This window comes from Rhea pennata, chromosome 3 (genome assembly GCF_028389875.1).
Source record: "Rhea pennata isolate bPtePen1 chromosome 3, bPtePen1.pri, whole genome shotgun sequence".
Taxonomy (NCBI): domain Eukaryota; kingdom Metazoa; phylum Chordata; class Aves; order Rheiformes; family Rheidae; genus Rhea; species Rhea pennata.
In genome coordinates, this window is record NC_084665.1 from 108343773 (window position 1) to 108415020 (window position 71248).

At 41.8% G+C, this 71248-nt stretch overlaps 2 protein-coding genes across 2 annotated transcripts; both read left to right on the forward strand.

The window, feature by feature from the left end:
- The first annotated feature begins 8976 nt into the window (after positions 1–8976).
- Positions 8977–16308, forward strand: LOC134138915 (T-cell activation Rho GTPase-activating protein-like). The gene is made up of 11 exons (XM_062573105.1): positions 8977–9329; positions 9420–9719; positions 10055–10139; positions 10241–10288; positions 10627–10693; positions 11190–11362; positions 11942–12103; positions 12881–12990; positions 13212–13407; positions 13673–13790; positions 14221–16308. The coding sequence occupies exons 1-11, from the start codon at positions 8977–8979 to the stop codon at positions 14685–14687; spliced, it is 2079 nt and encodes a 692-aa protein (XP_062429089.1). The 3' UTR covers positions 14688–16308.
- Positions 14735–20222, forward strand: LOC134138916 (nucleolar protein 58-like). Its single transcript, XM_062573107.1, has 3 exons — positions 14735–14779; positions 16250–16516; positions 18697–20222. Exons 1-3 carry the CDS (start codon positions 14735–14737, stop codon positions 18973–18975), a joined length of 591 nt encoding a protein of 196 aa, XP_062429091.1. The 3' UTR covers positions 18976–20222.
- Positions 20223–71248: the final 51026 nt, after the last annotated feature.

Below are 71248 nucleotides of genomic sequence, written 5' to 3' on the forward strand. Positions count from 1 at the left end.
TGTTCTTGTCCTTAACGTGCACATTGATTTATGACTTTGCCTCTTTGAAGGTCTTCTTGGAATTGGTGAGACTCAGGTTGTTCCTTCTTTCTTTGGAAGAAACCCTAAATCTCCGAAATCTTTGAAAATATAAGCATGGATTCTCAAACACGTTGTTTTCAAGAGCACTGAGTGGCTGACTGCACCGTATCAACATGCATTAGTGTATTTTTGCTTGACTTACTGCTTTCTGACTGACTCAGTCAGGAAGTGTGACCCTGGCCTTGACAGACAAAACAGCTTCCAGTAAATTAGGACCAGGTCAAGCCACCTAGTGCAGAAGTTCATAAACTTCAGTAATCTTGACAAAAAAGCAAAGTACATTACAGCTATAAAAAATGTTAGCAGGAGTTGTGTAGCAAAGTTTATCTGTTCTTTTTTTTATATTTATTATTATCTGCCTCACACCAGATTCATCTCATCAGCTGCATCTTGACAGATGTAGTCAAGGTGCAGACATGCAGATGGTGCTTCTGATTTGGTTGCACTTAGTGGCAGGATTGGGTTTGTTCTTGAGTTGCTTTTGTTTGAAGTAGTGGGTGGCCTTCTTTACCAGGCAGAGTGGGTGAACTGCTGCTTCCTGTGGCTTCTTCCTACAGCAGTTGTGGAATGCTTGGGGAGGGGTTGGTTCTGAGGGTGTGAGCTAAGTTGTCAGCAGTATAAGGCAGGTGCTCCAGCATGGAGGAGACAGACCCCAGTGAAGATAATTGTTTCTCACGCTGAGAAGGAACTGAGGTACCAAAGAGATGGTGGGCTAGAGAACAGGGAGGAATGGGAGACTGCGACCCATGTTGCCTCTTCTTCTAGGTGCTCTCCAGGCTTCTTTGCAAGAGGGCAGGCTGCATTGCTACTCTGGGGCCAGAGTGCCCCCACTGAGACCCTATCAGCTGTGGTGTCAGTGCAATTTAGGTCAAGCCAACTACCACTAATTTACACCATCCTTGAACAAGGTTAATTGTTAGAGCATATCTGAGAAGGACATATCTAATGGTGCCCCCTTCACGTGCTCCTGGAGGGTCCGTCCCTTAGCATTGCATTCATGTGTTCCTGGAGGGCCATTCCCTTAGCGCTATCCTTAGATTTTAGACCTTGTGATTTTCCCCCTTGATTTCTCCAAGCTTTTCTCACCTCCTTTTGTGCCTCCAATTTTATGTCTCTTCCTCAGTCTGTTGATATAATTGTGAACATGTCTAATGTCTGGCAATGCACTTGGACCCTGCACTCTGCCATCCTAAGCATGTGAGTGGAACTGAGACTCTCCAGGTGCATGTGGCAGGTAGCATGGGTTGGGGGGCGGGAATGGAGGGATTATAGGGATCCTCTGTTTCTTCCTTAAGTAGGAAGGAAGCTGTCAAAAGACAGCAAGCTAGCAAGAGGGGCAACCTTTCACCAGTGCCTCAGTCAAGGCAGAGGTGGGAGGTGAGCATGTATGGGATATGTATACTCAAATTTCTCTTCTTTGCAGGAAGTCTGCTCCAGAGTTCTGCTCTGGGGAAAAGGGCTGCTCATCTCTGCAACTGCTGCAAGGCCTGCTCTTCCTCAGAGTAGTCTGCTATACACGCGTAAAAAGTAGTTAATAGTTTGGTTAGTGATTTTTCAATTTTTGCAAGCACAGTGATAAAGTCTTGAAAAAAGTTCATTCCAAAATTGAATGCAACTCAGCTTCTCCTGTGGGAATGGGGAGTCTCATAATTAGCTCCATCTGTTATTAAGCTGAGTGTCATTCATCTTGGCCCTTTTTAAACATCAGCTTGTACTAATGGGCCTTTATTGTGATTAACTTAAAAGCTGTGTTTTGAATAATACTGATAATACTGATTACTTCTCCATTGTGCTGTTGTACTTCAGTTTCTCCTTGTACCAAAGTGTCATCCATGTGTGGTATGGCCCCGAGTGCACCATATGCCTTTCTTGCCCTGACTTGCCTTATCTGGGACTTCCACCCACATACCCTGTGCCCATGGGCCTGGGAGCTCCACCTAACTTCTAGACTTGACCTTCAGTCCTGGTCTCAACTATATTGTAGGTGGGCCTATGCCCAGCATGGGCCCCTACTGGTCCTCAGCCATTGCCTGGACTTCCCAGGATGCGACTCATCACCTTGCTTTGGTCTCAGATTGCTGGACTGTTGATGGAAGCTGTTGCTGACTTACATTATTCTGTAATTCTAATTTTGCAGTAATCCAGACTGGAATTGACTGGCTGGAGAGCAGCACTTCATAACAGCCCTGAGGGGCCTGGTCAGTATAACCATCAATGTGCCCTGACAGTAAAGAATGCCAACAGTTTCCTGAACTGTGTTAACAGAATACTCAGCAGGTTAAGGGAAGTGATTTTCACCTTTATTCAGAAATCATTAGACCATATCTGGAATATTGCATCTGGCTTTGGGTGCTTCCAATACAAGGAAGATGATAATAACCTAGAACACGTTCAGCAGAGGACTGCCAATGTGCTTACAGAGTTGAAACACTTGCCCTGTGAGGAAAGGCTGAGGATCTGCATGCTTTTTACATGGGCTTATTCAGCTTAGAGAAAAATGACTTCAGAGGGAACCAACAGGAGATTCCCAATGCCTACACAAAGGTTACTGAGGAAACGGAGCCAGGCTTTCCACAGTGGTGCATCCTGGGAGGATGAGAGATAATGGGCATAAATCTAATGAGAGATTCAGAATGGATAAAAGGAAAAGGTTGTTCACTGTGAGGACAGTCATGCAGTAGAACAGGTTGCTCAGAGAGGTTGTGCAGCTTCCGTCCTTGGAGGTTTTGAAGACTCGGATAAAGCCTAGAGCAACCTGCTCTGCCCTCGTAGCTGACCTTGCTTTGAGCAGGAGATTAGAAGTACGTCCTTACATACTTTCCAGCCTGAATTATTTTGAGTCCATGATTTCACCTTAGCGGAAAATAAGCTTCTTAGTTTTGTCAAACAATATTGCATTAGTCTGAAAGTGAAATGATTTTTTTTCCCAGAATCTTGTTTCCTTACCTCAGTTTTGCAATTAAACACCTCTCTTCCGTCCAATTTCTGTCCAGGCTTTCTTCTCAAAAACCAAACAGTTTGCAGCTTAAGATTTTATGGATCCATGGGTACTTCCAGAGTGGTGTTTGTTGATAACTGGTGAGATACATCTCTAGGCTTAGCTAGTCTATTCCTGACTGGCTGTTGTTGCTGTGGTGATGATGTTCTGACTTGTTCACAGGTCACCCTTCATAGGCAGGGTGGTTGTCTCCTGTAATAGTATACCAATTCAGTGCTGGCGAGTTCACTGTTGTGAAAGCAGTAGCAGAGGTTTTAGATACCAGCCTATATGTAGATTTTATAAGACACTTCTATATTGGGAATTTCCATGAAATCATTAGACTGCTTGAATTGTAAGGATTTCCCAACTGTATTGAAATACACATTCTTACCAGGTGTCCTGCAGAGAGATCATAATGTAAAAAAAGAAAAGCAAACCTGCACATTAAGCTCTGTAGGTGTATGGTTTTGGGACAGAGATTTAAAGTTACTCTCAAAGTTGAAATGTCTTCCCAGTACAAGGAAAAAAAATGTGAATGGAAACTTTTAGGGGAATATGAAATGTGAAAGGAAATCATATGAGTCAGAGTAACAGGGTTAGGAAGTTAACACAGCATGCCTGGAAAACCTCTGGGAGAGATCGAATTGGACAGGCAATTGATACAATTCGATATCATAACTGTATTCCTTTTTAGCCTTACATCCACACATAACACTCTTCATGACTTCTCTTTACAGCAAGTAATTCAGAAGTCATCTGATGTAGCTGTTAGCTGTGTGTGAGTATGTTGGTTGCAGCACTCCTTGCATATTATTTTTTCTTCTGCTCCACCCTACTTACTGGTTTCTTTGTTGCCTTTAGCTGATTTCCTTGCAGCCTTATGGTTAATGGTTTTTTTAGCTGTCCAGTTCCTAATTGCCTGGGAGTCCTGAGTGTTTACATTCTCCAGACTCCAGACTACTAGAGTATGCTTCCCACGCCGGTATTGTAATGTCTGATATCTCTGCCCCTTCCACTTGCAGGACTCTCCAGAATTTGGTCCTCTGGCATTGCTGGGTGTTAGGTCCTTTGTATTTGATCTTGCATGGCTCAGGGGACTTGAAATAGATTGTATGCAGGAGCACCATGGATTGTGGTTGGGCCACATCTCCTTTATACACTGCGTTATTGATTGGTAGTAGAGACATCTGCAGTATGACAGTGTAAGTGTGCTCTGGGGCCTCTCTCTGTTGTTTGGGCAGCTGGAGCTGGTTCATTCTAGTTCTAACTGGAGTTGGTTGCTAAATATGTCAGTTCATTTGGCTACATAAAGTCATTTGCTTCTTAAGCATACATATTGTTACACTTCTACAGAGAGTAGAGATGATAGAATGGGACTGTTCTTGGAGGTGCACAGTGGTGGGATAAGAGGCAATGGACACAAATTGCAATGCTGGAAATTCTGATTAAGGGTTATTTTTTTTAATTTATGTTTGGAAGGTGAAACACTGGAACAGGAACCCAGCAAGGCTGTGGAATCTCCCTCCCTGGAGATCTCGGAAAGGTAACTCTGAATGACCTCTTCTAATTGAACCTGCTTTGAGTGCAGAGTTGGGCTAGATGATCTTCCAAGGGCTCTTCGAAACTAAATTATTCTGTGAGTCTACAAATAAAAATGCATATTGAAAATATGTAGTTCTACAAACATAGTGACAAATGGTAAAGATATCATCAGTGCTATTGGGAAGGGTTGGGGGATGGTGGAAGCAATGAAGGGATTGTCATGGCTGTTAACAGTCACCAATGATGTAGGAGTGACAAGTGGAGTAGTGAAGGCAGGACAAACAGATGTAATAAGTTGAACTCGAACTTGGAGAAGCACTTGAAACACTGAAGGTTGTAGTTACTCTAAAAACTGCATGAGAGTTAACTGTTCTGGGGGGTCTTTTGCTTTATTTATTTGTAAATTTCTTGAATTGCAAAAGCCTTGGTAATCTTTATTTTTTAAACTTAGTCTGTGATCAGATTAATTTCCATTGCAAACTGAACTGGCTTATCTACCTGCTCTAATATTTTTGAAAGATTTTTAATTGATAGTTCTTACTCTGTGTTCTTATTCCTTTGTATGCTCCTTTTCTTCTTCTTTATAATACATTAATCATCATCCTGTAACTGTCCATGTGACTGACTGAACTCTTGATCATCAAATCAAACACTTCACAAAGTTTACAGTTCTGGCAGTATCACTGTTTTCTCAAATCTTTTAAAGTCACAAATAGATTGCTTTAACAGTATCTTCCAAACACCATTTATTGGCTTGCTAGCTCTTGAGTTCCATTTGACAAGAATGTCTTTCAAGGCATGTCATATATAAAAGCTTTTCAAAAATTCATACATGCACCAATGCTGATCTCTCTGGTTGTAGAGAATCACAGAAAGGTTGAAGTAGGAAAGGATTTCTAAAGGTCATCTAGGCTAACCCACCTGCTCAAGCAGGGTCAGGTAGAGCAGGCTACCGAGGACTGTGTATAGTCAGCTTATGAAGCTCCCAGATTGAGACTCCGCAACTGCTCTGGGCAACCTCTTCCAGTGTTCTGTCACTCTCACAGTGAAGAAATTTTTGCTTATATTCAGGCTTCTTATGTTTCAGTTTGTGCCCATTGCCTCTTGTCTTCTCTCTTGGCATCGCTGAAAAGGGTCTGGCCCCATCCTCTTTACACTCTCCCTTCTGGTATTTAAATGCATTGATAAAATCCCCCCTCAGTCTTGTCTTCTTGAGGCTGAAGAGTCCAAGCTCTCCCAGCCTTTACTCGTATGAAAGATGCCTTCATCATCTCTCATATGAGAGAGTCCATCATCTTAGCTACACATCTCTCTTGTACTGGGCAGCCCAGCACTGGACCCAGCACTGGACCCAGCACTCCAGCTGTGTGGGCCTCCCCAGGGCCGATCATCAACCTGCTGACAATACTTCTCCTAGTGCAGCCCTGGATACTGTTTACCCCTTCTTTACCCCAAGGGTGCCTTATGGCTGATCACAATCAACTTCTTGTCCAGCAGGACTCCCAGATCATTCTATGCAGAGCAGATTTCTAGCAGATTTGCCCCCAGCCTCTGCACTTCCATTTACTGAACATCATGAGGTTCCTCTCCAGTGCATCTCTTGAGCTTGTTGAGGTTGCTCTGAATGGCTGCACAGCCCTCTGATGTGTCTGCTGCTCCTTCCAGTTTTGTATCATCCATGTCATTGATAAAGAAGTGGAACAACATTGAAGCCAGCCTTGAGCCCTGGTGTGCAACACTAGCTACATGCCTCTACTGATATGGTTTGTGCCACTGATCACAACCCTCAGAGGTCTACCATTCAGCCACTTTTTCAGTCCAGCTCACCGTCTGCTCATGTAGCTCCTGCCTGCTCAGCTTGCCTGTGAGGATGTCATGAGAGACAGTGTGGAAAGCCTTTCTGAAGTCAAGGGAGACAACAGCCACTGTTTTCTCCTCCTCCACCCAGCCATTCATGCCATCTAGGAAGGCTGTCAGGTTGGTTAAGTGTGATTTCCCCTTGTGAAGCCATGCTCACTCCTAATCACCTTCTTGTTCTTCATGTGGTTAGAAATGGTATTGAGCAGCAGCTGCTCCATCACCTTCCCTGGCATTGAGGTGAGGCTTTGAGTTCCTGCATCCTCTTCCTTGCCTGTTTCGAAGATAGGAGTGATGCTGGCTTTCTTACAGGCGTCAGGCACCTCTCCTGATCACCATGACCTTCACAAGAGGCTTGAGAGTGGCTTTGCAATGACATTGGCCAGCTTCCTGAGCATTCATGGGTGTATACCAGCAGGACCCGTGGATTTGTGGATGTGTGTTTTGCTTCAGTGATCCCTAAGCCAATCCTCCTGCATCAAGGGAAAGTCTTCTTTTCTGCAGACTTTCCCTCTGGTCTTAAGGGATGGGGATTGCTTATGTATGCTCATACAAGTAAAATCCTGTTCACTGGGATGAACTGTTCTGGAGCTTGGCAGAGGGGGTCCTTGAGTATCAACCAACCTTCTTGCACCCTTCTTCCCTTCTCGGGCCCTATGCCATGGCACGGTGCAGCCTTGAGCACCGGTGACATGCAAACTCTTGATCTACCACACACATCTCAGACACTTGATTTAGGAGAGTGACTTGCAGCCAAAACACTTTGGCATCCACTTGAGAGCCAAGCATCAGTGCAGGCTGAGAGAAGGACCATCCCAATGAGTTTCACAGACGTTTGGACTGGCACTCAGATGCAGACTGCACAAGTGGGCATTTACATTTCAGTACCTATGTGCAAGCATTTCTGTGAGCCTGCCTAATCCCCTGTGTAGTCTGTCCTTGAACCTCTCTGCAGACTCCTGGGATGGACCTGAGTTGAGGTGGAATTCAACTGCCTGAAAGCGAGTGTCTACAGACATGAGGATATCCTCAAATTCTGTGGGTACTGCAGGGCACCACAAGGAATTTTCGAGGGCATCACAAGTGGATGCTGGTGCTGATGTTCAGGTTACTGAATCCTTCCCTAAACTCTTCTTGGACTGGGATTGCAGCCGAGATTCCCACTTCCCATGCTGATACCACCTTTAGACCCTTGGAGCAGAGGGAGGCCTCTAATGTGGGGCTGACCACTTGGCAGACTGCCTGCAGAGGAAGCGTGTAACTTGTGATTTTGGGAACCGTCTGAGCCCTGGTTCTTGAGCGGGCACAGGGTCTGCTGCTTGCCCCCACCAAAGCTTGAGTCCTCCTGTGCCAGCCACAACGGGCGATGTTGGAGCTGTTCGGGGAGGCCTGTGCATTGGGGGGTTTCACCAACACAGAGGTAGCTGTGGAAGCTGGGAGCTCCTCCAGCACCAAGCCCATCTCCTCCCTTGTCCCGGGCACCATTTGCCTCCCCGCAGCCACCACTGGGATGCATAAGGGCAGCCCCTCTTCTCCGAGCACGTCCCTTAGACCCTCTCCATGGCAGGAGCCGGCACTGGGCATGTGGGGCCCGGATGTGGAGAGCAAAGGGGCCATCGCAGGAGCCAGCAGCGGTGCCCCAACCCCACCAGCTGCGCTCCCACACCGCAGACGTGGCAGTCCCGGAGCGCGGGAGGTGCCGGGCGGCCAGGCAGATGCCCCACTGTGCCCGCAGCCCCCCACCCGCACGCCCGGCACTGCCCCCCACCCGGCCGGCGCATCACAACGTGCCACAGAGGCAGCGGGGTGGTCACAGCCGCCGGCGCCCGCCCGAGCCCCAGTGCGGCACGGTGCCGGCGCGCGGCAGCAGGGAGACGCAGGCTCCCAGCCCGGCGGCACTGCCCAGAGCAGGGACACCGTTCCCAGCCTTGCTCAGGCCTGTCTGGCGCCCGGCGCTGCTCGGCGCAGGGCCCAGCCGCACCGCAGCCGTCTGCCCGGCCGCAGCGCCATGGGCAACTGCTGCGGCACCCGGGGCGCTACTGGCCCCACTCCTGGAGCGCGGCCATGGCCCGGGGACCCCGGCTACGTGGCTCCTGGTGCCAGCCACGGGCTCGCGGGCAGGGGAGCTTCCCGGCCCCCGGCGCTGCTCGGCGCCCTTGTGTCCCGCAGGAGCCCCCAGCTCCTGCTCTGCGACCGGGTGCAGGTGACGCGGCACCAGCAGACGAGGGACAGGGACCTCCTGCTCTTCCCGAACACCATCGCCATTGCCAGCTTCAGGTGGGATCAGCAACCAGAGCCGTCCTTCCCCCAGCACTGCCTCTGCCACCAGCCCCAGGGCACCGCTCCTCCCCAGAGGACTCCGGCTGGCTCGGCGAGGACTTGTGCTCCAAACGACCCGCAGTCCCGGCACGGCCGTCCCTGCTGCGCGGGCAGGGACACCCTCTCCCGCTAGTCTGGGGAGCTGTAGGAGGAAAGGGGCAGGCTCCTGCTCCTGCTGCCCTGGCCCGCAGCCCCTGATGAAGCAGTGGCGTTTTGGAAGTGCCTCTGGGTGTGCGGGGCCTGGGGCTCCTTCCTCCCGCCGGGGCTCGGGGCGGCTGCCCCACGGCGCTGCCCCTCGGAGACGGCTCTGTGCTGCGGGGCTGCTGGGGCTGCCCCGGGACACGGCCGCCAAGGCTCTCTCCGCTCTTCCTCCCGGCAGGTGGGGCTCCACCTTCCTCCTGAAGCACCGGGTGCCCCTCAGCGAGCTCTGGGTGCTGTGTGGGGAGGACGAGGCGGCGTGCGGGCGGGAAGACGAGGAGGTTTTTGGCCTGAAATGTGCCAACAGCCTCGTCCTCGTGTGGCCCGGAGACGTCTGCGTGGTCACTTTCCGGTGAGCGTGGGGACGTGCCCGGGGCCGTTTGGGGGTGCAGGGCGCCGTGCTGGCCGTCGGGCCTCCCCAGGCTGCTGGGGCTCCGCGCAGGCGTGGGCAGAGCAAGCAGAGGCCCCGCTCGGGTTGCGGAGGCCCCGGCGGCAGCTCCGGGAGCGCACGAGGCCCGGCCCCCGGCACGTCCCGGCGGCTCCGCTCAGCCCGCGACACCGAGCTGGGCGCTCCGAGCGGGGGCTCTGGTGCTGGCGGCGCGGAGCGGGGCCGCGCGGGCGAGCCGTGCCCGGGGCTGGGCCTCCGCAGAGCAGGAGGGGCCGCGGCGGGCTCTGAGGCGGCTTCTCCTTCTCACTGCAGGTCGCGGGAGGTGAAGGAGCTGTGGGTCAGCGCCGTGCTCGGGTGAGCCCTGCCGGGCGCTGCAGCCTGCCGGCGGCGGGCGTCCAGGCTGCAGGCGGTGGGGAGCTGCCGGGGGAGCTGCCCCCCGCAGCGCAGCCGTGGCGGTGGGGAAAGGGGCCCCCGGCGCAGGGCAGCTCCGGGCAGAGCTGCCGCCGCCCGTCCCCACGCGGAGGGGGCGCGGGGGCAGCAGCCGGGGCGGTGCGGGGTGGTGCTGGCACCAGCGCTGCGGGAAGCTCTGCTGCGCGGGGCGGCGCGGAGGCGCGGGGCTGGCGCGAGGGCTGCGAGCAGGGAGGGCCGGCTGTGACCCAGCTCTGCCCTTGCGCCTGCCCTGCGCCCAGGCGAAGCGGAGGAGCCCAGGAGATCCGCGTCACCCGCCTGGCCTCCCTGCGGTTCCTGGTGAAGGTCGTTGGCTTCTACTGCCCCGTAAGTGTCCCTGGGTTTCCGCTCCGCCCAGCGCGCCACGGGGCTTTGGCAGCAGCCCCCGTGACGAGCTGCTCACGCTGTCTCTCTGCTCTCTCGCCTAGTCGGCGTTGCTGAGCGCCCGGACCATCGAGGTGCTGATTTCGGCGGAGGTGAGCAGGGGCTCGCTCTGCCCCGGCCCTGGCTGGGTGCTGGTGGGAGGTGTCCGAGTTTGGGAGGAAGGTGGCAGGGGCCAAAGCCCTCGAGACCCAGCTGCTGCCTCCTGGGGTGGTCTGGGAGGAGCCGCCCGTTGCCGGGGGCAGCGCAGGAGGGCTGCACCTCCTCGGCATCCACCCGCCCCCCAAAACTGCCTGGGGGCTGTGGCGTGCGGGGCCATGTCAGGGCGGTCGGCTGCAGCAGCAGCCTTTGCCACCAGCACCGCGACGGGCAGCGAGGCAGCGCCGTTCCCGCAGCCGTTCCCGGCTCTGTAACCTGGACCCGTTCCTTGCAGGCGGCCACCGAGCAATGCCCAGTCTTGGCCCCATCGGCTCCTGAGGAGGGACTTTGCCACTCTCCTGGTGAGTTGGAAAGAACACCTGAGGAGCTGCCTTCTCACACAGCGCTCTCCCATAGCGGCTCAAAAGCAGGAGCCCCTGCTGCCCCTCCTGGCAGACTTTGGACGGGGGCACGCTCAGACTGCACAGCCCAAATTACTGGCACTGCAAGCTGCCCCAGTGACGTATGGTGGTCCCAGAGACCTCTGCCCTGCCAAAGCCTCTGCACGTGCCGAAAACCCTGCGGCTATTTCTGTGCCCTGTGTGCTCCCACTTTCTGAGAGGAAGCAGTCACCAGGAGGTGAAAAAACCATCACAGCTCAGAGGGATGGTCACACTTGGACAGCTGAGGTGGTCCTTCCCTCAGGAAGGCCTTAGCTGTCTCCCAGTTTGCCCCACACAGTTGGAGTCGCTGTTTCGACACGCAGCTCTGCTCTGCATTTGGTGTCACGCAGCACTGCGCACAGACTCGTCTCCGCTGGCTTTTTTCACCTGACCTTTGCTTTCCTCTCGCTTGCAGCAGATGGGACTAAGAAAAGGAAGAGGCTGATCCCGTGGCCGTTCGCTCGGAGGCGAGCCTCGGCCAGTGGGGCCTGTCCAGAGCAACCAGACTCTGGCCTCAAGAGCCCCCTGTTTGGGCAGCCTCTGGGCAGTCTTTGTGGGGAAGAGGAGACCCTGCCCCAGCCGGTCCAGGTAAGCCAGCCTGGCCGTGCAGTTAGCCTGTTGCGCGGCAACAGGCTTGTTGCACGAGGCAACATCACCACGCTTGGCTGTGGCTCTGTGGAGACGAGGGATTTGGGGGTTTGTCCTCTCTGCTCAATTCTCACCAATAAGGCCTGAGGGTCAGGTCCCACCACGCAAGTCAAAGGGGTCAAGTGTGTGGGTTTGTGCAGCCTGCAGAGCTGCCATGGGAAGTAGCTTTGGAGTGGAGACAACCGCGGAGCAGGAAGAGGAGAAGCAGATCTGCTCCCTCGAGGGTATGCTGGCGGCCTTGCAGAAGTCTTTGAAAGGAAGCTCTCAGCAGCATAAGCAGCCAGGGATTTCTGGATTTCCTTGAGAAAGGTGCTTAGGAGGGTGGCTTGGGGTTGCTTGGCCAGGTTACCGCCAGTGTAACCTCCCGGCAGTGAGAACCAGCTGCGAACCCAGGCAGAGCAGAGTGCGCCTCCCAGGCAAAAACTTGCTTCTGCCTCCCAGGAAATGCTCCCCTAAGGGCAAGGGGCCTTCCTCCACCCGAGGAACTCTTCTGCCACCGCTGTCTGCTTTTTCCTGCAGGATCTCCTGGCCATATTGTACAGGGAAGGGCCTGCCACTGAGGGGATATTCCGCAAGGCTGCCAGTGAGAAAGCGCGCAGGGAACTGAAGGAGGCCCTCGACAAAGGGGGCACCGTTGACTTGGACAGCAAACCTGTGCACCTCTTGGCTGTCATCTTGAAGGTGAATTCTTCTGCCTTGCAGCTTGAGAGCACGTTGCGAACTTGCAGGGCCCCCCTCGAGTGCCTGGATGGCCCCAGGGGGCACTCCAAGCTGAAACCGCAGGGGAGCCAACGCACATGTGCTCAGGCTTAGCAAAGTTTGACATTTGTACTTCCCATGTGGCTTTCAGTTCCCCTTGCTCTGCCAGTGCCCTCTGCCTGACCATGGGAAACTGAAAAGCTGAAACTCACTTCCTCCTCTTCCTCCTTCTCCTGCTGCCCAGCGGCCTCCTCGTGGAGGAAGACTGAGATTTCTGGGTGGACTCAAGGCTGATAGTCATGAGGGCCTGTTACTGCATTCATACAAGCAGGTCCAAGCAGGGCAGGGGCCTGTGCAGCCCACTGCTCTGTCGAAGGCCATGAGCACCTTTGTGGGCAGGTAGCTCAAAGCAAGTTGGGCAGAAATTGAAGCACAGGAAGTTCCGCCTGAACGTGAGAGGGAATTTCTTCCCTGTGAGAGTGACGGAGCACTGGCACAGGTTGCCCAGAGAGGTTGTGGAGTCTCCTTCTGTGGGGATCTTCAAGGCCTGCCTGGACGCAACCCTGTCTACCATGCTCTAGGTGACCCTGCTTGAGCTGGGAGGTTGGACTAGATGGTCTCCAGAAGTCCCTTCCAACCTTACTGATTCTATGATGCTATGATTCTAAGCTGCCTTCTTGGGCGCCCAAGTGCTGGGGGTGCTCCGTGTGGGCTCCGGTGTGGTGTCCAAAGCCTCATCTCCATATCTTGGCCTTGCAGGACTTCCTGCGCAATATCCCTTCCCAACTCCTGTCGGCAGCCCTGTTTGAGAAGTGGATGCTGGCTCTTGAAAAGCCAAGCAGGGAAGAAAAGATTGAAGAATTGAAAGAGTGAGTGTTGTAGCCAGTCACAGCATTCTGGAGGGTCTGGGAGAGGCCGGGGCCTTCTCTGGAAATGGGGAGTGCCAAGGAAAAACCTGTCATTCCTACCAGCTTGCTAGTGCTAATTCTACACAACACAGGCATAGGCTTTCACAAAGTTTTCACACACAGCAAGGAACAGCAGCCGCTGCCCCCTTAAGTCATGACACGTTGTATTTGTGTTCTCTTAGGGTGGCTGACCAACTGCCTCGGCCAAATGTCCTCTTGCTCAAGCCCTTGCTTGCTGTGCTCCACCACATAAGCCAGAATGCAGAGACCAGCAGGATGGACTCCAGCAACCTTGCCATCTGCATAGGGCCCAACGTGCTGAGCCCAGGCACAGACAGCACGCTGCCGCTGCAAGTCCAAATGGAGGTGAATGACAAGGTATGTTGAACTCAGCAGCTGGCTCCCCTGTTGGGGCACAGCTGAGCCACCCGCACAGATCCCACAGCTAAAGGCAGCGGCAGCACCTGGGAGCGTGGGGGCTGCCCCTCAGCTGGGCTTTCTGCAATGTGACAGGCAGATCTCTTCCTGGAGCTGCACTCACAGAGCTACAGCTTTCAGTAGAGAAATGGCAGTCAGGAGCAGCAAAGACTGTTGAGCGCATCTTCAGCCCCTTGCGCTGACATCCATGGTTTTCTGTGTGCAGGTGAAGGCGCTGGTGGAGTTTCTTATTGACAACTGCACAGCAATATTTGGGGAGGACTTGGCCTTGCCTGGCAGCCCCTCTGCTGAAGACTGCCCCGAGCACACCGGCAGCTCCGCAGGTAGGAGGCTGCACTGAGGATTGGCACTGCCCAGAGCTGCTGGCTCCAGTCCTTGAGCTGGCTGTGGGAAGATGCCTGTGCCAATGCAGAGAGGTGCAGAGGGTTCAATACCTTCTGGCAGTGCCTGCCCCCTGCAACACTTTCCGGAAATTCCCAGTGACCTTCCTCCCGCTACAAGCGGCACCCCAGATGTTAAATGTTTGTAGAGCTATGCTCTGCACAGCGTTGCTCACTATGGACTAGAAATACGCTCTCCCCGGTGCAGGATATTGCCCCTGGGGCTAATTGTGTTTCCTGAGCTGCCCCTCACATCCATAGGTGCTAAGACTGCAGCTTGCCATCTGCACGTTGCCATTGTGCCATGGCAAAAGTCCCATTTTCCTTTCAGAGGGCCAGTACAAGCTAGCTAACAGGCTCTTTGTGCCCACAGGGCACCCAGGAGCTGCTCAGGAGGATGCTTCTGCCCAAGACAAGCCAGGGCCTGAAGCTGGATGTGACTCCCTAACGTCTGAGATGCAGCAGCCCACTGGGAGAAGCCCTAGTGGGAGCAGGGCATATGCAACATGTGTCTCTGCCCCTCCGGTGCCTCATTTGCAAAGTGACATCAGCGCAATGCGTAGGAGCATCTCAGAGCCAGCTCTGTCCTTTGAGGACCCCTCAGAGGGCAGCAGAAGGCACCAGAAACGGAGCAGGAGCGTGGACAGTGTTGCTGCTGTGCAGCAACAGGTGAGCTTGGCGAGGGAGGCACTGGGAGAGCAGCCTGCCATCGAGCCCACACAATTATCAGAGGGCGCTCCACCCCAGATGTCCTCCAGGCGCTCCCTGCAGAGCTGCTGTCCTGCTGCCCAGGGCTCCTCCATCATTCCCCTGGGACCTGCTGCCATTCCCTCTTCCTGATTCCGGGCTGCGAGAACCATCTAAGCAGTCACCAGCATTCCTATCGCATGCCAGGCCTGGGTGAGAAGCCATCAGAGCCCAGCAAGATCATCGTGGACATGGAAGGATGGGGGGGGGGAAGGGAAAGAGAAGTGGAAAGAGGAAGAAGAAAAACTACAAGGCAAGAAAGAACAAGCCAAGAAACAAGGAAAGAATAACAGCAAGAAACAGTCAAAAGCAAGTAAGGGAACATCAAGGATGGCAACAACATGGGAAGAAAACACAGGGAAAGAAAGAAGGAAAAAAAGTAGCGTAAGAAGGAAGAAAAAGCAAGGAAGGAAGGAAGAAAAGCAAAAGGAAAAAAGGAAAAAGCAAAAGAAGTAAGAGAAAAGGAAGGGAGAGAAAAGAAAGGGACAAACAAGAAAGGGACAAACAAGGAAGGGAGAAAAGGGGAAAGGAAGTGAAAAGGGAAAGAAAGAAAAAAACAGGGAAGTGAAAGAACAAGGAGGAGAAAGAACAAGGAGAGGCAAGAACCAGGAGAGGAAAAAAGAAGGAAGGGAAAGAAGGAGGAGAAGAAAAGGAGGGCAAATGAGAAAGAAGGGGGAAAAAAGAAGAAAGGGAAAATGGAGGGGAAATAATAAGGAAGGGAAAAAAGAAGGAGGGCAAATAACACGGAGGCCAAATAAGAAGGAAGGACAAAACCAAGGAAGGGCAAAAAAAGGAAGGAGAAGAAAGGAGGGGCAAAACAAGGAGAGGAAAATCAAAGAGGGGCAAAAACTAGAAGTAGCAAAAACCAGGAGGGCAAATGAAACGAGGGGAGAGAACCAGGGAGGGCAAAATCAAGGGAGAGAAAACACTAAAGGGCAAATAACACGGAGGACAAATAACAAGGGAAAAAAGAGGGAAGGGGAAAAAAGGAGAGGAAAAAGAGAGAAGGGAAAGAACAAGAATGGCAAATAGTAAAGAGAAGAAAGAAAAAAAAGGGGAAGTAACAAAGGGGAGGAAAAAAGGAGGAAGGCCAAAAACAAGAGAGAAAAAACTAGGAGGGGAAAACACGAGGAGGAGGAAAAACCAGGAGGGCATGTAATAAGGACAGGAAATAGAAAGGAGAGGAAAAAAGGAGGATAGAAACAGCAAGGAGGGGGGAAACGAGAGAAAAGGAGGGAAAAAAAGAAGGAAAGGAAAAAACTAAGAAGGGAAGAAAACAGGACAGCAAACATGGAGCGCAAATAACAGGAGGGGAAAAATAAGGGGCAGAAACAAGAAAAAGAATAAAAACAGGAATTAAAAATAAAGTAAAAAGGAAAAGGGGGAATAAAGGGAACAAACAAACAAGGGGAAAGGGGAAAAAAGAGAAGGAAAGGGAAGAAAAAAGGAAAGAAAAAATGAAAGGGAGGGAGGAAGAAAAGGAGGAAAAGAAAGGAGAAGAGGAAAGGGGGAAAGAAAAGCAAGAAGAAGAAAAAAAAGGCACTGGAAGAAATAAAGAGGAAAAAATGAAAGCATATAAGGAAAGAAGAGGGAAAGAAGGAAAAGAAAGGGCAAAAAGGAAAGCAAAGAAAAAAGTATATCTGAAATAAGGAAAGAGAAAAAAAAAACAAAGAAATCCAGGGAAAGAAATAAAGGAACGAACAAGACAAGGAAAGGGGAAAAAACAAGGGAAGAATAAAGGAAAGGAAAAAAGGAAGGAAGGAAGGAAAGGGGGATGTAGTAGTAATGAAAGAAGAAAGGAACAAGAGAAAACAGAAGAGGAAAGAGAAATGAAGGCAAGAAACAAGGCCAGCCAAGAAAAAAAAAAAGAAAAGAAAATAGTGAAAAAAATGAAAGAAAAAACAAGGAAGGAAAAAGGTAACAAATAGGATAAAAAGGGAAAAAAACAAGAAGGAGGGGCGAGAACAAAGGGGAGTAAGAATGAGGAAGGGAAAAGGAGAGAAAATGAAAGCAAAGGGAAAGAAAAAGTGGAAAAGAGGCAGAAAGGGAAGAAACAAAAAATGGAAAAATGTGAGGAAAGGATGGAGGAAAAAGAAGACAGAAAGGGAGGAAGGGAAGAAATAAAGGGAAGAAGAAAAGGAAAGAAAAAAAGGAAAGAAAACAAAGGCAGTAAGGACAGAACAAAGGAAAAAAGAAAGAAGGGAAGAAAGAATAAAAGGAAGAAAGGGGAGAAGGAAAGAGAAGGAGCAAGGAGAAGAAGGAAGCAAAAAGGGATGGGGAAAGGGAGGAGAAAGTAAAGAGAGAGAGAAGGGGAAAGGAAAGAAAAGAAAGAGAAAGGAAGAAAGAGAAAGCCATTAGAAGAAATAAAGGAAAAAGAATAAAAGCACATAGGGAAGGAAGGAAGAAAAAGCAAGAGCAAGATGGATAGAAAGAAAGAAAATGAAAGCCAAGAAAGAAAATGAAGACAAAGAAAAAAGCAAGGCCAAAATGTGGGGAGAAAAAAAGAACAAGGAAAGAAAAACAAGGCCAGAAGAAGGGAAAAAGCAAGAGAAGAATAAAGGAAAGAAAAAGGAAGTAGAAGAAGGAACAAAATGAGGAAAGTGATAAGAAAGAAAAGGAACAAGAGAGGAGAAAAGTTAAGAGAAATGAAAGCAAGAAATAAGGCACGAAAGAAGAGAAAATAGTGAAAAAACAAGGAAGGAAAAGAGGAACAAAAAGGGTAATGAAAAGAGAAAAATCAAGGAGGGTCAAAAAGAAGGAGGGGCGAGAAAAAGGAAGGGAGAAAGGAAGGAGGGAGAAAGAGAAGGACGAGAAGAATAAGGAAGGGAAAGCACAAGAAGGGGAAAAGGCAAGGAAAGCAAATAAAAGGAAGAGCAAAGAAAATGAGGGGCAAAAGCAAGGGGGAGGTGAAAACAAGGAAGGGATAAGTCTAGGAGGGTAAAACTAGGAGAAGAAAGCACAAGGAAGGGAAAGAAGGAAGGGAAGAGGAGGGGAAAAATGAAAGAAAAAAGGGGGACAAAGAGAGTAAAGGGAGCAAACAAAAGGGGGAAAAGAGGGAAGAAAAGAACAAAGAAAAAAGGGAAGAAGGAAAGGGAGGGGAAGAAGGAAAGAAAAGGGGAGTAAAAGGAAGAAGAAAAAAAGAGAAAGAAAAAAAGAGAGAAAAGGAGAAAAGGGAGAAAGAGAGCCAGTAGAAGAAATAGAGGAAAACAAATGAAATCCCCTAAGGAAATAAGAACAGGAAGGAAGGAAGGGAGGCAGCAAGCCAAGCTAAAACTAGGAAAGCAGAAGAGATAAAAAGAAAACCCCCAGGAAAGAAAAAAAGCAAGGCAAGAAATAATGTAAGAAGCAAGGCAGGGGGAAAGGTAAAAGAAGGGAAGAATAAAGGAAAGAAAGGGGAAGTACAGAAGGAAAGTAATAGGAAAGTAGAAAGGAAAGAAGAAAGGAGAAAGCAAATAAAAAAGGGGAAGACTGGAGCAGGAAAAGTTAGAAGAGAGAAAGAACAAAAGGAAAGAAAAAGCAGAGAAAGGAAAAGCAAGGCCAGGGTGTAGAGAAACAGGCAAACAAGGACAGACAGAAGGAAGGTAAGAAAGGAAGGAGCCCGCCAGCCCGCCCAAAGAAAGGAGGAAAGAGCAATGAGGAAAGCAAGGGAAGGAAAGAGAAAACAAGGGCAGGGGAAGAAGGAGAGAAAGAAGGAAAGGAAGGAGGAAGATGAGAAGGGAAAGAATAGAGGAAAAGCAAGGAAAAAGGAAAACCACGCAAGGAAACAGGGAAAGAAAAAAGAAGAAAGAAGGCAAGTGAAAAAGAAAGAGAATGGAAAAAGGGAAGACTAAAGGAAAACGGGAAATGTAAAAGAGGAAGGAAACAAGGAGGAAGAAAAAAAGGTGAAGAAACGTAAGGAAAGAAGAGTAAGGGAGAAGGAAAAAAGGAAGAGAACTAAAGAAAATAAAGGAAAGGAAAATGGACGAGAAAAAAGGAATGAAGAAACTAGGGAAGAAAAAGAGAATAATGAAAGGAGGAAAAAATGAAAGAAAAATAAGAGAAAAGAATAAAAAGGAGATGGAAAGAAAGAAGAGAAGAAAGGAAAGGGTAAAATGAAAGAAGGGAAATAGAAGAAGGAAGAGAAAGGAAGGAAGGAAAGATAAAAGCCTATAGGAAAAGTAAAAAGCAAAGAAAGAGAACACCAGAGGAAAAGAGCAAAGAAGACTCGAAAGAGAGAGAATCAAAGAAAAAGAAAGCCAAGACAAAAGAAGGAAAAAAAGAAAAAGAAGGAAAGGAAACCGAAGGAAGAAAAGAGAAAAGGAAACAAAAAAGCGAAAGTACTGAAGGCAGGAAAAGGGGAGGAAAGGAGAAGAGGAGGAAAGAGGCAAAGAATGAGAAGTGAGAAAGAGGAAGGAAAAGGAAGGGAACGTCAAGGATAGCAACGAAATGGAGAGAAAACCCAGGGAAAGAAAGCAGGGAAAAGGAACTAGAGGAAAAAGGAAGAAAAAGCAAGGAAGGAGAGAAGGAAAGGAAAAGGAAGAAAAAGCAAAAGAAGGGAGGGGAAAAAGAGGGAAGAGAGAAATAGGTAAGGGGCAAAGAAGGGCCCAAGAGGGAAGTGCCAAACACGGAAGGGCCAAGCAGGGAAGGGAAAAAGGAAGGTAAAGCAGGAGAGTAAAAATGCAAGGAGAAAATGAAAAAGGAAAAGGAGAAAGGAAGACGAAACAGAGAGAAACTAAAGGCAAGGAGAAAGGAAAGGGAAAAATAAGGAGAATAAAGGCGAGCAAGCCAAGGAACAAGGGAGAGAAGAAGATAGGAAATTGAATGAAAAGAGAGAAAAGGAGAGCTAAGAAAGGGAAAAGGAAGGAAGAAAAGAAAGGAAAAGGGCAATAGAGGAAAAAGAAAAGGGGAAAAAGGGAGAAAGGAACAAGGGAGGAGGGAAAAGGGAGAATGAGGAGGAGGAACGAAAAGGGGAAAACCCTGAAAAAAGAGGCAAAAGCAAGGAGGAGAAGAAAGAAGGAAGGGAAGAAGGGGAGAAAGGAAGGAAGTGAACAAGGAAGGAAGGGAATAAGAGGGAAGTGAAAGAAGGAGGGGAAAGAATCAGGAGAGGCGAGACCAAGGAGAGGAAAAAAGAAGGCAGGGGAAAAAGGAGGAATAAAAAGGAGGGCAAATAAGAAAGAAGGGGGAAAAAAAGAAGTAAGGGAAAATAGAGGGGAAATAAGGAGGGCAAATAAGAAGGAAGGAGAAGAAAAGGGCAAAAGAAGGAGAGGAGACTCAAGGAGGGTCAAAAAGTAGGAGCAGCAAAAGCTAGAGGGGAAAGAACAAGGGAGGACAAAATCAAGGGAGAGCAAGAGCAAGGGAGAGAGTGCTAACGGGCAAATAACAAGGAGGACAATTAATAAGGGAAAAGAAGGAAGGGAAAAGAAGAAGGATGTGAAAAAAGGAAGAGAAAAAAAGAGGGAAGGGAAAGCGCAAGGATGAGAAAGAATAAGGAGGAGAAAGAAAAAGGAGCGCAAGTAACAAGAGGAGGAAAAAAGGAGGTTGGTGAGAAAGGAGAAGGGCCAAAAACAAGAGAGAAAAAACCAGGAGGGGAAGAAACTAGGAGAAGGAAAAACTAGGAGGGCATATAATAAGGAGGGTAAATAGGAAGGAGAGGGAAAAAGGAGGAGGGAAAGAGCAGGGGGGGAAATGAGAGGAAAGAAGGAGGGGGAAAAGAAGGAAGGGAAAAAACTAGGAAGAAAAGCAGGAGAGGAAATAAGGAGGACAAATAACAGAGGAGGGAAAAAATAAGGGGCATAAACAAGGAAGGAAAAGGGAGAATGAAAAGGGAAAATAAAAATGAAGGAAGGGGGGGAATAAAGGTAAAAAAGAAGGAAAATGGAGAAAATAAGGAAAGCTAAGAAGGAAGAAAGGAAGAGGGAAAGGGAAAAAAGGAAAGTAAAAAGGAAAGGGAGGGAGGCAGGGAAGGAGGAAACGAAGAAGAGGAAAGGGGGAAAGGAAAGAAAAAAGAAAGAAATGAGAAGGAGGAATGAAAAGGGGAAAACCCATGGAAAAAGAAGCAAAAGCAAGGAGGAGAAGAGGGAAGGGAGAAAAAGGTGGAAGTGAAAGAAGAAGGAGGGGAAAGAATCAGGAGAGGCAAGGAGAGGAAAAAAGAAGGAAGGGAAGAAAGGGAGGAGAAAAAAAGGAGGGCAAATGAGAAAGAAGGGGAAAAGAATGAAGAGAAAAGGGGAGAGAAAAAGGCAAATAACAAGAGAAAGAGAAAAAGAAAATAAAGGAAGAGAAGGAAGGCAGCAAGGAAAGAAAAAGAGAAAGAAAGAAAGGAAGGAAAGAAAAAGGGAAGGAAAAAAGCAAAAGAAATTGCTGTTTTTATCTTTCTCTTTCTATCTTTTTCTCTTTCTTTCTCTGTCAATCTCATTTTCCTTTCTCTTTCTCCCCTTCTTTCTTTTTTCTTTCTTTCTAACTTTTGTTTTCTTTCCTTCAAAGATAGAAACAAGAATGTAAGAAACAAAGAAAAAGATAGAAAGCTAGAAAGAGGATAGACATAGAAATAGAAAGAAGAAATAGAAAGAAAAAGAAAGACAAAGAAAGAATATAAATAGATAAAAAGGAATGAAAGAAGAAGAATGAGAGAAAGAAAAGGAAAAGAGGAAGAAGAATAAAAGAGAAAAAAGAGAGAAAGAGAAAATTGAAGAAACAGAAAGATATAAATAAATAAATAAAAAGATAGTAAAAGAGAAAAAGATAGATTGAAAATGAATGAAAGAATGAAAGAAAAAGAGAAAGAAAAAGAAAAAAGAAAAAGGAAAAGATAAAGAAAAAAGATTGAAAAAGAAAGAAAGAAAAGGAAAAGGAAAAAAATCTTGAAAGAAAAAAGAATGAAAGAGAAAGAAAAATAGAAAAAAAAAGAAGAGAAAAAAATGAAGAAAGAAAATGATGGAAAGAAGAAGAAAGAAAGAATTAAAATTTAAAAAGGAAGAAAGATAAAAAGAAAAAGGAAGAAAGATTAGAAGAGAAGGAGAAAACAGTGTCAGTGGGAACCCTGCTGGGACGTGCAGTGTGTATCCACACATCGGAAGTTTTATTTGGTTAGCACTGAACTGCCCCTTTAGGGCTCAGAGCAGCCCTGGACCAGGAGCGGGGGAACTTTTGAGTTAGTCCCCTGTAACCTCACTGCAATAAAGCACTTCTCTGCAGGACTGTTTGACTGCTCTTTGTCTCTCCTTAAAGATCCCGTGGGCACTACAGGTACTGCAGCTCCTTGTATACAAGTCTGCAGGCACAGCAGGTCTCTCCGGACGGCCTGGCACACCTGCGCAGCGGGAGGGGAAGAGCCTGAGCAGCTCTTGCTGTTGCCGGAGCGTGCAAGCGAGATTTGGGGCAGACCTGCCTCTGTGCCTGGGAATCCAGGACCACCCCCAGAGCGCAGCAGGTACCAGTCAGGTGGGAGAGAAGTTACCAAGAGGAGATGCAGCCGCAGAAGCAGCTTTCCAGATGAGGAGCACACAGGCATGGCAGGTGGGATGTTTCCTGGCTGCAGCTGTTCCCTGAGGAAACCCTGTGGACCTGAGGAAAAGGGCAGGAGAGGACCTGGCCCGACGGGAGGCGTGACTGTGAGAAGGAGCACGCTGGCAGGCTGCAGCTGGAGAAGATGCCCCCTCTGTTGGCCCCTGGGAGCAGGGACACTCTCCCCACAAGGAGGCCAAAGGAGAGGGTCCCGCTGCAAGTTGCAAAAGGCATTTGCCATTCTCGGGAATGTGCAGCTCTTCTGTCGCATGGCTTTCGGTTTGCCTTTGTATCAACCAGAAGCGTTTTGTTCTTCTGGTAGAGATGAACATGAAGAGATGACTCATGTGGCTGAAAAGACTCAGAGGCCACAGAACCGACCACAAGAGCTCCAACCTGTCTTGAAGCAAAAACACAAGGCTTGCGTTGGTGGCTAACTCACTGTATTTGACTGTGACAAGGTGAAGGATCCCAGGAAAAGCCCCTGCCCATTTCCTGGTTTCTAAGCATCTCAGAAAACCCAAGGAGGAGGAGCACAAGGAGGTCTCTCTTTGGGCCCAAGCAGGTGTCCTAGGGCAGACATGACAATCATGCTCAGCCACCTTAGCTGGGCTCCCAAGGGGCAGGACACAGGGGCCTGAAGCTTACAGCGTTTGCGTAAGAGGAGTTCTTTTTCCACTGGGAGACCCTTTTAAGGCACTTTCAACGTGACAGAGGAAACAGAAGGAGGTGGACAACACCCGAAGGAGCTCCACACATTGGTAATGAACAAGGCGGGGAGTGAAAGAGTTGCCTAAAAGTGTGCTCCAGCCCCCCTCAGCTTGCTCTTGCCCTGGTTCAAGTCCAAGAAACACCACAATTAAACAAGACCTGAATGTCAACAGGCCCCACAAGAGATTTACTCCTTTTCTGCAGAGAACTTTTGTCTTCTGCTGTCTCTTTCCCTGAAGACTTTCCCTGCCAGTCCACATTCTTTTTATGACATGTCCCTTCATGCAGGTGGCTTCTCTTCCAGACATGCCCTCCTCCATAAGGAGGCCTCCAAAGAGGAGAAGGACCCCAAAAGCAGAGGGCTTTCCTTTAGCACTCAGGGTTCCGCCTTCAGCTCGGAAAACAGACTTACCATGCTACCAGAGCACCAGACCACAATCAAGGATGAAGCCTAACCCTCCTGGCCTCCAAGGCTAAGGCACTTGAACCACTGCAGCCAACAAGTGAATTATCAGAGGGTTTTGGTCAAAGCTGCCTGTGGCTCCCTAGCCAGAAAGACCAAACACCCATTTAGAGCTGCATCAGCAGGAGCTGGCTTTTGACGCAAGAGCCAAGTGAGGTCAGCGAGGCTCCTCTGCTCCTTGGGTTACTCCGTTAGCACTATTGCAGCACATGCTTCACACATCCCATTTTCAAATTAAGTTTCAGGAGGCCGTTCTAAACGTGAGTACAAGCATGAGTAAAGCAGAAGATCCAGGCACTGTAGTCACAGACAGTGCTGCAGCTAAAGCTTTTGGTGTAGCCTGAATTAAACTCCTCATGCCTGCATCTTGCTGGTCAACTAATCATGCAATGATGCACTCTGTTGTTCCCAATGAGATGCATCTGGAACCATGGTTGTGCTGCTAAAGAGAAACATTCCTATACTTCACTGGGTCATGCCTGCTATCAACTTAGTTCCTAGTAAACCATCTCCCACCTCTGCTTTCTGGAAAAATATTCCTCAGCTGGAGATCCACTCCTCCAGCTCCCTCCTCCCATTTTACTTTCTATGTCCAGTCCTTTGAATCACTACTTGTACCATAAACAGTGCTTGCAAGAAAGGTAGTAGCCATTTATATTAAAAAATCTTTCTCTCTCCTGTGGTGCCTTTTGACTGCATAATGGAAAATACAAAGTGATCAAGGAGAAAACACAGCAGATCAAAGACAGTGACAAAATATGCTAACACCTGGGGCACTACTAGAAATGTATTGCAGAGCCTGTGTTATCAATTAAAGGCTAGGGCTGATCTGTGTGCTTGGCCCCATGCACAGCAGCATGTGGAACAGCACCTTCAACATTCACCTTTTTGCAGTCTTCCTTGTAGGATCCTTCCCTTGTTACTACTGTTTTCTCTGGAGTGGAATTAAATTTTACCTTGCTTACCATTACTGTCTGTCTATGGTTTCAGAACAGACTCTCCTAATGTATTGCTAGATGAGGCATTTTTATGAGTATGGGTAACACAGTCACACAGGAGCAGGGAGAGAAACTGATTGACTGCTATCCTAACAGAAGCAAATTAACTGTATGATCATAATAAATAGCTGCTGTACCTTCCTTTCCCCCTATCCATTAAGTCACTGTTGCAACTACGTGGAAACACAGCTTCAGTATGTCATTATCTGTTGCTAGGGGAAAAATGCAGACAGAGATCTTTTGCTAAGACTTTCACCACTAGCAATAGATAGGCAATCTTTCTGAAGTCATGAACTACAGGAATTACCATCTCCCATTCAATACCATTCTGTATCAAGCTAAAGTTAGAGCTCTAATATTACCAGATCACTTTTCTTTCAGTGTTCCCATGTTGAGACTTCAGGGTATTAGGATGTTCTCACTGGAAATAGTGGTTAATCATCTCTTTTTTTTCCCCAAAGCCTTTAAATGTCCCTCCACAGGGACCTTTGATCTCCTCTGCTTTAGCGCCCGATATAGTAAGGGAGTGAGAGCCTCTCAAGACTGTTTCAGGATAGCTGCAGGTCCCAGAGACTGCATGTTTAATAGTGCAGTAGCCTTGTTTTCCTTCTCCCAACAAAATTTCTCCTGCAGCTCCTTATAATAGGGATAGACTTGCCAGACTGTACCAGAAACTTGATTTCTATCCTTTTTTTTTTTCAAATTTATTGCCTTCATTTATTCTTTTAATTCAATGCAGCATTGATCCTGTAGGAGGGAATTCTGCGGAGATCGGCTTCCTTGTGATCTTTGCATACTATCATCACATTGTTCAGCCTCCCAGTGAAGTTCTCAGTCCTTGCCTGGGCAGGAGACTTCTGATAGGGTCTAGATGGTGACTGCCAGATAGCTGCTGTTGTTTTGGCTTTCCTGAACCGAGGATGTGATGGTTGTATGACATCACTTACACTGATGAGGTAAATAGTTTAGCTCAATAGTTTTGGTTACAGCGTGGTGCTGCTGATGCCAAGGTTGCGGATTCAATCCCTGTATGGGCTACTCGTTTGAGGGTTGGACTAGATGATCTCCAGAGGTCCCTTCCAACCTTACCATTCTATGAAATACTTTATGAAAGTTGTCGTCTTTGGAAGTAGAAAGGCTGAGAATAAATTTGTATCTGTCAGCTAGTGTCTTGCAGTGATGGACCTACCTTATTTTTTTGGAGGGCCCAGAAACCAGTGACTGATCTCTACCTTCCTGATCATTTGGGATTTTCTTGAAGGAGGGGACAAGAACTATAGAGATTTCAAGAACTGTTGCTTGCAAGAAAAATTCAGAGTTGTTGAATTCTTCCTCTGAAGGCTGTACTTTGTGACCTCACTTTCTTCCCCGCTGGGCATGCTGGATAAATATAAAGCCTTCTGCTTATTTCAGGAAAGAAACCGTAGTATGCGCACAAAGTGTGTTCCATGTAACTCTGTTACACACCTATTTATACCTAAGAGAAGTTACATTGCTCACTAAACTGCTAATGTAGATGCACCTTCACTGTTCAAGGTAGACATGTTATCCTCTGTTTCTTAAAGTTATATATGGACTCAGGAGCTGGTTATTACTGGAGATCATACGCTTGAAAATAAAATCCTAAAGGCTGGCTGAGGAAGAAGGCCTAATGCTATTTGGTACTTGAGAAATGAGCATTTTTTTCTCAAGGAAACATTCAGAGCTGTATTTATTTTCAATTTGTTTTTGTTTAAATTGAGCAAATTAAATGCTTGCCATATATAAATCTGATTACCAGTAACTTCCTTTATTTGTTTAACATATGCTGGAAAAATTAAAATAGTGGATCCTAACATCTTTCAAATACAAATTATTGCTATTTATTGCAGATACAAGGGACTTTTGGGGAGACTTAGCTCTACTTTTGCTTTTACTGCTGCTATTGGCTAACATTGTTATAGGAAAACATTCCTGAATGGACTACTACTGAACAGGACATTAGGATGTGCCTGTCAATGTCCAGTAGCAGATTCCTAGTGAAAAATATAAAAACAGGACAACTGTATAGTGATAATTTTCCAGTAAATTATCTTAGTATCTTAGAGCTCTTCACTTTTTAATGTTGAGAGCTGTAAGAAATCTGCTATGATTAAGATTCAAACTGAAGTTGCTACAGGCTCTACAAAAACATTAGACAGTTCCTGGTGAATGTCAGAAACAGAGGTTTAAAGAGTGCTGTAATCAAAATACATACGCAACAAAAATGATGTCATTCAGGTAATTGCGAGGATAAGCATAGTTTAATTCACAGTAAAATCTAAGGAAAAGAAACTAGCACTCAATAATCTTGTGTTAAATAGGAACAGTAGATGGCACTATAATTTTGTTTTTCTTCGATATGTTACTTTCTCGGGAACATTATCTCATTTGGAGCAATATTCACAAAACAGATTTTGAGATACTTAGATGAGGGAAGCTTTGTGCTATAGATCCTCATCCTAATAAAAAGCCCAGCATACCTTTTAAGTTTATGGAACAGTACCTGTGCTTCCCGTAGGTGTTGCTAATTGCCCTTTTAGTCCCTACTGCTAAACATACTTTATGGCCCTGCAGATTTCAGTACGACCCTGCTTGTATATTAAAAAGCACTAAAATTTCGCCATTTGTGGTGAAGGCTTGTGGCTTAGAGAACTGCTTTGGGTGTTCTGTGGAAATGCTGAAAAATGTTACTATCTTTCTATCTGAGTATTGTCATAAGCCTGCACCACTTCAAGTGAGCACAGAGCAGCTATGCTTATTGCACTATCCTCTTTTCCAAGTATGCCATGTATGAGAAACAACATATATCTTGGTCAAGAGTTGCACTGTGTCCTGTAACTGTGCTAGTGGTGAACAAGTGGGCAACACGTAAAGCATTTCTGAGGTTCCTAGCCGTACCATATAAAAGAGCACTGTGTCTAGCTAGTAGTGACCTGTGATGTAATGTCTACTAAGCAGAATTCTTTCTACTGTACTTGGTCACTGCTGCATAATCACATTTATCACTCTCATCTTAGGGTATTTTGAGATTCATGGGGAGAGGGGAATTATAGGAGGCTACTAAAGTCTTGGCGGTTCTGCCATGCTCCCGGATGCCACCTAAAATGTGCCTCCCACTGGCTGTTCTAGGCACCTTCATGGATGCTGGCTCTGAAGTCCCAGCCAGCAGCATGGAAGTTTAAGATCTCAGTGTGATGACGGACAGCACTACTCTAAAGTAAAATTGAATTTCTCAAAAAAGAGGACGTCTGGCTTCCTTGCCAAGGAGGCTGATTGCATTCCCAGGCATGTAGTTTATCCTGCATTAGTTTCTTAATTTTAAATGTGAAGTACTCAACTGTATGGTTAAAGCTAGTCTGGGCTGTCTCTCACGTAAAAGCAGTGTATTGTGAAAAGATACTGCTGGGCATTCATTCAAAAGAATCTGAATTTCCTGTAGGTCTCTCTCTAGACACACATGATGGCGGTGCAAGGAGAACTTGCTCTAAAAACAAAAAGGAGTACTTTAAACTCTTCCTGAAAATTAAGGTTTTGGTAGAGATTGGGGAATATGGGGCATTCTGGGGCACAGTGGAATAGGGACAAGGGTTTAATGGGTGGAGGGACATATGCCTCTCAGGCTTATTAAAATAGCTTTGAAAGATTATGGAAAATCCAGTATGAAACCAATCTTATTGCATTCACGTATATTTTGTCAGTAAGATTAGAACTGAAATGCAACCTGAACTTTCTCTAGGCCCCTGTTTCCCCATTTGAGGAATTTATTGGTATGCAGCCAAGTTGAGTCTGAGTATTTACCAAAATGCAGGCAGTATGCAATCAAGGAAAGAGAGTAATCCTAAAATTTGAGTGCAAGTCAAAGTATGATGGAGAAATTCCAGTGAGCAGCCATGCTAGAAATTGAGAGAAAAAAAAAGGAAAACAAAAGAAGTGTCTGGAACTTGTACAGTATAAACAAAATTTTAGATTTTTCTGTGATAATTAATGTGGGGTTTGAAAAACACAGAACAGACTGTTTGATTGCCCGAGATCAGTCTCTGAAAATACTGCTGTTAATAGCTCCGTGTTTGAAGAGTCTTCTGTCACGCTCAGTGAAGATCTTTGTAGTTACAACCACCAAAGAAATAAAGTGCCTGGTTATAGGTATCAAAAATGTGCATCTTTAGGAGTGCTTTTTTTAACACTTCTGTTTAAAAAACCCAGAGAAATAGAAAAACTTGATAGAACATATGTGAACATTCTTCCTTCAATAATGAAATCATGAAAGGACAATTAGGTTTCATCTCTCCACATTTTCCCTGGAAGCTGTAAAGACTTTTGCAGTAAAATAATAAAAAAAAGAGTAGCAAGATTGACTGCAGTTTCATTATATGGGTGCCACTTCTAAGCCATCTCAATGATAACTAGTATATTGTAATTAGTGGATTTGGAGTATAAAGACAATATTTAATGTAGTATTAATGGCTGATGGAAAGCTGAAACATTCATTCTTAACTATATCATATTCCATCTGAAATTTTAGTAATCAAAATGTTTGAAAATGATTGAAGTTAAATTATTCCTAAGATATCATTTGCGTGCATGACATACATGAAAAGGAAATATTTTTCTGTAACTAATATTAAAGGAAAACTCCACATCAAAGGAAAATATTAGAAATGGGAACTTGAATTGCAGTGTCAGAAAATAAGAACTATTGACTTGCAGTATTGATTTTTTAAAAATGCATATATGCCTGAAAGTCTACACACTTGGTAGTACATGTTCTCTGCTAACAAAAAGTTTGAGAGAAAAGTGTTAATTACAGAAAAATCTGTTTTCCATGCTAAAAGTAAGAATTCTTATTTTAGTTTACATTAATATGATGTTTAACTATAGCTGGTAAAGGAGGCAAGAGTCATGAAACCCTTGAAGAAGGTTAAGTTTTATGGGAAATGTGCAAAACGGCTAGTTAGCACTCCAGTTTCTCCTTTTCTCTCTCACTACACTCTTTAATAAGCCAAAATTACATGAAAAACCTGAAGCAGAAGACTCCTGTCAAGGGTATTGTTTAAACAAATGCTCTCCTCCACCTTTTCAAGGCAGATTAATAAGTGGCATTCCCAACCATCATCCCTAGCCACTGAGGCTGTTGGGGATTTGTCATTTTCCAGAGTGCTCAATGTATTTGGCAGGCAAAAAATGATGGTAGCTTGTATTAATCTCCCATCTTCAGACCTGTATTTATAAATAGTACAGAAGTACCAGTTTAAGTTAACAATGAGCCTTTTTGAGCAGTTCAAACAAAAATTCAGAAACCTTTTTGCAGATGAATGCTATCATTGAAGGACTATGGATTCTTCATCTCTGGAGATGCTGAAAATTTGAATGGACAAGGCTCTGAGCACCCTGATGTAACCTTGACGTTAACCCTGCTTGGAGAACGAAGTTTGACTAGATGACCTCCACGGGTCCCTTCTATCCTAAATTTTTGTATGATTTTTATGTCTCAATTTCAATTATTAAAATACTCATTTTCTAAAGGACAAGATAAAGCAGTTTTATTCTGATACAAGCTTTTCAGTATAAGGCATATGTAACAAATTTTTTTTTTATAAATCAACATAATTTTACTTCATAAAATGGTTTTAACTTTTTTATGAGGGAGAATCCTTTCTGCATACTTTGATCATTTCATTAAACTTGATGATGAATAGTGCTGTTTTTTATGAGTGAGATTATTTTAAAAGAAAACAAGCTTTTAAAACTATATCAATCTCCATGAGTCTGCCTTTGCTAGTTCTATTAGCTTTTCCCCACATTTCTTAATTGCCTGCTTTCTTGGGGGTTTGATATTGGAGGATGTTTCTTCTTGTACAGCAGAGCAACGCGAAAGAAATTTGAATTTTTTCTTTTGTAATGATAAATTTGGCAAAGCTCAAGTTTCAATGCCGGCAGTCACTTAAGTAGCCATTTAGGGGCTAGATTGTCTGAGAAGGGGTAGGAACCAGGAATCTGGATAGGAGGCCATGCAACTTGAAGTGCTTCTAGGATCAAATACCAGAGCAGGAGGAGCTGGCATGGTATCAGACATAAATCAGCTTCTTTGGCCTCAGCAGGAAGACTTTAAACAGATGTGTATGCTCAGCTTTGAGAACACACCGTTTCTGGTAATCTTTTTGAAAAACACCACATTACTTATGAGTGTCAGGGTGCGCATCCTCGCCATAGGCTCATTTAAGCAGTTGATCAGGAAAAGGTGCTAGCAGAGTGACAGCCCAATGTGTATCGGTTGATCAGAGTGCCAGTAGAGTTGGCAATCGTTCTGTAAAGTTCGTGAGAGCCATAGACTCAGGTCAACACAAAAACAGTCTTTCAGACTCTAGTCTGATTGCTGAGGATATTTTGCATCATTTATACAGCCTTTGCAGTTATGCCTTGCCCTGTGAAATGAACACAATGGTAGTTTGCAACACACAAAGTTGTGTCACCAGCATGTGACAAATATTTGAGTCTTTCTATCTTATGGATGTTAGCTCAAGATCCCTCTGTAGGCTGACAACCTATCAACCTAAGCTTATTAACCTGAGCAAGCCTAAGCAACCTGCATCTCAGATCAGTGATAGAAGCTGGCCATGCTAAAATCCTCCCTTCTGTGCTGTTGGCACACATTACCTCAGATAATTAAATGTATTTTAGTTATTATACACCATCTCAAACTTCTAAGGTCTTCTATATACAGAACTGCAAGTAACTTCTCAGTAGTCAGATGATGGCAGCAATACTGCTACCTGCTCAGAATCCAGAGGGTTCTTTGGAAAGTAAGTTGTAGTTGACTGGGATACTTTCTAGGTGCTCCTTAAGTATGGTTGCTTGTTTGATACCATCTTGGCTTTGGCAATTTGCCTGAAGCACTGTGTTTTTTAGGCTTAGCAGCATCAACAAAGATGCAATCAATGCTGATTGGTACATGTAAACTGACACAAGCTGCTGAGTGCACACGAATCTTCTATCACACCTTTGTAGGAGATGTGTAAATATAGATGTGAAAGTAGTAGTCAGTAAAATTATTTTAACAATATCAAGTCATTTCAAACTTACAATACCTCCACTGAAGCTGAGAGAAGTGATTATTGACACAGGATGTTTGAAGAATATAGGAAAAGACTTACATTTTGCTTTTATTGCTTTTACCATTAAGACTAAGGAAGTCTAATTAAGTTCAGACTAGTTAAGAAAGAATAGGATGTTCCTTCTTTCTGTCATACATGGACAAGTGTCAGATGTCAAAAAGTACAATAACATTTTCAGATAATAAAACACCATCATTTGTATGCAGATTCTGGAATTCAAGATTCATGAATTTCTTTCTTGCTCCATTTTCTTATTTGGTTATTGCCTTGAGTGTACATGAGAGAGAATGTATTACTATGGTTTCTCTTGCATGCTATAATTACATCTATATTACAATTATGTAATTGTAATGTATAGTCTCTCTATATATTGTAATATGTAATAGTCTAATTGCATGCTATAATTAGTATAAATTATATTTTATTTTAAAAAAGATAATTTGGTTGATAGACCAAAAAAAATGGAGTTAAAAAGAGTACAGCTAACTCTTTTTGACAGATGTCATCTGAACCAGGGAAACTTTGAGGTGTTTTGATTTAAGATTGCTAAAATAACACAAAGTCTATGTCTGTGCAAAGAATGTGGTACTGAGTAGCACTCAGAAAGATGGTATTTTCTGATATCTGAATCTTCTCACCAGATCTCTCAACTGAACCTTTACAAGTATCTTAACACCTTAGAAATTAAGGAAAATTTTGATAGATAATTGCCGTAGATGTAGTTCACTGCTTTTACTCACATTTGTAAGTGGTGTAAGTCTTTACAAACCCTTAAATGATTTAGAATTTTGAGAAAGCATTTATTCATAACTTGCTAGCAGTATAAATGTAGAGTGCAGCAGGCAGTTTTAAACAGAGAATGTATTAACTAAGAAATGAGTTATCTGGCAATGTTTAAGCAATATCTTTACCAAAGTCAAATGTTGCTATTCATAAAACCAATAACAAAGTCTTTTAGGACACTGTTAAAGATTAATCTTAAAAACTACATTTCAAAGGGCTATTTTGAGAACTGAGAAACACATATATGTATATATGTGTGTGTGTGTGTGTGTGTGTGTGTGTGTGTGTGTAAAAGCAGAAGGGATAGCTCAAAAAGTGGACTAATAAAAGTTGTTCAGATAATTTTGTGCCATCAAGATTAAGTCAATCTGATTGTCAAGTTCAGGACAAGTTAGAAATTTGAGCATATTTTGCAGTGGTTCGCCCATGGTACTGCTAACAATACAAGCCAAACAATGGGATAATTATGTTATAATTACTAATGTTTCAGTCTGAACAAACCCACACATTCTCATCTTTCCTTGAAATTAGAAGAGACCATAGTTACGAATTTTCTTGGTGGGAAGAAAGCATACAGGAGCTTTCTGTTTTTATCTTTTGCAGTACTCAGCTTGTTATAGAGACAAACTAGCAGAAGCAGATAACTGCGAAAAAGAACAGAGAATCAGAGATTAACACAATGTAAAGAACTAGCAGCTATCCAGGTCTTCACTGTTTCTATTTTTCATTATTACTCCTATTGCTCTGGTTACATCATCATGGGTAAGAACAAGTCACAATGCATTGCCAAGCATTTGAATTTTTTTCTATTATAATTTTAATGAGGTATTAGAGTGCTGTTGCAGTTTAAGGTTACAGCTTATCTAATTAAATGCAGTATAGTGACTATTCACTCTTGCAGAGGAGACATGAATTAATGCTGGCCATCAGAGAAAGTTTTTCCACATCCTGGCACTAGACAAGGAATTCAGAAAAAAATAAAATAAAAAAGAAGAAGCTAATGCATTTGTGGCAAGGTGAAGGAAGAGGTGGCAGAAGCCAGTGTGATATGGAGCAGACGGAGAGGAGCAAGATAATAAAAGCCATTTTTAATAGGACTAGGAGGAATGTCCTGAAAACACAAAAAGCCTGAAGCCTCAGTAGATGAGGAGTAGCTGTTTCACAGGTGATTTTCACATCTGTACAAATGTATATTTCCATAGCTACTGAGTACCAAAGAGAAGGAAAGTCTGGAAGCCAAAGGAATATGGGTAGCTAGGAATATGGCTGTATCCAGGATCTCCAGCACACTGTGCTGTTCCAGGATTTTTCCTTTGTCAGTGTAAAAAATCTCTCTGTATTTGCACAGATTTTCCTTTTCCTTCATCACTTTTCCGTGGTCAAACTACCTGATATCATGACATCTCCCACTTTTTTCTCCAATAACTGCAGCAGATAGAGAGTATATATCCTGTCATAACATGCTGAGACATACCTATTTGAAAAATATTAGTGTTTATAAGTTTCCCTTTGGTCTAGATCTGAAGAATCTGCTGGAATTCCCCCCCGCCCTGGCCTTCCCTCTCAAATAGGGACAGAAATGATTGATAGAGTCATTGTGCCTATCTGCATGTGGTTGATGGGGCATATCCCTTTTCTCACTGGGTAATGCAACCTCATCCAGGCAGTAAGGGATCGCATTGCCAGTTCAACCATGCACTTTTCTCATGCTACAGTGTGATGGAGCACTCCTTTGGTAGGCTTTCTGCAAGGCAGAGGTGCCTGTGGGATTTCTAAGTGCCAATGTTTCAAACACTCTGTAAATAATTGGAGTCTGCTGTGCCCTTCATTAGCTATGTGAGGATACAGGAGGAAGATTTTACCCTGGCTAGACTGCAGTTTCTGCAATGGCTTTACTTCCAGCCTACTGCAACTGCTTGCAGCAAATATAGTACATGAGAGGATCTCAGAATCTGAAGTGCTATTTTCAGATTTATTAGTGATAATGGTGATAACTCTGCCTGTAATTTAAAAAATCTATTAAATGATTGTTAGTGAAGTGCCATTCTAGGAACAAAATACTATAGTCCTGTAAATGCATGCTGGTTTTCAAAGACACTATTGTGATTTTTATTTTTGAGTTCAGTTTGTTTTCTATATTTTATCTGTCTTTTGGACAGTTAGAATCTATTTAAGGATTGGTATTGAAGTGAGTAGGCATAAAATAAGAAATTCTGTATTTTAGAGAAATACATATACCTCTTTCGTAATTGCTCTAGTTTGTTCTGAAGGCTAATTAAGGATATTCTCTAACAAAAAAAAAAAAAAAAAAAATCAATGACAGTTGAAACTGCACAACCTTTCTCAGGAATAGTATATGCCTCCATAGGACAGTGAGAGGAAAGGAATTCGGGTTCTAATCTTTTAAACCTGATGATTGTGTGGAAATCTGCAGAACACCTTCTTGCTAATGTGGGCTGAGTAACAACAGCTGATATGACAGGAATATGAGTGAGCGTGGACAGAATACCCCAAACTATTTTGAGAGGGTGTTTGTCTAAACCAGATAGTGCTAGAAAAAAGGTAAAAATGACTGTTTCCTTTGGATGATCCTCATCCCAATCAAATAGTAACCTAGGGGTTGCCAGGAGAATTTTATGAATAGAAGGAGCCAGCTCAAAAAGTATAAAACAATCATGAAAGCTTGAGATTGTGGGGAGAGCCCTTGGAGCAAGTGTGACAGAACAGCAGTCAGGTCGGGTGCCATTAGTAGCCTGGATCCAGCTAGTGTGTGAGCGCAACACATAGGGACCCACATCTGAGGCGTACAAACTAATGGGATGCTTTCTCTTCACAGTGTGGCTTGGTGGGTTGTAGGGTAGTAGAGATGCACATGAAGCTAGAGTATCCAAGTGTCCAACAGGAAATGTGGGTAAATAGGAGAATTTGCAGGTCTGAAAGGATGTGCTTGTAATCCATACTGCTTACGAGAGGAGATGGGTGCGTGTAACTTTGAATGTGTGTATTTAGGATGGGATTAGGACTTTGGGGAACTAGTTAAGAGGAACATTTAAAAATTTGTAGGTACTCATTAACATTTTATAATTGTTGAGTATTTTAGTTTATCTGATATTGATTCTGAATGTATGGTTCACTGATTGCCAGTTAATTATGTGTCATTAAGAAATCAATAAACCACTTTGATCCTGATTGGATTTAGCCCAGGTGGGCTGAGCAGTTTTTCCGTGTAACAACAGTGTGCTATTGCTTTACTCACAAGATGGCCTACTCATCACTGTTTGTGCGGTAAAGCATACTCAGCACACCTACTTGTGCACATACATCAATCCAGAATGAACAGAGTGTCAGTGCTTGCAAAGTAGATCTTCTTCCTTTGGTGAAGCGAGAAGCAACAGTAAACCAGGAAAAAACCAATATAGTTTGGTTTCTACATTTGAGATCAAGGGAAAAAATTCAAGTGTAAGTCAGATTCCAAAACATACATTCTCCGGAGCATATATGTCAGGTCTGCTGAGGAGGAGAGAATGGTTGGAGTAAGAGAAAAGCTTTTTGGACCATTATGCTAAAGAGCAGTCATTAGAGAGATGTGAAGAGCCCCTTGTCGGATGTATGAGAGGAAAGTAAACCGGGTGCAGAAAACCTACTAGCAAGGCAGCAGGCTGGAAAGTCAGCTATGCAGCATGTGGTGAGAGTATGGGAGAGAATGTGTCTGCACACAGTTAAAACAGTCGCTCCAGAGGAATGGTGAATGAGAGGTAAAGAGGAGAACACACCTGAAAGCTCACTGTGTACATGTGTCGGGCAGATCAGCAAATAAGACAGCAAACTGGTACATAGGTAGCATCTGAGAAGAAATGGGGGAGGTGGAAAAACCGAGCAAACCTAACATAGTGTTTAGTACAAAGTACAATGCTGGAACATGATTTTCCTCCCAGAGAGGGAGGAAAAGCTGTGCAGCACTTGACAACTGCAAGCCAGAAAGAATTGCATGATTTAAAAATGAGACATGTTTAAGGGAGGCTTTTGTGAAGACTGATATTGGTAAAACAAACATTTCTTCAAAGGTGACTGTGGAACTAGTTCTTGCAAACATAGGAAAGCTTGATCGAAGAGGGCTATGTGCTGCGGAAAGAAGCTGCTTCCCATTCAGATAAGCAGAACTGTAAAGTCTATAAGGGAAGAGAGAAGGAAAGGTGAGGGGATTTCTTCCAGTAGTGACTGGCTGTTTTCCTGGAGACTCAGCAGGCCTGGGCAGTGGGCGGCGAGGTGAAGGCCTAGCAGTGCTCTGCACTAAAGGAATTTAGAAGCTGCTCGCAAGGAGGAGAGCTTGTATACAGCTGCTGAGATAAAGTGTTCATGTCTGCTTCTGTCTTTCTTGCTTTTTTCTTCCAGCAGCACTGATTTTAGCATCAGAAAAAAACATTACTTTAATGAAATGAGTAAAACATCATTCTTACTGGAACCATTCACAGTTGCTGGAGTGACTAAAAGTCTGCTAAAGGAGATTTTCTCTCTCTTTTTTTTTTTTTTTTTTTTTTTTTTTTTAGGAAAGATATATATGGCAGCATCCCAGTTTAGAGTATTGCCAACCTGTACTCAGCTCGTTATGTCAATCATCTGCACACTTATGCCTTAGCAAGGAAAAGCTATCCTGACCTGAATATTCTTGTCCCTTTGTTTGCCAAAGCGGAAGTGAATGCTGGAAATGCCTGTCTGCAACAGCAGCTCACTATGTTAAAACCTTTCCTACATAGCATGGAGACCCCTGAGAACAGGAACCTCCCACCACAGTGCTCACATCAAGAACAAGACAAAGGCTTAGCGTTAGCTCATTAATGGCTGAGGTAAATTACAGCCTATTAAAGATTAAATATGAGATTGTTTTGTAGTAGAATTGCTACAGCTGCCTCAATTATCTCTTTCGGGGATACTGGAAGAGAGCGCCACGGTATTAAATAAAAATGTTGCTATCATCTTTAGACATCCTTCATCCCTGAGGCCCATTAGTGGTTGCCACCCAATGCAGTTTCTATCAACCTCCAGCCTCCCTCCTTACTGTGTTACAGAAAGATGTTAGTTGTGTTACTCAGCTTCTACCTGATTAATCAAGTCACTTGGAGCTGGGCAGATATAGTCAGATCTCCTTTGTTTGGGCCGTGCTTCCAAGACCACGGTCGACAGCCGGCTAGTTTGTGGGTAAGCAGCAGCAGTTAATTTTATATGTATCTCCATGTGTTGCAGCTGAGAATTATTTCTTCTGACAAAGGTTTTGACTGTTTCCTTACACCATATACAGGTAATCCCACTGGAACCTCTTGCCTGATGGTCTGGCTGATTTACCATTGTTGGAGGTCATATGGAAAATGCCTGTTCAATAACAATTTAGTACCGATCAGTATAATTGACATAAAAGCCTACCTATAAGTTTATGCCTTGGAAATTCAGCTATGTAACAGTAAGTCTCCTGAGTGGAAATAGAACCTGTTATTCTGTCCCCATGCAAAGCTTAGGAAACAGTGTCTGAATTCCAGTAACCGTCCTCACTTACTTAAGCTGTTTTAACATGAAAGAGAGCGGCATGATCTGTAGATGTTTCCGGTATTGCATTTCATGCAGTAGTTGCTGGGATGATGCAATAGGACCTTGGATTTTGTGCCTTTCCACCTGTCTTGTGGTACCTTGTGTTCTCCCATCAATCAACTTTCTGCTTGGTTCCACCAGGAGAGCAACTTTTCTTGTGTGCATTGGTGTTGCCTGTTAGTGCAATGTACATAACTCCAGCTATGGACACATGGAAAAGTTACAGTTATTAAGAATCAATGTTGTGCACTAAATGGCTGATGTAGACACCCTTGAAATACTTTAGATGGCACTAAACAGCTTATCTGAACCACTGTATCATGTCCCATTCAATTTCTTCTACTTCCCAAGACTAGAGACTAGAGTTTGTAGAAGAGCATTGTTTTGTTTCTCTACTATTGATGAAGATATCTTTGTCAAAAGGAACAAATCGTGTTTTTTCAAGACTCCCCACTCTATTGTTGTATCCTTACATAATGTTCTGGCAGGCAGAAAGAATGTCCCTGTGTTTTTGGAGTCACCAAACACAGGAATTCTCTCCTGTTATTTCTGAGCTGGGTGGAGGAGGAAGAGGAGGGAAGGATCAAGGGTCAAGAATCAATGCAATTTTGCATTTCCAAAATTGCAGCTGATGGCTACAAAAAGAGCTCATAGAAGACTGTATTTGACTAGGCAAAGAAAATCTCTGAAATCTGGGTTTGAGGTTTCTGTCTTAAATAGGGACTTTAAATAAGTGCCAAAATTTTTGTGCTTTCCACTGACTGCAGACCTGACTACAGACCTGATGATAAAAGAAGCCTAGGCGTGATTGCTGAAAAGGGAGAACTAGAAGTGTAGTGAGAAAAAAGGGAGACCTAGCAGGTATATAATTCTGAAGGATGCTGAAAGGCACTTTTGACATATAATATGGCCATGAGGGCATTACTATATAATAAAATTAAGCGCAACAGGACTACAGGGATGAACAGATAAGAATTGATATGACAAATTGTTTCTGAAGCATCACAGACTGTTCTTTGCTTCCTCTAGTGCTTTTTAAATCCATAAATAAAGAGACCACAGACTTTCCATGTTACTGCAGTTAACCCCCCTCCCCAAACCTAAGTGTTCTTTAAATGCTTTCCTGTCTTTCATGAGCATTTTGTGCATAACCTGCCTCAGTAGAAAAAGCCAACTATGCACTATTCCTGTGCTGCTCTATTAATGTGGCTCATGTGGCAGTTAAAAGCAGAAATGTGATATTACATCCATCGTTTACTGGAGTAAGATCCTACAGCTAACCATTACATATAGTGCAGCTACGGAACTGCAGAACAGGTGGATGATAGCTTGGAAGTGCAGAGCCTCTGAGAAGCTTGTTTTACAGAGTCCCTTACATAATTTGGAATGGACTGAACAGGATGTGATGCTAGTTTCTGGTGAGATTGTTAGATTAGATGAACTGTCCTCATTGCTCCCTGAGGGCATCATGCCAGGAGGAAATGCTATTATTCCTATCCTTTTCCAGTATTAAACTGTAAGTGTTGTGGACAAAAAAGGAAGATTTTTTGGGGACCATAAATACAGAATTTTGCAAGACTCCTTCTTCAAAGAACTGTGGCACACACACACACACACATATATATATATGTATATTATATAGAAAGTTTTAAAACTTAAGAACATTCTGCTTGCAATTATCTGAGCTGATAACTTTAGTATTGAAATATCAGTGCTATGATATCAATATTGCTGACAAATTGAAATGTTTTACAAATGAATATTTCTAGAAGAAGTGCTTATGTCCATCTCTTTTACGTATATGATGAACTGTGTGGATTTGTACATTTTTTCAGGAGTTAGGCTTTGTATGCGTTGAAAGAAAATGAGTACAAGTTCGTGATTCCCTGGCAATCTAACAATATCTGGGAAGCAAACTATAACACAAGTTATATAAAGGTACCACCAAATAAGACATGCATAGATAACAGGATTTTTTGTTGTTGTTATTGCTTTTCCATACTTGTAAAGTGTTTCCCTGTTCCCATTCTAACTTCCAAGTATGGCACTACTTTCATTACTGCTAATACCCAGACCAGCCCTTTCTGAATTGTAGGATGTGTAGCTGACTTTCAGGGACTGAGATTGTAGTTTAAATCATTCTCTTAAATTTTCCAGTCAGAAAACTCTTGTGTTTTTTTCTGATCAGCTAGAGGCATGGGGTTTCTTAGGAACTGCCATAATAGTGGGCAAAGTGAAGGGTTCTTGATTAAAAAAACAACCAAACAAACAAAAAAACCTTTCCAAACTCCACACTTTCAACTGGCAACAGATGCATTTGGAATGAAAACAGAAGAGATATAAGGAGACCCTCAACCTTGAGCAGTATTGTGTGGGCTGAGGTTGTAGCTCAAGATGGAGATATATAATATATACCTATTTGTGTACTGTATATGTCTCTGTTAGAGACCTGATGCTGTTGTGTCCAGCCTTCAGGCTGGGCAGCAGACCTGTTACCAGACCTGGGCAAATCTACTTAAGTTAGAGATATTTTGACCAGCAATATTCCTCAAATCTTTCCTTACCAAATCTCTTAACTTCAGCTTCCACATAGTATTAGTTATCTGCAGCTACAGAATAACCTTCAGAGACAGAAGATCAGACAGAGGATGCAGTATACTGACAACCATTTTTTCCAAAGACTAGAGAGAAGGAGCCATTGAAAATATGCAGAAAGCACAGTAGAACAAGGGAGATTTTGATGGAAAAGAGAAAGACTACAAATCATAAAACTGTGCTAAAAAATATTTCTCTATAAAATTAATTGTAACCATTACATCTTCCAGTTAAAAAGTTGTAACTGTTCTAGTTCTATGCTGTTTATTGGTTGATAGTCAGCTGTGTTGCCACATTTTGATATGCATCTATTTTTCCACCTACTTACTAATTTATCTGGAAAAATACAACATAGCTTCTATCATGTCTCAGTGTGGAAATTCAAACTTTAAATGTGGTTTCAGTCAGCCAAGAAAATTGGTACAGTATAGTTGTCACAAGTAGTCATGTTTACTGACTATACTTATGAAAAATATATGCTGTGTGGAACAAACATTTTAAAAAACAGTATTTATCCTTTTCTAGTCTTTCATCAAACCACCAACACACATTAAATCCCATAGAGTATTTCATGTTATTCTAAGGTTATGCAGTACATAATTGGAAAAAGTACCTGAAAATAATGACATAAATGACTGTTAAATAACTGGACTGTTTGAAAAACTGCTTAGATAACTTGTTTTTGATTGCAATCCTGATGTTTTTTGAAGTGCAGATGTGTTCTTATATTCAACTCATAATCTATCAGAGAAGCAGTAAAATAGCATACGGTATTTTTTAAAATCATTTTTTAAATCAAAATAGAATTTCAGAGAATCTAATACAGCCCTGGCAACTGCAATGAATTAATCTTATTCTTTGCCCTCTGAATGGGAACAAAACTACTGTTTTTCTCAGCTGCATTGGAAATTTATCTTCACATGGATATTGCAGGTTTACAAGCTAAATAACAAATATACAGCATAGTACCTACACTGCAGTGGACTGCATTAATTTCTTTGACCTCCTGAAATCTAAAGTTAGTTGTCTGAGCCTAGTGAGTCACTTTGAGCTCTTCATGTAGTCAACGGAGAAAAATAGGTACCTCCAAAAAGTGCTTCATCTTATCTACATTTATACATCTACCTTATGATGAAATGGAGAAAGATTTTATATAAGCAACTAGTAACCCCCAAAAAGCCTTTACTGATGATCTGTGACAAAAGTTTTGTACAAAGGCACTTTTAATGTTCATTGTGGGAGGCCTGCAGAGGGCTAGTTTGGAGTAGTTAATTTACTGTCCGTGAGCCTACTGCATAGTAACTTGTCTGTATATACAACCTTTAAGTTAAGATTTTAATTCAGCACCAAATTCTGGTCAAATTGACACTTAGGCTTTTAAAGTGAAGGACATTTAAAATAAGAAAACTGTCGTTACCCCGGTCAGAATAAGTGCAAAGTAAAAAGACATGCTGTACAATTTTAAAAGGCACCAAAAACTTGAAAAATGGCATTTTCACAGTAATTATTTGTAAAGCCACATTTACTTGTGTTAAAGCTGAAACTAAAAAAAAAGCTTTCCGTATTCATTCCACCCTCACCAAACATTGAAAATAATCAGGTGTTAATTTGGCTGTGGGAAATGTTTCCAGTTTTATATCAGGGAGTATTATTAAAACTTGATGGGAGCTAATAGCAAGCACAGACAGCAAGTTTTAATAACCCTGGAGATCCAGCATAATCAAATGATAATAATTGCTTCCAAAGGGATGTTTTTGTTTTGTCTATAGGGTTCAATTTTCTGTTGTAGATGGGAGTGGAGAAGAGGCGTTATGAGCAATAGAAGGGAAAGATCAGCCTCCCAGACATGACAGCTGTGTCTGCTCCTGTCCTCAAGTGTTACTCCTTCCCCTGTTTCTGGTGACATATGTCAGATGAACTGATGACAAGTACTAGGTCAGCAATAACAAGGAAACCGACTAATTTTTTGAAGATCTCCATTTGCTGTAAACGAGATACATGTGCTCAGTATGACCCTGGCGTGTGGCTGAGTGAAAATTTCATGCAAGGGATGAGTTTATATGGACATAGTAAACTTGACCCGTAACTTGAAAACACTAACTGGTAGAAACAGCTTTTTAAGCACAAGATTTAGTGTCATATATAAATACAAAAGAAATTAGACACTCTTAACTTCCTTGGTTGCCCTGAGGGTTTGGACCACCTTTTGAGAAATCTATCAATGCAAATATATAAGAGTAAGAACAATAAACTCCTTTATCAGGCTGAATCTTCTTACCTCTTAGTAAAATTGAATTTGCTTGATGCTTCCTGAAGCCTATATTCGTGTTTACCTGAGGGCTTACTATCTCCTTGTAGAGAAGAGTTTACTTCTTTCAAAGTATTCTTTCTTTTCAAAGTCTGGATGTTCACTGGTAAAAGGTGAATTATGGGGTACCTCCTGAGACCATATACAGGAATATTATTCTGTTACCCAAATGAAAAAAGGTCCTGGATTTTCTTGAGGTGGAATGTTTTTTGTATATTTTCACATTGTGAATTTACATAGATCAAAGTATTGGAGAAGATTCTGCCTAGTCAGTGTTTGTAAGAATACACACCAGACCTGATCCTATGCGTGTGAATACCCTGTATTCCTCAGCTTCTTGCAATTTCAAAGTCTTTGGAATTTGCTTTAATTCTGAGAGAGAAGGATAGGAAAATAGTGACAATATCTAAAGACAGCACATGGAGATCTCTGATTAGTGACACAAACTTGTCATTGAGTGCTCTGGGTAGTTTGGCCCTTAAACTAAAAGTGGCTTATGAGAGAATGTGGGAAAGGCTGATTTTGTGTAAAGAAACTCAGGCACAACCCTAGGGGAAACTGTCTGGGTTGTTAAAGTGATCTTAACAAGGGGGTGATGTCAGAGGGAACATTGCCCAGAGCCATGCCTGTATGCCTAATACGTGAGAAGCTGCTCTCTGTGTTATGTAAACGAGTGTCCTTGCAGCTGAACATAATTAGCTATGGTTTTGAACAAGCGATAAATTATCTCAAGAGTTTTTTCTATACTGAGACTGGAGTAGGTTTATGCAGAAAAGAGTTTAGACTGGCCTGAGGAATTGTAAGTTGAGTTAGGACAAACTGTAGAAACCACATTTGAGAGCCAAGCTGTGAGCTGACGTGTAGAAATGGGTACATTGAGACAAATGTGAGACCATTTCCTTGCTGGATGGTTGTAATGTCGCTTGCAATATTGTGTTCCTGAACATGAACTTCTGAATAAAGTCACTTGATTTTTCTAGTATCAAAATGAGTTTTGAATTTCTAATATTTTGCATTTCTTTAAGAAATTGCTCTTTCAGAATTCCCATTTCCAGAGATGGGAGGTAAGCCACTCCACTTGCATGTTATATTAGCTTCTTTCTAAAAATAAATTCTCTGAGAGAGGGGACTAGCTGCTTTGAAATGGACAGGAAGAGAGGATGTGAATGTGGTAAAGTACTGCCCGCAACAGATAAATCCAGAGTTAGCAGTGTTCAGTACCCACCTCTTGGATGTCATAACTGCTGAGGTACCTGGCTAGTTAGGACCTGGATTCATGCTTCCTTGGCCCCTTTTCAGCTGAGGCAAGGAAAAATCTATGCCAAAACCTTGTCTGATTGTGTTGTTGCTTCCTCTCATGTGTTGCACCTTCAGGTGTATCAGTGAAGTCTGAATAAACTGAGGATATAAAGAAAAGCTGTAAAATTGGTAAATTGGTGTGACAATCTTAAGAGCAGACTGAAAAACTTTTAAGAATGGAGGTGAGTGCCATAATGCTTTTTAGTACAGAGGACCTCACTGGTTTTACAATTAAAGCCCATCCTTTCCTTTGAAGCAGTTTATTTTCTTCCTTTCTTCTTCTTCTTTTTCTTTTTCTTTTTTTTTTTTCTTTTTTTTTTTTTCCAGCCTTATTCAGGTAACTAAAAATGTAATGAATGTCTCCTTACAATGATCGTGATACTGCAGATTGTTAAGTCTTCTGCCATAAAGCTATGCTCTTACTTCCTACTGTCCTGACCAGAGGTGAAGGGAACTGAGGGGATTTCCTTGAGAGGACTGGTATTTTCTATACATGCATGTGCTACTCCATATGGAGTGTGGCTGACATCATTTGACCTGCCTGGTCCCTGGAGCAGGTGTACTTGCTGGGGCAAGGAGGTATTATGCAAGGGGTAGTGGATGTCCTTGCAGGTGCTTTGCTGGAGATAGAAGCCCATGCCACTGGTTTGAGAAATGTCTGACAGGGCAATTCACCTGCTGAGCAGAGCAGCCCTACAGGTCAGATCTTCTGCAGGGCTTTGCTAGGAAGCAGCGAGCAGAGCTTTCCAGGGTTGTGCTGCAGAAGGGAGCAATAACAGATGTGATGAAGGGCAAGAAGGGCACACTATATGCAAGGAAGCATGTCAGGGTGGGAAAGGAGAAAGTGTGGGGGTGGAAGGGTGGGTGCCTATGCCTGGAGTGCCTGACAGATTGGCAGAGGTAAGCAGGTATATGCCTTTTCTGGTGAGCTGAAACTCTCATTAAGACAGGTGTCTCCTGCAGATATGCCTGCCTGTATGCGCAGTTCCACTGGACTTGGGTTATGTTTCTCTTGTGAGAATATGTGTTGTATGAACACAGACCACAGCCATTTAGGCAGACAGGTAAATATATAAGCATAAATGCAGAACATACAGAAAAAAAATGTAGTCTACGATTCTGATCTGGTCAAGTTTCTGTATTGCCCTTATGCATCTGAGTCAATAACTAGGAGTCATTTTCTTCATTAACAGGTTCTGTTTTTCACTATGTGTCTTGAAACATATTTAAAGATATTTCCCTACTCCTCAGATCTCAATAAAGAGTTGAGAAGATTTGTTTTCAACAACTTTGGAGATTCAGTGCTGCATGCTGAAGGAATTTTTTATGAGTAACAAAACTGCCTTTTGTATCTTCAATCCAGATGCAGAATGCTGAAAAAATCATGCACTTCAACTAGTTATGGAGTGCTGAACAATTTGATAGCTGAACTATACTTGTTTACTCTAGAGGAGGTAAAATTCTTCAGTGTCAGTGATGAAATTCAAAAGGCAGGAGGCAACATTCTATGGCAACGTGTTTTTCTGAAGCATTTTAGGATGCTTAGTAGCTTAGGGTGCTCTGGGAAGAGCAATGTGGTTTAGAGCAAGATTCCCTTGTTTCAAGAAGTTCTACTGCTTTGCTCAGCAGTCTTCCATTACCTTTTTTTTTTTTTTTTTAACTATAAGTCAGATAAAGAGTAACTCTTACCTGCACTAACTGTTGATGCTTTTGTAACCTTCTAGTTGGTAAACACTTCATTATCAGCTCGGTAACATTATGAGTCAGCAGGACGCATGCCATTACTGCTTAGTGGAAAGGGGAAAAGACCTTCGATGTCAGATTAAAACCTCACAGTATCCTATTAAAATAGAGACCGCTCTTCTAATAATTTTACTGTGTGAAAGTTAAAGAGTCTATCACCCAGTGCTTTTACTGGAAACATATCTGTTTTCCTTTCACTGCCATCAGGGATATGTTAGAAACACACTAGATTGTGCTGCACTTCATAGCAGCATTTACCATGGGCAAAGGGATGAATTAAGGCATATCAATATCACTGTCCTCCACCTGCTGATCCCACCCTCCAATCGCTTCCTGAGGAAGTCTGGTACAGTAGAAAGGTTAGTTTTACACCAAAGAAACATATAATGTAGCAGGAGTATCTGTATGTCTATGGCAATGTTAGCTGTATTATTATTGTGAGTTTTTGAGTGGAATTTTCTTTTGTGTTCTTCCTTGCTTTTTCTGTGATGGTTAAATCTGGAATAATAATAATAATTTGATTAGAATTTTAAGATTTTAGTTAGACTAATAACAAACTATTGATTCCACAGTTTCTGTAGCCCACACAAACTTCATATGGTATAGTGTAACAAGGGACAGTGTAGAATCACCTGCAACTGTGTCCACAAAGGTGGCAGAAATGGACTTGTAGATAGATGCGATGACAGAATTCACACATCACAGTGAATGTCGATTACTTCTCATACACAGAATGCTGTGATAGAGGAAAACCCACAGGAGATTAAAGCGAACGTTGATGTGAAAAAGAAAACAGATACTCTGCATGTGGAGTGTTCTAACTGACAACCCATCCTATTTACATCTAAGAATGGATTCCATCCTCACTTGCTTGCCCCTCAATATTATACTGTAAATGAAGTTGCAGATCAAGGCAGTGGTATTTATGCAATGAACATTTGCACTGAACATTTTTCATTTAATTATATTTGGTAAGTTTTTCAGTCATGTAAATGTAACCATGTATACAGAGTTCGACAGTGCACTTCGTTAAAAAATAATAATGTTATAGCAATGATTAAAAAAATCTCTCTCTTCAGTTGTATGACTGCTGTAATGTCTGTGTGACTGTGTGTCATTGCTTCTTGTGGCAGATGTTGTCCATGATCATCCATCCAAAAATCTCCTTGACTGGTCTTTCTTTTAGTGAAAACTCGAAACATAATTTTAGTAGCTATTTCACCATGGCAGTTGTGGCTTTGTTCTAAATTTTTGTCTGTAGCAACAGAATGAACTACTAAAGCTGATAAAGCTAGAGGGGGAATTACTAATTTCTTCTGTTGTGCCAGAAGTTTAGTGATCACTCAGCTAGGACATCTTGCGTATCTGTCCCCGGGTGGAAGCTAGGCTAGGTTTGCCCAGGCTAAGAAGACTGGACTGACTATTCTGCGAGGGAGGCAGACAGCAGACTTCCCTTCGGCCTTCTTGCACCCAATCTTGAGCTGCAGCCTCAGAGCTGAAGAAGCTTCTAACGTGGCATATTAGACATAACCGACAGGTTTTTGTACCTGGAGGTACAGGGGTGCTCTGTGCTGGAAGAGGCCATGAGCTGCTGTCATGGACATAACGAGGTGTGCCCTGAACAAGCTGTTTTTGTGGGTCCACAGAGCTGGGAGGTGGGAGACGGGGAGTCTCGCGTAGGCAGGGCAGTGCCACCTCCTGCATTAACTCCCCACTCACTGGAGACTGGAAAGGTCACACCATGGTCACGGCAGTACAGGGGACAGGCCCACCACCAGGACCCTCCACACACCTCCCAGACCCAATTCGGGAACTTTCTGGACAACGCAGTGGGCACACTCAATGAAACTCTGTCCTTTTGGGGACCTTCTGACGAAATTCCACCTGATGGGAAGACTCGGAGGACGAGAAACCATAAAAGGTGAGAGATGGGGTGGGTAGCTGCTGGCCTACCATCCAGGAACCTTGGGTTAGGGACAACACAGAAGGAGACATCACTGGAACCTAGGGTGGAGATCTCTCCTTCTCCATCTCCTTCTTCCTCTCCATCTCCCTCTCCCCTATCGTCTCTATTTCTATTGGTATTACTGAGATTAGAGGAGGGAGACAGAATGATTTGAGCCGCTGGAGTGTAAGAGGATAACGGGGACAGGAAAATGCCACAAAGTCTATGAGGCCAGTGGGTGAGAAGAATAAAAATTCTTAAACGTATAATCAAGTGCAGTAAAGTTATAGCAAGAGATGGAGCTCCAACTAGTATTATCTATTCCATTCTATTCTGTTACCTGTTCTGTTATAGTATTATCTGTACCTATTATCTGTCTCTAGCAAGTATTATCTGTTACTAGACAGAAGTAGACAAATTGCCAGTATTAATACTAAAAAGGCAGAAATGCTCAATGATACCTCTTTTCTACGGTTGAAAAGAGGCTGGCTTGATTTATTTATATCACAGTAATAAAAGAAATCCTATTCCAAGAATAACTCAGAAATATATGAAAAGGCCTATGCTAAAATTAAACATTTAAAAATTATCTAGCCAAGGTAATTTGCATCCAGGAGTTTTAAAAGAGCAGATTGAATGGTTCTTCAAATAAATCTGGAAATTGTTAGGAAATTCATGAGACTTAGAAGAAAACTAGAATGCTAATATTTAAAAAGGCTGAACAAGAGGACCCAGGACTTTGTCACACTGATACTGATCAAGGATAGAACAAGGTCCAAGACTTTACAAATAGTTAATGAAATTAATGCCAATTAGCATGTATCAAGCTGATGAAAGACTTTATCGAACTGACAGTCTGAAACAGTAAGTTTGGATATGATAGAAATCGTATATTTTCATCAATGAGTTAATTTCACACAGGCTTAATTAATGGAGTATTAGAAGCTTGATCCCAACAGGCTGACTTAGTCTTCCTGAAGTAAATGCATGCAGTCTCAGTAGAGCAGTAACACAACTCAGAGAGCACCTGGAGCTCCAGGGGCCTTGTGCCCCAGAAGTAGCTCAGCCAGCAGCTGAGCAAGAGACATGAAAGATATATATGTATTATGTATAGATAGACAAAAAAAAAAAAAAAAAAAAAAAAAAAAGAAATATCTCTATGTTAGTAAACTAAGAGCAATACCAGCCTTGGGCACTGGATTGTAATTGCTCATACTATTAAAGTGCCACCAGGAAATTCTTTGAGACTACAGTGTAGCTACACACATTCCCCAACAGTGGAAATGCATCATGTGATGGTCATTTCTAGGAACTGTCATAATAAATATACCCTCATCAGCTGCAACACTAAAAGATTTACCTCAAGAAGAAGCATGCATTGGCAAGATCTCAAACAGGGGATTAAACAGTTACTCAGATTCTTAACACTGAGCAGTTTCAGGGCCAGAGAGGTTTTTCAGCTCTGCTTGTCCTGCCTCTCTTCCAGCCACTGCCACAGTAACCTAGCAAGGGACAGCAAACCGGCATAAAGTTATTAAGCGGTCTTCTATATTTACAGCAGCTCCAAGCAGCAAAAGAACTGGGGGTGTTGTCCCTTAGAGTTTTCTCAAAGTCCTTGGGCTAGGCAGGTATTTTAACCAATTCATGAAGCCACTGTCTTCTGCAGAGAGCAGTACAACCGCAATGAAATAAGAGATAAAGGTTTTCTAACCCTGGCCAAGCCTAGCTCTCTTCTTTCAGACCTTCTTCAACGCTCCCATGGTCTTTTGGTTGTGGCATTATCCCCATCATGAGTGAAGTGGCACATCCTTTAGTGCAGCATCACTCACACCTAGCAGTCTGATTCATCTCCTGGCACAGAAGTAAATTACATAGAACAGTGTAGCCTTTTTTAAGGTTATAGGCAAAGGAACTTGAATATTTCATTCTACCTAAAAGGAGGTATACATTGTATGAGCCAAAGTGCTGGGGACGTGGAGCAGGGTAGAAACTGGGACCTTGTCGGCTATACTGCAGTGATCTCAGGGGATGGAAGGGTCTAGGGATGCACCCTGATGTATTTTTACTGAGCTAAAAATATTAATGTCTGTAATTAGCTTTACATTAAAAATCATCAACTAGAAAAACAAAATATTCTATTTTGGAACTGCTGTATAGATCACAGTTGAACTAGTGCAATGTATCTTAGAACAGAAAAAAGCTGTTTTAATATTGCTTCCATATCAAACTATTTTAATATTGATCAGCTTCTCATAAAAGGCATGCATGCTATGTAAAATGTTTTCCTAGTATGGTTTAGTTACTTTATAAGGCAAACTTGTAATCACATAAAAAGGCCAATTTGAAAACTCCTGTTTTCCATGAAAATGTTTTTTAGTCTTAATTACAATAATCATCAACCATTCTTGACCTGAGGATTGATGGTACAATAAATCAAATTTCTTGTCAATTATCAAGATTAACAATGGTTAATCTTACTGCTTATTAAAGCTTGATTTCTGTCCATTGTTCTGTGATCTTCATCTTTGCTTTTCAATATCTTCCCCTCCCCCTTTCTTCTATTTTAGCTTCTTTTTCATTTGCTGATGTGGTCTGTACCCTATCCAGTGTTCTGCAGTGTCTGTGAGTAGATTGTTGGGATTTTGCTGCCTGTAGATTTTTCTCTTATTTACACAAATACATTTTTAATTCTAGTTTCTGACTGTACGCTCTTCAGAGTTGACAGTTGCAGCATATGTCGCTATTATCCATTCAATTACTTTCTGAGGTCTGATCTTTGATTTCAGCCTCACCGCTCTAATTTTCCAGGCTGATGCTTTTGTTAGCTCCGTTATTGCTGTACTTGTTTTGCTTCTTCTAGGTTAGAATCTTTTGACACTTTCAATGCCTTTTTTTTTCCTCTAATCTTTTCCAGAATGACTTTCAACAAGATCTGGCACAAATATAATACAAAAAAAATTATTCTGTATTCACATTTTAATTGTGTGGGAAAGTATGTTGATTTTGACTAGTCATCAGATTACTGTGCAGTTTTCTGTATGCTTGTACATAGTAATCAGGGAGATGACAGCAAATGAACACAAAATATGGTATGCTTGAAAGGCATTAGATTTCTTTGTATTTTCCCAGTCTTTTGATTCTTTTCCCCACTTACAGCAATGTAAAATTTCGTCTGCTATTGCACTTTGCTAACACTTACTGTATTTCCTTGAGATCAGTTTTACTTTCTGTATGCCTAGGGTTGTGTTAGAAATGTGTTGTTACACAAACTTTTCTGATGTGTTTATAATCATGTGTTTAGCACAAATCACTCTCTCTCTTATGACTGTGGTGTTTAGGGTGAATTTCTATGAATGTCACATGTGTGAGGCTGTTCTTTCTTCTCCCGAGGATCAGTCTGACCTCCAGACACTCCAGTTCCTTCTGGAGAGGTTACAAGTATCTCTATCCTCACATGTTTTTCCAGTGGTTGCTATACTTCCTTGGCATCTGTCTTGCACTGTGGTGGCTCATTCAGCGGCAAGCATAACATACTTTTTCGATACAGAGAGCCACTCTATACAATTTAGGCAAAAGCAGATTCAAGTGTCAGGTTGAAAAATACAAGATGTAAGATAAAAAAAAATGTATAAAGACCTCAAAAAGCATACCCATTTTTAATCCTTTTTTATTCAAGCTATCCCAAATGTAAAACTTTAATAAGGTAGTGAATAGCATTATATTCCACCCATATTATTCCCTTTTATCATTTGTTAGCAGAGGAGTGTTACCACATGATTGGCTTTATTCTGTGTACTAGATTAAAGATATGTCCTTCATATCTGAAAACTATATTAACTACATACATTCTGTATGAAACTGAGTATTTATGAAATAATATTAGCTTAAGCATCTGGTTTTGTGTAATTAGTGTCATCAAACATTCCAAATGAACACATTACCCTAGTGTAACTCTACTAATGAATCTCTATTATGAGTTATCCCTGTGTTTAAACTTGCACTATGAAAAACCAAACTTATTAAAGCAAGTGCAGCTTTTTCTAGGGGAAGAAAGAAGTGGACTCTGATTTATTTCCTTAGCTGAACGGAACATAGCTTGGAAATTAATTGTATTGCACTATCAAGTTATTTCAGCTTTGAATCTTTGTTTTACATGAGAAATAAGAAGGAAAGAAGACAGATAAAGATGTAGCAATGAACAGTTGTCAAAAACTATCCCATCATTTTGAAAATAACTAGCTTGTTTTGAAGTTTATGATCAATACGGTCATATATCTTGTAGTGGAAAAAATATCCCACAAAAACCTCTCTTCCATTGACATTATCTCTTAATTATATCAGAATAAGAAGGAAGGTGGATTAACAGACTCATTTGAAGTGACTGATTTCTTTTTCTTGTAAGTTTTATTCTAGATAAATTAAAGCTATTAGTTTGTTTCAGAAATAATTACATGCCAAGGACAGAAGAATTTGTAGCATTTTGTCACTAATCCTTTGTCTCAGAATCAATAAAAATATGGAGCTGTCACCTGTGTAATGAACTGTTAGAGGCAGTCATGAACGGAAGAGGCGCAGTCGTAGCAAACAGGAATTGAAGCTGAGATCTCTGGATATACAGCTCGAACTGAACGTATCTGCATGGACATGGGTTTTAAGATCTTGATTTGATTTTCCACCTTTGCAAGCCAGGAAATGCTCCAGATATGCGTGCATGATAGTAATTTTGGTAGTACTTAGATCCCCTTTTAACCTGCTGACGTACAAAATAACGTGGAGGCATGCCAAGAACTGCTGTCACCACAGCAGGGCCTAAGCAAGGCTAGTGCAGTAAAGTTGGCTATATCAAACATTTTTCTCAGTTTATAGTTATTTCATTTTAATATGAAGGCTTTTATATTGATGTTTAGTGACCAGACTTCTTTTCTTACTATGTCCAGGAGATCCCAAAGTATGAGAAGTGTCTGCTGAAGTATCTCCAGGAGATACCTTGTTATCTCTGGAATGGCTTCTAGAAGAGTCCTGCACCTGCAGGCCAGCGCTGCAAGTTAGTTTAGTGATTATGAATGATGAGCTACTGTTAGCTACTAGCTGTCTTCTCTTGAAGACCTGTAAAGAGAAGATTTTCTAGGTGGAGCAGAAGCCTGACTAATATTGTCATTTATGCACTAGCATATTGACTAGCAGTGGATCTACTATTTCTGAGCTGTTCTCGAAATTAGAGAGAAGAAGAGGGGCTGTTCTCGAGACAACGCCGACGCCAAACAGAGGTTAATAAAGCATCACTGGTTCCTCTGTGATTGTTGTAGAAGTCTCCAGAGCTGTGACTGACTTCATGTACCTTGTCTGGATAAAGGATGTTCCTGCTTGTTACAATCGCAGAATTCCAGATGTTGAATTATCCTGTTGTATCAGAGCAGCTGACTGCAGCCATTTGCCAAATAATTGTCCACTGAGCAGTTTTCCAAATTAGACAAAATAGACAAGGAGATGATATTCCCTGAGTTGCACCTAACTGTTCCCCAGCTGGCATGCTGAATTTCTGGTGTAATTTGATCTGTTGCTTTCTTCTTTGCTCTCCTCTGCATGAACATTGGATGTCTTGATATACTGGGCAATTTGCTGTGGTGATATAAAAGAACAAACAAAAGTAAATAGACAATGCAAGCTATTCTTCCCAAATTCTTCCCAGGTATATTGGGCAGTATTAACAGCTATCAATGCCCAAGCAGACATAAAAAAAAAAACCCTCTTCATGCTAGAGAGAGCTGTCTGCCCCTCTGCTAGTACCTGTTCCTCTTATATTAGACCCAAACATTTTAATAAGTACTGAAAGTTTTCTTTTGTGGAATTGAACTTCCCTAGAGTAGGAAGAAATGAAAAAAAAAATGGTGGATTCCTTGTTAAAGAGGAGAACCTGATATGAATAATATCTTGCAGATAATCCAGTAGCCCAATCCAGCAGCTAAGGAAATCACTTCAGTATTCAAGTGACACCAACCAGGTAGGAACCACTAAAGAGAGAGAAGTTAGTGTACTGTGCTATATATGAAAGGAACATTTATCACTGTGGAAAGCAGTGGGTTGGATTTAAATTCATTCTTGAAAACTTAATACATCTGTGGGTGAGAATTTGAATGACTCTGGAAGGACTTACCAAAAAATCAATGTAAGTCACGGCTAATTGCAGGATATTTCAAACGAGTGTAGCTATTATGTCTCTCACATCTCCATCTGTTGTTTGTTTAGTGTGGCCTGTTGTGTTTGTGCTAAGAGATTAGAAGGTTAACTGAAATGTTAATGTGAGTTGTAGCAGAGCCCAGAGAAAAAGGTGGAAACTGAGTGCATGAATGTTGGAAGCGTACTATACAAAATGTGCAAATGCTGAAAGAAGCATCCGTTGCCTGTGCCCTGCAAAGTGTGCTGAGTAGGCAAGGAATGCACAGGCGTTCCTCATCCTCAGAAAGGGTGCTGGGCAGCGAGACATTTCATCTTCCATTACCATCTACCCACCTTTTTGTTAACTGTCTGTGAACTTGATGATTATATCCTCCATCTTTTCTTCCTCCTTGTATCCAGCCCTATTAATTCCTCCTTTTGCCACAGTCATGTTTTGTAGCTCCCAGAACTTTGTTTTTCATAGCAGAGGATTTCAGTTGAGGCCTTACAGAGGCTGAGGAGAATGAGTGTATGTCACACAGCCTGCAGGCTCTAGTGGTGTTTACACAGACACACACACAGAATGGTTGAGGTCGGAAGGGACCTCTGGAGATCATCTAGTCTAACTCCACTGCTCAAGCAAGGTCACTCAGAGCACGTTGCTCAGGATCACATCTAGTCAAGTTTTGAATATCTCCAAGGATGGAGACTCCACAGTCTCTCTGCACAACCTATTCCAGTGCTCTGTCGCTTTCACAGTGAATAAGTTTTTCCACATATTCAGATGGAACTTCCTGTGCTTCAGTTTGTGCCTGTTGCCTCTTGTCCCATCTCTGGGCAACACTGAAATACTGAGAAGATTCTGGCCCCATCCTCTTTACATCCTCCGATCGGATAGTTATACACATTGATAAGATCCCCCCCCCAGTCTTATCTTCTCCAGGCTCTCTCAGTCTTTCCTCATATGAGAGGTGCTCCAGTCCCTTTATTGACTTTGTAGACCTTCACTGGACTTGCTCCAGTAGCTTCATGTCAGTCATGTATTGGGAACCCCAGAACTGGACACAATACTCCAGATGTGGCCTCTCTAGGCTGAGTAGAGGGGCAGGATCATCTCTGTTGACATGCTGGCAATGCTTTAGCCTAAAAGCACATTGCAGACTCATGGTTAACTTACTGCCTACCAGGACCCCCAGGTCCTTCTCTGCAGAGCTGCTTTGCAGCAGATCAGCCCCCAACTTGTACTGGTGCATGGGGCTATTCCTCCCTGGTTGCAGGACCCTTGCTGAACTTCATGAGGTTCCTCTCCGCTCAACTCTCCAGCCTGTCCAGGTCTCTCTGAATGGCAACGCAGCCCTCAGGTGTGTCAGACACTCCTCACAGTTTGGTATCATCAGCAACTTGCTGAGGAGGCACTCAGTCCCTTCATCCAGGTCATTGAGGAAGAAGTTGAACAAGACTGAACCCAGTACTGAGCCTTAGGGAACACCACTAGCTACAGGCCTCCAACTAGACTTTGTGCCACTGATCACAACCCCTTGAGCTCTGCTCTTCAGTCATTTCTCAGTCGACCTCACTGCTCATCTACCCCGGACTTCTTGAGCTTGTCTGTGAGGATGTTATGGGAAACAGTGTCAAAAGCCTTAAATGACCCTGCACAGGGTGTGCTTTTTCCAAAGCAAACAGATGCTGTTTGACTCATACTCAGCATGTCCTACACTCTAATCCAGGAGAGACTTTCTTTCTAATTGTGCAGATAATCTAGATTACATTTATGTTATCAAAATTACATTTATGTTATGCTTGTGATATTTGTGATAGAGTTTCCTTTATATCTCATGATCATTTGGGAAGGAGATGGACTAGCACTTCTAGACTCCAGCTTCTATATTTCAAAGATTCCAAAGTATCCAAAGATGTGATTTATGAAGAAGCTTCTTATTCCTATAGCGGTATGAGAAAATTTATCATCACACTTTTAGTTTGGTACTATTGTCTAATAAATACCCTTTTCTTTCTCCATTCTCCAGGCAAATACATGCTTCCCTGCAAGTCTAAAGTAGAACTTAAGTGGAACCATCTTTCTTAGGGGAATCTTTCTTATGGCTTTGTGCAAATCTTCCATGTATGATGACTGCTGTTGCAACCATGTTGGGAATTACCCTCTGAAGTGATGTCTGCAGGCTCTTCATCAGGCTTTATTCTTACATTCAGTGCTGTCAGGTTCACAGAAGTGGTGAAAATGGAAACCTCTTGTGCTCATGAGGGTAACATTATCTGTGCAATCATTTCTGCTTGCATGCAGAACTGAACGTTCCTGATTTAGATCTGCTATTTAATGCGGCTGTGTTTCCAAGAAGTGCAGCAGTTAGTGATTCAATGGATAGCAAGACAAATTTTCCCATAAGAATTACTGTAAAAAGGGAAGATACATGCAGAGATTTGAGAAATACACACATTTTAGGTATGTAGGAACAGATTGCAACCTGAGATCTTTGCCATTTATACCCTAGGAATACTCCCCCGGAAAGTGAAATCTCAGCAGTGCAAATGCAGAAAAATGGCAAAAGGGATACTGCTTTGCAGCTGCATACAGGTGCTCTGCACAGTTGTGTCTTACATATTACTAAAATATTAAAAATACTGTACTTTAGGCTACTATATCTGTATTCTTACATATATTTTAATGTAGAATTTACAAGTGATGGAAGGTTGAAGGACAAAAACAGTAATAATAGTGCTTAGCAGAGTGGGGTATCTACAGAGAATCTCTGTAAAAAGAGATAGAGAAAAGGGGGATAATAGCACGTTACTGAGGTAGTCAAGCCCCATGTCTTGTTAAACCCTTCTCTTAGAAGGTTGGTTCTCAATGGCTTAATCAATTCTGAAATGGTATCAATGATGTGTTGGCTTCTCTTAGCTGTACTGAAATCATGCTCAGTTCTATATTCTTTAAAAAATGTATAAAGGACAGTAGAATCTGTCTTTGTGGAGATGTCTTTATTTCTCTCCTAATCAGTGTAGTATGTTGGCTAGGAAAGTAAAGAGAGATGAAAGCCTAGATTTCCAATTTTATGTGGTGGTCATAGTCATAAAATGGGAATGATTTGGAGAGAGTGAAGTGATGACTAAGACTGAGCAGATGTAGAGATTTTTATTATTTACTTTGCTTATTTTTTTTTTTATTTTCCTGCAGGCTGTACAGAGTGATTGCAGGAGATCTGAATCTGCATTACAGTTCTGACCTGCTCTGTCTGGGTGACGTGGCAGATCATGCACCAGATTCTGTAGTCCATGTCCTCTGCCTTGCTACAGTGTCCACACTAAAAATCAGATTCAACCACTACTGATTTTGTGTGGACCCAAGATACCATAAAGCAGATTCATGAACCTAGTATCACACTAAACTATTTGTGCAGTTATGTCCAAGATAAGCTCCATTTAGAGAAATGGAGCTCTATTTCTGTCTATTTAGAGAAATAGAGTCATGTCTCACTACTTGTAGAGGTCCATCCTGATTCAAATACTTATGTAGAGCAGCAGTGTAGGATTTTTGACTGGCACATGTAGTTTAAATTCCTTCCTTCCTGTAACCTCGCTACAATGGCTACATGATTATCTCGCCTCTCAGTCCTGAACTGGATTGTTCTGTCTCTCAATCCTGAATTTGAAGAAAATATCTATTACTTTTAGAGGGATGCCATCAGCTTTGGGCTAAAAGCGATATCGATATATGAGAATGAAAATTTTTCCAACTTCTATTCCATATTTTATTTAAAAACTAGCCCTGCTGATCATGTGGGTTCATATGCCTTATGCATTTGGAATCTCTCTTTTTTTGCCTTTTCTGGATTTGACCAATAAACTCTCTTCAATTCTTGCTAGGTGCAAGAAAAGTCTAAATTTTTGATTCAGAAAAATAGTGACTGACAATAGAGAAAAAGGAGTAACACAGTTTTAAAAGAGATCTACGTTATGAGAAGTAAGTGTGAAGTTCTTTACATACTTTGGGAGGGGGACAAAATCTATTCTACTTACTAGGAATAAAATATAATGTTTTCATATAGTGCAGTTTTAGCCATGGCATTTGTATAAAATCATGATACATTTTTCATTCCTTATTAATTGTGCAAATGAAAAGTACAATTTCTTGTTGAAACAGTGATATGTAGGGAACCCTATATTCAAAAAAATTACCTTAGAGATTGTAAGAGGGTGGAAGAGACTGCTTATTGACTTACATATTTAAAAGGTAGTCAACAACAAAGTTGTGTTAACTACTAAAGCTATTTTTCTCTTTCACTCTTCTGTTTTTTAATATGAACCCTAATTTTAAGATTACTGGATATAGTTAGGTGCCCATATTGGCATAGTGATCTTCACACACTGTGGCAAATCCTACAGTCCTTACGTGAGTTTGTGGATAATGTAATGTGTATAAACCATATCTCAGTCCAAGATGCTAAGGTCCAATCCTTGTGCCCAGAGGGGCTCAATAGCCCATACTTCCAGACCCAATGTTTTATAATAAATAAGTTAATTTGAAAGTGAGGAGACTGGTGGGAATGAGGAGACATGAGGGAAATTCCAGGACTGTTTCTCCTTCCCAAAGCAGTGTATTTTAGGCAATTTTTTTTCAAAAGGGTACACTACAGCAGTATGGATTTTCTTTTTCTTTGGTTGTTGTTAGTGACAGTATTACAACAAAGCATGAACAGCTCTAGTTCATCAGCTGCAGTTCATCTTCATGTGGAATTGGTGACCAGGAGACCAGGAGAAGGATGGGAAGAGGAAAAAATACTATGTTGGGTCTGGTCTGATACAAGAAAACATTATCCACTCTGTCAGTTTTTGTGGAGAGAGATAATAATAGATCGCTTGGAGGTGTTACTACAATTCACAAATCTGTGTCTAATCTCCCCACAGGTAGGGGCAGGTGTATAGTAACATGATTCCTATGTTTGTTATATGTCTTAATATGGAAGCTTTCAAGCCATTCACTTCAGAATGAAGTGAAATAGGACTGCATAAAAATAATTTATATACCAAGAACAAAACTCTAGCCTGTTCCTGATACAGAAGTAGTAAATAGTAAGTAAGTAGAAAGTATCTGAATTGGCCATCCTCAGACTTGTTGTTCTACCAAGTGGAACCTTGAATAATTTTCCCAAATTTTCTCTTTGTGAGCCACTGACTTCTTTTACTTCTTTACTTGTTGCTCCACTAATAAAAGAGATGGCTTCTGTCTCTGTGGTGTAGTTTGCACCCCATTCAACATCAACTGTCCCATAGTAATTAGAAGTTGAGGTTGAATCAAACCTGGAATCAATAGATATGTTCTTCTAGTGGCATGGTGAAAGTCTACATGAGAGGGATTGGTACTCCTGTAATTATTGGACTGATAATTGGTATATTTCACATACTTGGATTTTTTTCTCTTTTTATATATATCTTACATTACTTGGCTTTTCTTTAAATATGTACTTGTATAGTTCATAAAAAAATAATGGATTTTGCAGTGTTATTTCAGTAGAGTCCTGAAAAATCTGTTACGCTGTTACACTCAAAGTCTTATCTACAGACGAAGAGGCAACTCACCTTTTATATATGTACAAATCTGAAGCCACAAATTTATTGCTAGTGTAACTGAAATCTAAAGACCAATTCAAGTGTTAAAGAAAAAGAAAGAATAATAATACAATTAAAATTGTTATACACACACTGCCTAGTTTCTTCTCCTCTTCCTGGTGTTATGTTCACCCCTCCCCTGCTCCTCTGGATTTGAAGGTTGATGGTTTCATTCTGGGGCTATGGCAAGTTGTCAGCATCTGGAGTCCTTGGATAGAGGATAAGAGGTTTGATGCTATAGGTGATTGGTGAATTAGGGTTCAAACTTGAGCAGAGCTGATACTCTCAGATACTCTTCACCTTCTCACTTCCCAACCTGAGAGGTCACCCATCAACTCTGATTCAGACTTGAAACTAGCCATATATGCAAGGTCAACAGTTCAGTTTAAATCCTCTCACAATAGCAAGAAATGTGCTTTTCATGGTAGGAGTATTACCTCCACCTAACAATAGCAGCAATCGATTTATATCTAAAAGGCAATTTGTATTCCTCATTCTGTTTTTGTTTTCTACATACTTCCTTTTCTCTTTCTCACGAGAATACTCTTCAGCCTTATAAGGAAATCAGAAAAGCATACAGTATTTCCATTCCTTAAATAGTCTATCTAGACTTACAATATTTTCTTTGTTCTCTCTCTCTTCCCTAAATGCTCCTAATTGTCTCAGGGGCTGGTCAGGGAGATAGACACACTAATCTTTCCAGCAACATTATTGTCCTATTCAGGCAGGACTTGTCAAAGCAGGTCTTCTGTTCCTTTTATACCACTGGAATTCCTATACCACTCAGCAAGCCAATTTTCTTCCTTTTCAGTACTTTTAGATGTTGCATTAGATCTTTCCCTTTTAGGAAATTACTGCAGTCTCAGCAATTTTTGAATAATTCTGTGCTGTTTTTATCAAAAACATGCTGATCAGAACTATATATTTGTCAGTGTTTTTGCCCTCTTACATGGGAGAAGTATCAAACTGGCTATGAGACCATTGCTAAATGCTTTACCTAGACAAGGGTAAGGAAAGGAACCTTTCAGAAAGGAATTTCAGATTTAGAGATTCATTGTTTCATAACAGCTTGCTGCTGAGAACTGGGGAGGTGGGAACCACGGAAACAACAACATGGTTGTTGAGTAACTTCAGTAAAGTGATTTTTTTCTACCATTGTGATGTTTACTGCAAGTAAATTTATTTCCAAAAGTCAAAATAGGAAGCAAAGGTCAATCTAAAACCATATCTTGCTTAAAGGACTAGCTATTTAAGCAACAGCAAAATAGAAAATTTAACAATAAAGCTATCAGATTTCCAAGACATCAAAAAATGATCACATAGTCTTTAAACACCATATCCTGCTGTGGAGTTCCACTCAATATTATTGGTATGGTGTCAGAACTGAACACAGCCAATAATGAGAATCTAAATGTCCAAAAGATGCATACTGAAGAAGAACTAACCTATAGTGGTATTGGTATACATGAACTTGCACCATCTTTTTCCTTGTACCTCTCAAACTCTTAGGTACCTGGAATGAAATTCTGAATTCTCTAATTATAGGAAAGATGCATCTGTATATTGTTGTCATACTCACTGCATTTCTGAAACTTTTAGAAATAATTTTTGACTATCAGCTATGGCATAGATTCCCAAGGCAGTGAGCTAGATGGCTTCTAATTTCTTCTTGCCTGGCTGTTGATTTTAGATCACCAAACATTGATTTGAAAGAAAAAAGAAAGATAAGATAGTATTTTAAATATGGTCTTATGATTTTAGTTATGAAGTAAGAACCCAATTTTGGTTTATATATAGATAAGGTATTTTTTATGTTAATGATATGCAGTGCAAAATGTCCTGCAATATTTTAGACAACCAATTCTACAGCTCTGTGATCACCCATAAAGGCTGTTTTTATTCTGAGAAGTAATTCTTTAAATAGGCCGATGTCTGTCCATATAAACTTACTTCACATAGTGTTGAACTTTCCTTGAATACTCCTCTGCTAACCTTGTTATTATTAAACTTGTGGAATTTAAACATCCTAAACATTGTCATACAATGGAACGTTACCTTTGTCTTCCTCATCTTTGGGAGGTCTATCAAGTGTAGGCTAAGATAGTTCAATATTCATTTTTTTTTCTTGTTAAAAGACCTCCTTCAGCTATTTTTCATATGGTCAGCAGAATGTTGGCTATGTGACATACGTTGCTGGACCTATTTGGAGAAAGGAAAAATTGCATCCTTTTTTCCTTCCAGTTATTTGAGTTGACAAAAGTCAAGGAATAATGTCTCTATCTGTAACTTAGTCCTGTACAAATTTGAGAACTTTGATTAGAGGTACATACAAGCAGAAAGTTTCAGTGAGAGGGTCTATTCATTTCCTTTGGTAGTGGTTTTGGCATAAAAGATAAATTATTCTTTGATTCCATTCTCTACTTTGTTCATGGAACAGAATACATATTGCATGAATATCAATATGCAGAAAAAAGTCTTAATTCAATGTTGTGTGCATACTGAAAGTTTACTCAACTGCTAGTTTAGAAATGCCAAAGGAAATGTAACAAGATAAGGCATTCTTCAAAAGTGGATAGTTCTTCTTTGTCTCACTTTCACATCATTATATAAATATGTGAGAGAGATTTTGGAGCTGTGATGTTCTAAGACTATGAGGACACCCCACACAGAGAAGGCTGATGGGAACCAGCTGTTCAGCACTTCATGACGTGTCAGCTTTAAAGTTGTTCAAAACCATAGCACTTCATATGTTCAAATATCTGGTAGGTTGTGGCAGTAGCATCTGTCCCTTGCCAAAACTCCTTTTAGCTTAGGTGGGGAGATCACTGTTCACTGAGATCAAATGTCATTCATTTTCGCAAGTCTTTTGGTATTGTTCATCATTCAATGTATAAGCAAGATTTCCCCCACCCCCAGGAACCTATGTTTGTGTTAGTGAGTGCATACTACCCCTTGAACATAATGGCAGAGTGCAATGTAAATGTGACTCTTGAGATGTTGCCGTTCCTGCTTTAAGGTTGTTCACACTTTCCTTTCAACAGGCTGGATTGCTTTTTTGCATGTCAAGGATTTGTCTTGCTTAAGATCTGAGTACATTCCTTAATTGGATTAAATTATCCTCTACCTTTTCTACCTCCTTCTTCCCCATCATCAGGAAGTAGCTAAATACAGATGCTGCAGGTAATCTCCCTGAATCAGGTTGAAAGTGATCTGATTTTGTATGTCTTATGTCCTGTCAGGATAAATATGTAAGAAATTTTTCTACTCCCCGACTTGGTGGTCCAGGCCTATTCAAGTCTGATGTTTTGGTCCAGATTTAATGCTGTGTAACTGGTCTTGAACAAAGTGTGAAGAAGCTAAAGGAGGAAATCTAAATCATGCTCTGAAGGTGTCAGTCTTTCTCTGTTGACAACAGGGGGAGCTTAGGACAATCTCTGATTTAGGTGTTTCAGTTAAGTACCAATTGTTAGGTGGGAAGGAGTTGAGCTCTGGTGTCCTTTGAAACAAGTATCTATGAATGCATGTGGATAGGAGAGAAGAAAATAAGGTGGCTGAGTATGTATTTGCTTGAATGTTGTGATCTGGCATTACAGAAATTGCACATATCCTTAGAAGAAAACTGGGGAAAACTGCTGAAGTCACACTCTAAGGAAACATCCTCTATTGTATTATTTTGCAATCTCTCTGTCCATTTTTTGAGTCTGCAACATCCACAACCCCTGCAGGCTTTAAACCTTTAAATCTATTAGCAAATTAGGAATAATTTTGTTTTCTGTTATGGATGAACATGTATAATAGGGAAATTAACAGCAAAAACAAAATAAAGGCATAGAAACTCTAATTCATGACTCAAGATGTCCCAGAGAAGAGAAACTTTTAACAATACAGTCATCCAGTATTCTCCTCATTAGATCAAAAGTAAATTCAGGCAAGGTGAAAGCATCAGTAAAGGTAGCTGAAATCTCTCATTTCTGCTTACATAATGTTTACGGCTACTGTTAAAATAAGGTTCTTTCTGTGCAGAGGAGCGAGACTTGCAGCAAAGCAAAACTCATTTTGTATATGACCTTTAAAAGTCATCAGTTTCAGATGACCTCCTCACATACAATGCAGTCCCCTTTTCAGGTAGTAATGAACTGTCTGCTCTAATACTCTCAGGTAAAGTGGCAGTTAAAGTTATAAATGTGAAGAAAATAAGCTCCCAGGCTTATCTTGTTGGCTTCATCTTTTAAATGCAATCAGACCTACACAACAAATCAACTTAATACAGCCCCAGAATAAAGTTATCAAGGTACCAGAAGCAAAAAGCCTTGCGTTTTTCCATTTAAATAAAATGTTTGGCAAAACTTAATTTGTAGTATGTCAGAGAGTGATAAATTCTCTTTATACTTGGCACTGACTATAGAAAAGATTCTAAATTTTAAAAGTGCTGTGCTATAGCTGTTTACTTTCTAACAATATCAATATTAGAAAAGAGTAAACTAATCCAGCATTTGTGTGACCAAAGAAGAAAACTTGGTGTAAAATACAGTACAGCATGATTTCAATTAAAGAGAACATCAATTTTTAAACTCTTCCTGAAAATGCACAAAAAAGTATTTTGGTCTGTGTCACTTTGAAGAAAACCTTGCTAATGCTGTTTGACTTGCTTTCAAAATACAGAAAATGTTTCTGCCAGTGCAGAATATTATAATGAAAAGAGTCAATAAAAGTACTGTGACAGCAAAAAATTGATTTTAGAAAAATACGAGGTTGGGAACAAGTGCTTAAATTATTTACAGTGTTTCTGAGGGTTTGGAGGAATATATGTTTACTTTTCTCCGTCCTGTACGTGTTTGAGGATAAACTGAAGCTGAATTGTTTCAGTACATTGTAATTGATTCAGGGAGCATTGAGACTAACCTATAGGATGCAAACAGGTGCACAGAATTGCAAACAATTGTTATAAACTACTGTTAAGTCCAACAGCCATGAAATTGAGAAATCTCTAGTCAGCTCTGATTAGTCTTGTTAACATAAATTAAAAAAAACCTACTATGTAATTTCCATAACAAATTATTTAATCTACTTCATGCTATTTTATGAGGATAGTCATCTTAAGCTCATTTTTGTCTAAAGAAGTAATTTAAAACATTACTTGCAGATCTAAACTGATAATGTGATTCACTGTACATTAATTTTTTTTGAGTTAATTCAGGATTTCTCATAGCTGTAAACATAAAATAATAACAGTTAATGAAACTGTTCAATATCTGTGTGTGGCCCAATACTTACCCTTCAAGTCTAAAAGAGTCTTTTAAAACTTGAAAATTTTTGAAAGTGGAAGTTTTGATAAACAAACTCTTCATATAAAATAATTGGAGAGGAAAAATGAATGGGATGGGTGATTGCTGATAATTGTTTAATAACTCAAATCTGAGCATCCTTGGATACTAACTTACTAATACATAATGTCGTCTGCCTTCAGAGTGTATGTTGTTATAATAAAGTTGCAGTACCTGGAAAAACAGCTTCATTTCCTGTATAACCACAGTTCTTTAATGATCAATGGCCAGACTGTGCATGAATCAGGATTTCTCTGTGAAAAAACACTTAAGTATGTGACTAAAGAAAGTACTGAAAAGCAGGGCTAGACAGTTATTCTTAACTATAATATTTTATTAATATTTATCCTCTCACTCTTGCAAAATCTGATATCATAGGATTTTTAAAAAATAAGAAAGTGTTTGTAACAATTCACAGCTTTTTAGTTCAGTTCCTCTAGCAGCAGTTGTAGATTTTATCCTCTTAATGGAACATTTTACTCATCTAAAAACTCACAGCACCTGACAAATGTTTACTTGAGATACCCAGGAACAGATGTGGCAGAATTCAGGTAGGAGATGATGTATCAGGGACTATTTTTGCCTAGTTGGCAGGGCTCTCTTAACAGCTTGACTGAGAATTACATATACAGCCTCTTGATTTTTCCATTCCTAAAATGAGGAACATTGTTCTCCTTTTCGAATAAAAGGGGGTAATCTAAGTCTATGAAGAAATTTTGTGTGAATTTCTGCTGTCATGGTTCAGTGGACAAAATGTAGACTTAAAATTCCTATTATTAAATTTAGTGAGATTTCCTTGGCATTGTGTGGATGATAGATAAAAGATACCTTATCTTAATTTATCTTCTGACATGAGGTTCAGATCCATGCAGTGGTCTCCTGCAGCTGTGTAGCTATGGGAGAACTAAGATATGTACTTAGAGCTTTTAGGATTTCTATAAGAAGTTCTAGTTTAAAAGGAATTTCTCTTGCTCCAGCATTTGCCTCTGGTTATGTTTGAAGTCTCCATTCGAGTCCTGTGCCATTATTAGAACTACTGTAAATCTGGCTAGGAAAAAAAGAAAACCCTTCACTGATGACAGAAATCCATAGTCTTTTCTAGAGCTATTCTTAATTTCTTTTCCCTTTTAGAAAAAGTAAACGAATAATTTGAGGCAGAGATCAAGCATGTATAATATTAGCTTAAATGATTTCAGTTTGCCAAATTTGATGTAGTTGGAATCTGGGTGGTGTTTATAATAGAGCATGGCCAGTACATGTGCATTAAGAAACCCCCCCAAAAAATACAATATGGTTACAGTACATTTTTGCATTTGAAGTGACTGCTATAGTACTGGAGTTCATGTAGGAAAAAGAACAACAATGAACCTTCTAGATTGCTATAGCAGTCCCCTACTATAGTAGGTAACTACAGATTATATTTCCTTTAATAAGTTTCATTATATAGACACTGTGAAGTTTATTTCTTCTGTATGAGACACAACTGTCTCCAGCAGAGCCCTGTCCTGTCTCCTACCTTCCCAGCTGTTTAATTTTTTTCTTATTTCCAGCCTAAAATTATACATTGTTAATTCATACCCATTTATTCTGGTGCCTTGTTCTTTATTTTAAATAGCTGTTCTCCCTTCCTGATATATATTCCTTGATACATTTATAGAGATCAATCAGGTCTTCTGGAATTAGTACTTTTAAAATAGATATCACACTAATTGCTTTCTTATTTCATGCAAATCTTGTGTGCTTGAGGTCCCTCTGTAGCCTGCACTACTACTAGAGAATTTCTGTCTTTCTTTGCAGGGGTATTGCTGTTTTTCTGATCCTTTACCATGTAGAATCAGATATTCAGGGGGATATAGGCAGGAAAAAAGGGGTATGGGTATTCTGAGCTGTATAGCCTAAGGTTTGGTAGTTATCTACTTATTATTTCCATAATCTTGTGGTTTTATGATGGATCCTTCATGGAAGCTTGTGCTTTCCTTTGCCTCTATCTTTCTTTGATGAATGTTCCCTCTCCTCCTAGGAAGCTAATAGGTGCATGATGATCATAGGTATAACAACATTTTATTGTCGGCACTATTCCTCAACTTCCTAAGGAAAGCATATCTGTCTCAATGTGGGAATGAAGCTCAAAATAATCTGAGTGTCACTGCTAACAAGCAGCAGCACTCCAGAGGGTGTTGGAAATCAGCTCCTGCTGGAGCTCTAGGTTTAGTGTACCCTCCTAGTTCATCAGGATGATATGCAACGTTCAAAGGAAAAGTGCAGAAGAAAATCGCAGAAGCATCAACTTGTAAGCACCCTTTTCCCAATATTATGTAGGAACAATGATGCCTGCTATCAAAAGAAAGGAGCATGAATTAACAAGACTGCTGTGATCATTTTGGTTGACAAAATTACACTAAATTAAAAACCTGTAACTAAATTGGCCACAGTTTTTTTTTCTCTTTGTGAGAGCACTGTTGCCTGTACTTACGATGATTTTTTTTCTCCGTACCCTTTGTCAAATCTCTGCTGACTGTCTTTTTCTTTGTGTGTGTTTCTTCTAAGCCAAAGGTCAGCTGGGCATCTTCATGTTTAATATTTCAAAGGATCAGAAGTGTGAAGAAAATTCTGAACTAACTAGTGAAGAGAAAAGATAGGTCCATGACAGTACAACAAAGTCAGTAAAGGACTTTGAAAGTAAACAGCTTTCATTTATGCTTAGCATCACTGAACTGCTGACTCCTGGGCACCAAAGGATTAATCTTTTTTATTCTCACAGGAGAAACACAGATTAAGGGTTTTTTTGTTGTTGTTGTTTTTTTAAGAGGCATTTGTGGTTTACTGCCAGCACTTGCAAAATTGTACAAATAGACAAATTGCACCAGGATGGTATCTGTAGCTTGTGAGGTGAGAGCTGCTTTCAACATGCATTTTTATAACATGCTATAAAAGAGATGAGATTTGCACTTGCTGACACTGAAATACTTCATCACAGCAAACCAGGTGTAGTAAAGCAAGTATCAGAGCAAATTTTTATGTATTACACAGAATTTATATATATACCTCCTCAAATCTTATTTAATCTAGGTATTTCAACTGATAAAATGGGTGAGTAGAATCACCAGACACACACATAACAAACATTCATTGTTTTCTCCTCCAGTTTCTTTCCAGTCTGATTGGTTCGTAAGATATGTTTTCTATGTAAGGTTTAGAAATGTTATTTTTTATGGAAAAGTGTGTCAAGCTACCATTTGTTTGAAGATCCCCTCTTCTGCACATTATAGAAAAAAGATAATAAATATAATTCTCATGACTTTTCAAAGTGTACTCCTGAATTTTCAGTTAAGAAGCTATCACTTTAGGGAAGATAATAAGAAAGGAATATTATTCTACATTGTATACATTATGTCATGTTTTTCTTTGTTTCCTGCACTGATTCTGTAATGGAAGCAGTTATATGTTACATGTATTTTACACATCTCTTGGCAGTTTGTTATTGTTTCTGGTTCTGATTTGTAGTGTTATTTGCATGTAATATAGGATAGCTGTAAAGATTTGCACATGGCTAACTATGGGCAAGGGCATTTCATGTTAAAAATGTTTTATTCATGATGAATTGAATAGCCATTTAATCTTTAGAAATTATGACCTTTGATTTGGATCATATGGATTGATGAATAATATAGTATAGAGCATATAGATTTCCTATGAGGTATCCTTGTTTTACCGCTATCATGGGTACAATTTGTATTTGGATAAAGATGTTTTCTGTTGTTCTGTTGTTAAGCAGTCATTGCTCTACTTTCAGCTAACGTTAATAGTTTTTTTAATGGATAACCAAGTATTCAGTAGTTTATGGATGTTGGCCAAGTCAGCAAAGGTATATGCCTCCCTACAGAAAATCATTAGTTGTATCATTCTCTTTCACTTACTTGTGAAAATAATAATTATTTATTATTGTTGTTATCACTAAAAATGCAAACAACTGATAAGTGTGAGGAAAAATCATCTGAGGATAAATACAGAGTCAGGATTTACGGTTGCAGGGCCAGAAAAGAGTGGAATGAAAGATCACTAAAAAGATCAATGGTAGGCTTATACAAAGAAAAGAGAAAGGAAGAAAATAAAGACTTTAAAAATAAATCTCCCATATTTCAGAGAAGAAATATAAAGGGACTTCCCTCTTTCTACCTCTTGTGGATTCCTTCTGACTGAGATCTTCATTTCTATGGTCAGTTTGAGTAGTTTGAAGTTCCTAGTATCTTGTTTTTCCACAGTAATAAATAAAGCCTTTTTACGGTTCAAAGGGAGGTGAAGCTGCCTGCTGTTCTTACTGTTCTGCTTTCCTGCTAGTGGTGTGTCCTGTTTAAACTCTCATGGTGCATTCTGTGTTTTCAGCAAGATTCACAGATGAAAGTATGTCCAGCAGGATTAGCTTGACTACAGAACGTGTATAGCTGAAGACTTTAAAAGACGATTGGTAGGGTGGTGTTCCCAGGAAACCAAATTACATATTTTTAATATCTTCTTACAATTTTTAAGAATTCTGTCATACGTCGAGCATATAAAGATCATAAAGATGCTATTCAGTCTGTTCTCCCAAGAGAAGGTGGGAAGGTGGACAGTCAGTGTGAAGAAAGAGGCAAGCCTCTTTGCTCTGTTTTAGCTGCATTTTGAAGTCAATGGGTATCTACCATAAAGTTACATTTATTCATCTCCTTTTTTATTTATGTACTCACCATTTACTTCACTTCAGTAGCCTCTAGTCTGGAGAGAGGTATTGGTGCACTGACATCAAGACTTCAGTTTTTGCCTTGTAATCAAATCAAGTCTCTTGAGAGTTATCCTTCCCTGTCCTGCCCTCCCCTCTTTCCCCAGATCTTGATGGACAACTCCCACCTTCCCAGGTGCCAGAGGATCCTTGCTCTTCTTCAGGGTGTAGTGGTACATCTGACTCCATAAATTCACATGCAAATGCTGATCTTTTCTACTCTGTGCTTCTTCTTTCTTGATACAACTAATATCAGTAGCAAGCTGAAAGTAATCAACAACTCATGATTTACAAGGAGTGGCAAAGAAGTTCCATCTTTCTTATTTTGTTTGCATTTGGATTTTGAGAGCAATATAATTGGCTGACAGATGTGGCACATTTGTCTTTGACCCAAGACCTGGGTTCATTGTCTCAGATTGGGTTTATGCTGATGGTGCAGACCCTGTTTGTACTTAATGATGGTGAAATGCTCAGATGTTTATACAGGGATGACTACTGTGCTATCCTGGAAATAAATACTCTCGTACTCAATTTGAAGATGAATGATTCCACTGTACCGGGTGGAAATGAGGATCTAGGGGGAGAGGACAAGATAAAATTGATGTGAGCCCTACTGTCCTGAGTTTTTAAGGTTATCTATCGTGCAGGTAGATCCCTAATTAACCAATCACTTGCAGTATTTAAAGGAATGCAAAGCTGTGAGCCTTTCTGCCTGGAAGCAGATTTTGTTCTTAGTTGTATCCATGCTGATGTGGGTGCATGGAAAGGACTGAAGAGGAAAAGAGCCACAACTGTTTTCATGGGGAAATTCTGGCAGTTTGGTTGGCAGGGTTTATCTGATTCTCCTGGTGGAGACAGTACCTTTCCATTCTGGCATGCACGGCCCTAGTGGAAGCACAGTGATAGTCCTCTGGATGCAACACACACAGCACTTTAATTTTTGTTAACAAACAAAAGCGCTTTAACAAACTCTTGGGAAACTGCTTTCAGGCAATGTTTATTGGTGTTTGAGGAGGGGTAGAAGTGCTGAGGAGCAGGTAGGTCTAGGTATCTCCTGTCTGGAATCAAAGGAAGATGTAGAGAATGTGTCTGTGTCTGTTCCTGGCTCAGTACTACCAGAAATCTACCCGGCTTATCCTCTCTGTCAAAGCATAGTCTAATAGGACAATTTCATAACATAGGATGATAACATAGATGGGATATCTTAGCTAGCTTTCTGTGTTCGCTGAAGTTCATGAAGTTCATCAGCTAGTGTCTGATCTTTCAAGGTTATTGAATGGAGTCTTGAAACAGAGAGTGACTTGAATTCACTCTGATTTCTGACTGAATTTATAGTGGCATGAGGAAGGGACAGAGGCATTACAACTACATGAATGGATAGCCGGAGAAATGTCCCAGTTACAGGTTGCTGGGACTAAAGTCCTGGGAAGGAAGTGGTGGGAACCTGAGAGTTCTGCTCTGTGAGGTTTGCGCCTGAGTGAGGAAGAAGAGGAGGAATGAATTCAACAGATTTGATTGTGAAAGACATCAGGACACATTGCTAAGTTGCTCTCACTAATTAAAATGACAGTTTGGCTGTTCATGTTGATTGGTATGAATCACATTTCAGGAATGGTTCACTGTCCTAGTTTTGAGCTATGAAGCTTGGTTAGTGTTACTATGCCATTAGTCTCTTATTCTAGCTCCTCTTCCACTGAAGTCCAACTTTTTTAAGATCAGATTGGACATCAGCCTTGGTTTTCACAAACTTATC

What these genes read in the sequence shown, in the direction of transcription:
- LOC134138915 (XM_062573105.1), top strand. Translation starts at nt 8,977, where the DNA reads ATGAAGCAGTGGCGTTTTGGAAGTGCCTCTGGGTGTGCGGGGCCTGGG. An exon ending in TCGTTGGCTTCTACTGCCCC is followed by an intron (nt 10,140 to 10,240) that starts GTAAGTGTCCCT and finishes TCTCTCGCCTAG; the next exon opens with TCGGCGTTGCTGAGCGCCCG. An exon ending in TCTTGGCTGTCATCTTGAAG is followed by an intron (nt 12,104 to 12,880) that starts GTGAATTCTTCT and finishes TTGGCCTTGCAG; the next exon opens with GACTTCCTGCGCAATATCCC.
- LOC134138916 (XM_062573107.1), top strand. Translation starts at nt 14,735, where the DNA reads ATGCCAGGCCTGGGTGAGAAGCCATCAGAGCCCAGCAAGATCATC. An exon ending in CAGAGCCCAGCAAGATCATC is followed by an intron (nt 14,780 to 16,249) that starts GTGGACATGGAA and finishes AAATAAGGAAAG; the next exon opens with AGAAAAAAAAAACAAAGAAA. An exon ending in CAAGGAAGGAAAAAGGTAAC is followed by an intron (nt 16,517 to 18,696) that starts AAATAGGATAAA and finishes AATGAAAGAAGG; the next exon opens with GAAATAGAAGAAGGAAGAGA.